At 44.4% G+C, this 68982-nt stretch overlaps 1 protein-coding gene across 1 annotated transcript; it reads right to left on the reverse strand.

Annotated features, from left to right (window-relative positions):
• Positions 1–37886: 37886 nt before the first annotated feature.
• LOC119276421 lies at positions 37887–54979 on the reverse strand. Its single transcript, XM_037557470.1, has 21 exons — positions 54672–54979; positions 54453–54537; positions 52753–52792; positions 52414–52662; positions 51463–51562; positions 51315–51389; positions 50994–51092; positions 50024–50140; positions 49823–49938; positions 49619–49718; positions 48735–49084; positions 48010–48340; positions 46758–46954; positions 46332–46550; positions 45645–45831; positions 42441–42688; positions 42169–42261; positions 41986–42087; positions 41436–41805; positions 41003–41140; positions 37887–38948 (listed from the first exon to the last, which is right to left on the reverse strand). The coding sequence occupies exons 1-21, from the start codon at positions 54801–54803 to the stop codon at positions 38202–38204; spliced, it is 4095 nt and encodes a 1364-aa protein (XP_037413367.1). The 5' UTR covers positions 54804–54979; the 3' UTR covers positions 37887–38201.
• Between the last annotated feature and the right edge of the window lie 14003 nt (positions 54980–68982).

A 68982-nucleotide genomic window follows, 5' to 3' on the forward strand; every position in this document is an offset into this window, starting at 1 on the left:
TGATATAAATGTGTAAAATAAAGCCCATGAACATCGAAAAGGGGTAATATAATAGCATGGAACAATCAAAAATTATAGATACGTTGGAGACGTATCACTGCCTTCCTAAATCTGGAACCACTAGAGGTTCCCGCGCAGTATGCGGCTGGGGGCCAAGCTTACTGCGACCCCCCTCGTCATAATCCATGGGGCTCTTCCCCCCCCCCCCATGAGCCCGACATCGAGGGTTTCGCCTTGGGACGCCTCCAGAACTATCTCTCCCTGGCCCGGTATCCTCTGAGACAACACCTCGGTGTCGTCCGCGGGCCGGGGAGTGGAGGCTGTCGGGAACAAATAGCTATTCATCATCGATGAGCTCAAGGACCAATCCGAGGAGGATAAGTCGATGTGGGTTTTGGACGGACTGCACAAATATATTTTGACACGATAAGAAGCCATAAAGCTAAACATGCCAGAAGTATTATGGTATCCGAATACTTATGACTTCGCGAAGGGCTTGTCCCTGGGTAGCCACTCCTCATCGCTGTAGGCGGCTGTTGTGGAATGGTCCGGAGGGAGGGTCCTTCCCTTCTTGGACCCTTCGGCCTCCCCGGATGGGGCGGCCTTCCTTTTCTTCTCCCCCTCGGTTTGGGGGAGGGGGTTTTCCTCTTCCTCCTCCTCGTTGTCATTGGAGGAGTGCGCCTCGGTGTCTTCGGACGATGAGTCCGACATAACCTTGCGCCGGAGACCTTTCCTGGTCCCCGTGGACTTCTTCTTAGCCTTCTTCTCCGGCACCTCATAGGGTGCCGGAAACAGCATCTCCGTCAGGAGAGCGGTTGCTGGATCTTCAGGAAAAAGAGTCGGACAGTCGATCCGCTCTGTTGTCGCCACATATTCCTATTAAATCAGTATGATGGCTTAGATTCCTCCCACGAACATATTGAGTAAAGGCGCATCTTGTGAAATATAGAGAGCTTACCGGATTGGCGGGGCGCTTTGCGCTAAGTCCATGGTCCTCGGTGGTGGGAGGAGGTACTTCGGTGGCCTTGAACAACACCTTCCAAACGTCTTTGTGCATCGTGTCGAAGAGCTCTCGCAGTGTCTGGTGTTTGGCCGAATCAAACTCCCACATGTTGAATGCCCGCCTTTGGCACGGGAGGATCCGGCAGAAGAGCATGACCTGGACCACGTTGACAAGCTTGATCTTCTTGCTTATCATATTCTTGACGCAGTTCTGGAGTCCAGTCAGCTCCGCAGGTGCACCCCGGGCTAAACCCTTCTTATTCTAGGAGGTGAGCCGCATGGGGATACCAAATCAGAATTCGGGGGTCGCCGCCCAGTTGGCGTCGCGCGGCTCGGTGATGTAGAACCACCCTGACTGCCACCCCTTCACGGTCTCCACATAGGAGCCTTCGAGCCAGGTGACGTTGGGCATCTTGCCCACCATAGCGCCTCCGCACTCCGCTTGCTGGCGAACCACTATCTTCAGCTTCATGTTGAAGATCTTCAGCCACAGGCCGAAGTGAGGCTTGATGCGGAGGAAGGCCTCGCACACGACGATAAACGCCGAGATGTTGAGGATGAAATTAGGGGCCAGATCATGAAAATCCAGCCCGTAGTAAAACATGAGCCCGCGGACAAATGGGTGGAGGGGGAATCCCAGTCCACGGACGAAGTGGGCGAGGAACACACCCCTCTCGTGGGGTTCCGGAGTCGGAACAATCTGCCCTACGTCCGGGAACCGGTGCGCGATGTCTACGGCCAAGTATCCGGCCTCCTGGAGCTTCGTAATGTCTTCCTCCGTGACGGAGGAGGCCATCCACTTGCCTCCCGCTCCGGACATGTTTGGAATGGATGTACGGAGAAGGTGAGAACTGGGGCGCTGGAGCTCAAGCGTGCGAGAATGGATGAGCAAAGGAAGAAGAAGGCGTGGGTGAAAAAGGAGAATCCTTATCTCTTTATAAAGGCGATAGGAACTGTGCGCCTCCCCACTTGCCCGTTAAAATCACTTATTTCCCAAGCGCCACGATCGATTGCGCGGTTGGGTTACCCACACCCGTATTGATGAGAATCCCGTGATAAGGGGACACGATCTCTGCTTCGACAAGACGTGCCAAGGAAACCGCCTCGCAATATGTGCAGTAGCTGGTTGAGAAAAAACGGTTCGAATAATAACCGGGCCGTGGTGTGATGTCACGCTAAAAAGTTGTCAGCAGATTAGATTTGTGGAATATTGTGCTCTCTACGATGGTATGTGGAATTTGTTTTGTAGAGTCGGACACGATCCTTCGTTCAAGATCTTCTATGGAGTATTCGGAGAAGGAACCCGCCTTGCAATGCCGAAGACAATTTGCGCGCCGGACTCATCGTCATTGAAGCCTGGTTCAGGGGCTACTGAGGGAGTCTGGGATTAAGGGTCCTCGGACAGCCGGACTATATCCTTTGGCCGGACTGTTGGACTATGAAGATACAAGATTGAAAACTTCGTCCCGTGTCCGGATGGGACTCTCCTTTGCGTGGAAGGCAAGCTTGGCAATTCGGATATGTAGATTTCCTTCTCTGTAACCGACTCGGTGTAACCCTAGCCCCTCTGGTATCTATATAAACCGAAGGGTTTATTCCATAGGACAAAAAACAATCATAATCATAGGCTAGCTTTTAGGGTTTAGCCTCCACGATCTCGTGGTAGATCAACTCTTGTAATACTCATATCATCAAGATCAATCAAGCAGGAAGTAGGGTATTACCTCCATCGAGAGGGCCCGAACCTGGGTAAAACAGCGTGTCCCCTGTCTCCTGTTACCATTAGCCTTAGATGCATAGTTCGGGACCCCCTACCCGAGATCCGCCGGTTTTGACACCGACAGCTGCGTCGGCCTCGTCCTCCACGCCGCCAATGCTGCCGACCTCCCTAGCAAGCTCCACCTCCGTCACCCTGGCAGCGATGTAGTCCAGCTCCACCTGGGTGGTGTCCTCTATGAGCAGCGGCTCGTCGTGGTCATAACCCTCCGACAAGTTGTCGAAGAACTCTTGCACCTCGCGTGCCGGGGGCTCGGCCCAGGATGGGTCGAGGCCGTGCGCGTTGAAGACCGGCATCATGTCGAGGATGGCAGACTGGCAAGAGTTGTTGCTCAGCGGGAACACACCCGGCGGCAACCCAAACAGGGGCCCCTTGACGACCTTGCCGGCCTTCGTGGCCCTGCCGGTCCTCTCCACCCTGCCGCCGCTGAACACATCGAGCTGAAAGAGCCTCTGACAGAAATGGGTGTGTCCCATCACCGTGAAATTATGCTTCAGGCCAGGGCGGAGCCTCATGATGTTGGCTGCATTCCTAAAGTCCTAGGCCGGCCTCCCCTTGTTATGCAGCGGAGCGATTCGGCGGCGTATGAAGTCCGCCCCAATCATCTCAAGGGTGAGCCCGGCCATGGTGAGGCGATGGATCCTGGTGGTGGCGATTGAAAGCTTCCCGTCATTGGCATCGAGGTCGCTCCAGTCCTCGCCGCGGGTCGGCGGGCTCTGAAGAACCTGGCAGAACTCTGGCGGGCTCTTCTCCTCAATCCAGCACCACCGACCCCGCCACTCCTCCCACCTCTCCTTGTGGGCACCCTTCGGATACGTGCCTTTCACCTGGACCCTCGGGATCTAGGAGATGCTCCCGGAGAGGGTGCCCCTGGTTGGAGGCGAGGATAGAAGTAGTGGCGGAAGAGCGCCATGCTGGGAAGCACCCCGACGAAGCCCTCACAGAGGTGGGCGAAGAAAGCCATGCAGGACACAACGTTCGGCGTGAGATCCAAGAGACGGAAGCCAAAGGTGCGCATGATGTCGTTGAAGAAATCGGAGAAATGGGGGCAGAGCCCGCAGGAGAAGAAATCAACGAAAAAGGGGTACTGATTTGGGCCGGCCTTGGCGCAATCGGCGGGGATAACGCGCGTGGTAGGATGCCCCGTCGTCTCCGTCCCCCACAGAAACCTGAAGAAGTCCTTGAGGTGAAATACATTGACCGTCGACGGGGAGAAGTAGGTGAACTGCGCCCGCCGCACTGGTACCTCTTGAGCACTCCGTTGGTTTTCCCTTGAAGAGGAAAGGGCGATTCAGCAAAGTAGCGTAAGTATTTCCCTCAGTTTTTGAGAACCAGGGTATCAATCCAGTAGGAGGCTCCATAGAAGTCCCTCATACCTACACAAACAAACAAGAACCTCGCAACCAACGCGATAAAGGGGTTGTCAATCCCTTCACGGTAACTTGCAAAAGTGAGATCTGATAGAGATAATAAGATAAGATAAATATTTTTGGTATTTTTATGATATAGATTGGAAAGTAAAAGATGCAAATAAAAGTAGATGGAAATCTTATATGATAAAAGATAGACCCGGGGGCCATAGAGTTCACTAGTGGCTTCTCTCAAGATAGCATAAGTATAACGGTGGGTGAACAAATTACTGTCGAGCAATTGATAGAAAAGTGCATAGTTAGGAGAATATCTAGGCATGATCATGTATATAGGCATCACGTCCATGACAAGTAGACCGACTCCTGCCTGCATCTACTACTATTACTCCACACATCAATCGACTCCTGCCTGCATCTAGAGTATAAAGTTCATGAAGAACAGAGTAACTCATTAAGAAAGATGACATGATGTAGAGGGATAAACTCAAGCAATATGATATAAACCCCATCTTTTTATCCTCGATGGCAACAATAAAATATGTGCCTTGCTGCCCCTACTGTCACTGGGAAAGGACACCGCAAGATTGAATCCAAAGCTAAGCACTTCTCCTATTGCAAGAAAGATCAATCTAGTAGGCCAAACCAAACTGATAATTCGAAGAGACTTGCAAAGATAACCAATCATACATAAAGTAATTCAGAGGAGATTCAAATATTTCTCATAGATAAACTTGATCATATACCCACAATTCATCGGATCTCAACAAACACACCGCAAAAAGAGTTACATCGAATAGATCTCCAAGAAGATCGAGGAGAACTTTGTATTGAGATTCAAAGAGAGAGAAGAAGCCATCTAGCTAATAACTATGGACCCAAAGGTCTGTGGTAAACTACTCACAACTCATCGGTAAGGCCTTGGAGATGATGTAGAGGCCCTCCGTGGTCGATTCCCCCTCCGGCGGAGCACCGGCGAAGGCTCCAAGATGCGATCTCGCGGATACAGAAGATTGCAGCGGTGGAAATAGTTTTTCGTGGTGCTCCTGGATGTTTTCAGGGTATGTGGATATATATAGGAGAAGGAGGTAGGTCAGGGGAGCCACGAGGGGCGCACCCACCCCCCTAGGGTGCGCCCTCCTGCCTCGTGGCCGTCTCGTCTGCTTCTTGACATCCACTCCAAGTCTCATGGATTGCGTTTGTTCCAGAAAGATCGCTCCCGAAGGTTTCATTCCGTTTGGACCCCGTTTGATATTCCTTTTCTTCGAAACACTGAAATAGGCAAAAAACAGCAATTCAGGTTGGGCCTCCGGTTAGTAGGTTAGTCCCAAAAATGATATAAAAGTGTAAAGTAAAGCCCATAAACATCCAAAATGGGTAATATAATAGCATGGAACAATCAAAAACTATAGATACGTTGGATACGTATCAAGCATCCCCAAGCTTAATTTGCTACTTGTCCTCGAGTAGGTAAATGATAAAAACAGAATTTTTGATGTGGAATGCTACCTAGCATATTTCTCAATGTAATTTTCTTTATTGTGGCATGAATGTTCAGATCCAAATGATTCAAAATAAAAGTTCATATTGACATAAGAAATAGTAATACTTCAAGCACACTAACTAAGCAATCATGTCTTCTCAAAATAACATGGCTAAATAAAGTTCATCCCTACAAAATCATATAGTTAGGCTATGTTTCATTTTCATCACACAAAATATTCCCATCATGCACAACCCTTGTTTCAGCCAAACAATTGGTTCATACTTTTTAACGCGATTCAGCCTTTTCAACTCCCACGCAATACATGAGCGTGAGCCATGGATATAGCACTATGGGTGGAATAGAATACGATGATGGAGGTTGTGTGGAGAAGACAAAAAAGGAGAAAGTCTCACATTGACGAGGCTAATCAACGGGCTATGGAGATGCCCATAAATTGATGTCAACATGAGGAGTAGGGATTGCCATGCAACGGATGCACTAGAGCTATAAATGTATGAAAGCTCAACAAAAGAAACTAAGTGGGTGTGCATCCAACTTGCTTGCTCACGAAGACCTAGGGCATTTGAGGAAGCCCATTGTTGGAATATACAAGCCAAGTTCTATAATGAAAAATTCCCACTAGTATATGAAAGTGACAAAACAAAGAGACTCTCTATATGAAGAACATGGTGCTACTTTGAAGCACAAGTGTGGAAAAGGATAGTAACATTGTCCCCTTTTTTATTTTTGGCCTTTCTTTTTTTATTTGGCCTTTCTTTTTTTCTTTTTTATTGGCCTTTCTTTTTTCTTTTTTATTGTCCTTTCTTTTTTTTATAAGTGACAATGCTCTAATAATGATGATCATCACACTTCTATTTATTTACAACTCATGATTTACAACTCGAAACTAGAACAAGATATGACTCTATATGAATGCATCTGGTGGTGTACCGGGATGGGCAATGAATCAAGAGTGACATGTCAAATATGATGTCAACTACATGATCATGCAAGGCAATATGACAATGATGATGCGTGTCATGATAAACGGAACGGTGGAAAGTTGCATGGAAATATATCTCGGAATGGCTATGGAAATGCCATAATAGGTAGGTATGGTGGCTGTTTATAGGAAGATATAAGGAGGTTTATGTGTGATAGAGCGTATCATATCACGGGGTTTGGATGCACCAGCGAAGTTTGCACCAACTCTCAAGGTGAGAAAGGGCAATGCACGGTATCGAAGAGGCTAGCAATGATGGAAAGGTAAGAGTGTGTATTCCATGGACTCACATTAGCCATAAAGAACTCATATGCTTATTGCAAAAGTTTTATTAGCCCTTGAAGCAAAGTACTACTACGCATGCTCCTGGGGGGGTGGTAGGAGTTAACCATCATGCCCCCGACCTCCACACAAGGGAAGGCACTCAAAAGAGCACTCCATGCAATAAATTTGTTACACAACTTTTACCATACGTGCATGCTACAGGACTTGCCAACTTCAACACAAGTATTCTTCAAATTCATAATTACCCAACTAGCATGACTCTAATATTACCACCTTTTTATCTCAAAACAATTATCAAGCATAAAATTGATCATAGCACCCAATTCACTTCCTATGATAGCTTTTATTATACCCATCTTGGATGCCCATCATATTAGGACCAATTTTATAACCATAGAAAATACCATGCTGTTCTAAAAGACTCTCAAAATAATATAAGTGAAGCATGAGAGATCAATAACTTCTACAAAATTAATCCACTGTCGTGCTCTAAAAAGTATAAGTGAAGCACATAGAGCGAAACTATCTAGCTCAAAAGATATAAGTGAAGCACATTGAGTATTCTAATAAATTCCGAATCATGCATGTCTCTCCCAAAAGGTGTGTATAGCAAAAATGATTTTGGTAAAATAAAAAGCGAATACTCATATCATACAAGACGCTCCAAGCAAAACACATATCATGTGGTGAATAAAAATATAGCTCCAAGTAAAGTTACCGATAGACGAAGACGAAAGAGGGGATGCCTTCCGGGGCATACCCAAGCTTAGGCTTTTGGTTGTCCTTGGATTAAATTGGGGTGCCATGGGCGTCCCCAAGCTTAGGCTCTTGCCACTCCTTTTTCCATAGTCCATCAAATCTTCACCCAAAACTTCACAACACAAAACTCAACAAGAAATCTCATGAGCTCCGTTAGTGCGAGAAAGAAAAACCACCACATAAGGTACTATAATTAACTCATTCTTTATTTATATTGGTGTTAAACCTACTGTATTCCGACTTCTCTATGGTTCATACCCCCCGATACTAGCCATAGATGCATCAAAGTAAGCAAACAACACACGAAAAACAGAATCTGTCAAAAACAGAACAATCTGCAGAAATCTGTAACTTTCGAATACTTATGGAACTCTAAAAACCCTACCAAAATAGTAAATCCTAGGAAATTTGTCTATTGATCTACTTCAAAAAGAATCAACTAAAAATCACGTTTTTGTGATTTAATAAAAATATTCTCATGCATGCAAAAGTTTCAGTTTTTCAGCAGAATCAAGTTAACTATCACCCAAGATGATCCTATAGGTTCTACTTGGCACAAACACTAATTAAAACATAAAACCACATCTAAACAGAAGCTAGATGATTTATTTATTACTAAACATGAGAAAAAAGTAAAGGACAAAAATAAAATTGGGTTGCCTCCCAACAAGCGCTTTTCTTTAAAGCCTTTTTAGCTAGGCATTTATAATTTTAATGATGCTCACATGAAAGACAAGATTTGAAGCACAAAGAGAGCATCGTGAAACACGTGACAAACACATATAAGTCTAACATACTTCCTATGCATAGGCATCTTGTAGGCAAACAAATTATCATAGCAAGCAAAAACTAACATATGCAAGGAAGAGGAAAGAAACAATAGCAATCTCAACATAACGAGAGGTAAATGACAAATAATGTAACGCGAGGGAGATGAGTTTGTGATGGGTACTTGTTATGTCTTGACTTGAGCGAAGACCTCCCCGGCAACGGCGCCAGAAATCCTTCTTGCTACCGCTTGAGAACTGCGTTGGTTTTCCCTTGAAGAGGAAAGGGTGATGCAGCAAAGTAGCGTAAGTATTTCCCTCAGTTTTTGAGAACCAAGGTATCAATCCAGTAGGAGGCTCCACAGAAGTCCCTCGTACCTACACAAACAAACAAGAACCTCGCAACCAACACGATAAAGGGGTTGTCAATCCCTTCACGGTAACTTGCGAAAGTGAGATCTGATAGAGATAATAAGATAAGATAAATAGTGTTGGTATTTTTATGATATAGATTGGAAAGTAAAAGATGCAAATAAAAGTAGATGGAAATCTTACATGATAAAAGATAGACCCGGGGGTATAGGTTTCACTAGTGGCTTCTCTCAAGATAGCATAAGTATTACGGTGGGTGAACAAATTACTGTCGAGCAATTGATAGAAAAGTGCATAGTTATGAGAATATCTAGGCATGATCATGTATATAGGCATCACATCCGTGACAAGTAGACCGACTCCTGCCTGCATCTACTACTATTACTCCACACATCGACCGACTCCTGCCTGCATCTAGAGTATTAAGTTCATGAAGAACAGAGTAACGCATTAAGAAAAATGACATGATGTAGAGGGATAAACTCAAGCAATATGATATAAACCCCATCTTTTTATCCTCGATGGCAACAATACAATATGTGCCTTGTTGCCCCTGCTGTCACTGGGAAAGGACACCGCAAGATTGAACCCAAAGCTAAGCACTTCCTATTGCAAGAAAGATCAATCTAGTAGGCCAAACCAAACTGATAATTCAAAGAGACTTGCAAAGATAACCAATCATACATAAAAGAATTCAGAGGAGATTCAAATATTTCTCATAGATAAACTTGATCATAAACCCACAATTCATCGGATCTCGATAAACACGCCGCAAAAAGAGTTACATCAAATAGATCTCCAAGAAGATCAAGGAGAACTTTGTATTGAGATTAAAAGAGAGAGAAGAACCCATCTAGCTAATAACTATGGACCCGAAGGTCTGTGGTAAACTACTCACAACTCATCGGAGAGGCCTTTGAGATGATGTAGAGGCCCTCCATGGTCGATTCCCACTTCGGCGGAGCGTCAGCGAAGGCTCCAAGATGGGATCTCGTGGATACAGAAGGTTGCGGTGGTGGAAGTAGTTTTTCGTGGTGCTCCTGGATGTTTTCAGGGTACGTGGATATATATAGGCGAAGGAAGTAGGTCAGGGGAGCCACAAGGGGCCCACGAGGGTGGGAGGCACGCCCACCCCCCTAGGGCGCGCCCTCCTGCCTCGTGGCCACCTCGGCTACTTCTTGACGTCCACTCCAAGTCTCCTGGATTGCGTTTGTTCGAAAAAGATCGCTCCCGAAGGTTTCATTCCGTTTGGACTCCGGTTGATATTCCTTTTCTTCGAAACACTGAAATGGGCAAAAAAACAGCAATTCGGGTTGGGCCTCCGGTTAGTAGGTTAGTCCCAAAAATGATATAAAAGTGTAAAGTAAAGCCCATAAACATCCAAAACGGGTAATATAATAGCATGTAACAATCAAAAATTATAGATACGTTGGAGACGTATCACGCACCGCCGCCTCGTTCTCCGGCGCCTCCCTCTCCCCGGTGTCCTTGGTCGCCCCCTTGCCCCTGCTGGTTTTGGGCGCCATGGAAGCTGGAAGGAGGCGAAGGATCGAGAGCAATGAGGGCACAGTGGCGACGAGCAAGAACGGGAGCCTGAGGAAGAAGAAGATAGGGACGGCGGTTCTGAGATTGGAGAAGGCGCAGAGGGTAAAATGAGCAGTGCGCCTGCAGTTATTCCTTTTTATGGGGAAGGCGCGGGCCGCCTCTTTACCATTTACTGCGATGTGATGCCTGCGTGCAGCAGGCGCCCCACTCATGACCCCCATGTCACGCACGACCCTCCACATTGTGCGTTCAACGCAGGTCGTGGGGAAGCGCATCAGACAAAAAAGTTACCCCGGTAAAAATTCGCCCCACCTGCCCGCGCACCGTTCTGCGCCTAGCCCAACAACGCGTCGCGCTTATGTGTGGCCCGGACCCGGGGCTCCTGTTGGTGTACAGAAATAGGGGCTCTACTTTGTACCCCTCTACTTGTGCACGGGCAGTCAGAGCCACGCCCGCGGCCACACTTAGCAGGGCAGAGGAGGGAAGCCAAGACCAGAGACACAAAGATCAAGAGGGTGAGGTGGACTCCCCCGGCAAAACCCTTTCCGGGGCGGTCTCTGCAGCCCCGGCAAGAGCCTTGCCAGGGTAACTTGCCCAACGCCAGCAGAGCACGCCACCCTTGAGCCCAAGGGTTCCAACACCATCAACCACATTGGAACCAAGGCTCGGGAGGCACCTCCATGGTGGCATGCACATCTTCGTGAAGATCATAAGCATGCAGGATCAAATGAGGACCAGAAGACGACGATCCTCGGCAAGATCCTTGCCGAGGAAATCCACGAGACCTCCGGCAAGATCCTTGTCGGGGACGACCGCGTTGCCACGGCAAGACCCTTGTCGGGGCCCCGGCAAGACCCTTGCCGAGGACATTCATACGTCTCCAACGTATCTATAATTTATGAAGCATTCGTGCTATTATATTATCTGTTTTGGATGTTTATGGGCTTTATTATACACTTTTATATTATTTTTGGGACTAACCTATTAACCGGAGGCCCAGCCCAAATTGTTGTTTTCTTGCCTATTTTAGTGTTTCGAAGAAAAGGAATATCAAATGGAGTCCAAACGGAATAAAACCTTCGGGAGAGTTATTTTTGGAACGAAAGCAATCCAGGAGACTTGGAGTGTATGTAAGGGAAGCAACAAGGAAGCCACGAGGTAGGGAGGCGCGCCCTACCCCCCTAGGCACGCCCCCACCCTCGTGGGCCCCTCGTGGCTCCTCTGACCGACTTCTTTCGCCTATATATGTCCATATACCCTAAAACATCAAAGAGCACCATAGATCGGGAGTTTCGCCGCCGCAAGCCTCTGTAGCCACCAAAAACCAATTGGGACCCTGTTCCGGCACCCTGCCGGAGGGGGGATCCCTCACCGATGGCCATCTTCATCATCCCGGTGCTCTCCATGACGAGGAGGGAGTAGTTCACCCTCGGGGCTGAGGGTATGTACCAGTAGCTATGTGTTGATCTCTCTCTCTCTCTCTCTCTTTCGTGTTCTTGAGGTGATACGATCTTGATGTATCGTGAGCTTTGCTATTATAGTTGGATCTTATGATGTTTCTCCCCCTCTACTCTCTTGTAATGGACTGAGTTTTCTCCTTTAAGTTGTCTTGTCAGAGTCTTTAAGGATTCGAGAACACTTGATGTATGTCTTGTTGTACTTATCTGTGGTGACAATGGGATATTCATGTGATCTACTTGATGTATGTTTTCGTGATTGAGGGAGTCCTGGATTAAGGGGTCCTCGGACAGCAGGACTATATACTTTGGTCGGACTGTTGGACTATGAACATACAAGATTGAAGACTTCGTCCCGTGTCCAAATGGGACTCTCCTTTGCGTGGAAGGCAAGCTTGGCAATTCGGATATGTAGATCACCTTCTCTGTAACTGACTCTGTGTAACCCTAGCCTCCTCCGGTGTCTATATAAACCGGAGGGTTTAGTCCGTAGGACAACAACAATCATAATCATAGGCTAGCTTCTACGGTTTAGCCTCTACGATCTCATGGTAGATCAACTCTTGTAATACTCATATCATCAAGATCAATTAAGCAGGAAGTAGGGTATTACCTCCATCGAGAGGGCCCGAACCTGGGTAAAACATCGTGTCCCCTGCCTCCTGTTACCATTAGCCTTAGACGCACAGTTCGGGACCCCCTACCCGAGATCCGCCGGTTTTGACACCGACATTGGTGCTTTCATTGAGAGTTCCACTATGTCGTCGCGGTAAGGCTTGATGGCCCCTTCAATCATCTTCAACGATGCGATCCAAGAGGAGGTTTTCCTTCTCGGACAAATCTTCGTATTCGGCGGCTTCGTACTGCGGGCCAACTCGCTTGGCCGTCTTGAGCAGATGGATAGCTACGCCCCAGGCCATCAGGTCAGGTTTGGAAGCTTGAACTATACTTCCTACATCCGCGGAGACTTGATCTTCGATGGATTCGAGCCCATGTCAGGTGTGCCGAACGGTCACGATGGGCATGACTTTGATCTGCCATCAGACAGTATTCGGGAGATCGCACCTGCGGCGGTGCCGGGAATCAATCCAGAGCAGATCGTGCCTTCCGAGGACGGGTGGATGGATGATACGTCTCCAACGTATCTATAATTTATGAAGCATTCATGCTATTTTATTATCTGTTTTGAATGTTTATGGGCTTTATTATACACTTTTATATTACTTTTGGGACTAACCTACTAACCGGAGGCCCAGCCCATATTTCTGTTTTCTTGCCTATTTCAGTATTTCAAACAGAGTCCAAACGGAATGAAACCTTCGGGAGCGTGATTTTTGGAACGGACATGATCCAGGAGACTTGGAGTTGAAGGCAAGGAAGCTTCGAGGTGGCCACGAGGGTGGGGGGCGCGCACACCCCCTCTGGGCGCGCCCCCCTATCTCGTGGGCCCCTCGAGGCTCCCCCGACAGACTTTTTTCTATATATTCCCATATACCCTAAAACCATCGGAACAGAAGATAGATCGGGAGTTCCGCCGCCGCAAGCCTCTGTAGCCACCAAAAACCTCTCGGGAGCCCGTTCCGGCATCCTGCCGAAGGGGGAACCCATCACCGGTGGCCATCTTCATCATCCCGGCGCTCTCCATGATGAGGAGGGAGTAGTTCACCCTCGAGGCTGAGGGTATGTACCGGTAGCTATGTGTTTGATCTCTCTCCCTCGTGTTCTCTCTATGGCACGATCTTGATGTATCGCGAGCTTTGCTCTTATAGTTGGATCTTATGATGTTTCTCCCCCCTCTACTCCCTTGTAATGGATTGAGTTTTCCCTTTGAAGTTATCTTATCTGATTGAGTCTTTAAGGATTTGAGAACACTTGATGTATGTCTTGCCGTGCTTATCTGTGGTGACAATGGGATATCACGTGATCCACGTGATGTATGTTTTGGTGATCAACTTGCGGGTTCCGCCCATGAACCTATGCATAAGGGTTGGCACACATTTTTGTCTTGACTCTCCAGTAGAAACTTTGGGGCACTCTTTGAAGTACTTTGTGTTGGTTGAGTAGATGAATCTAAGATTGTGTGATGCATATCGTATAATCATGCCCACGGATCCTCGAGGTGACAATGGAGTATCTAGGTGACATTAGGGTTTTGGTTGATTTGTGTCTTAAGGTGTTATTCTAGTTTGAATTCTATGATAGATTGAACGGAAAGAATAGCTTCACGTTATTTTACTACGGACTCTTGAATAGATAGATCAGAAAGGATAACTTTGAGGTGCTTTCGTACCCTACCATAATCTCTTCGTTTGTTCTCCGCTACTAGTGGCTTTGGAGTGACTCTTTGTTGCATGTTGAGGGATTGTTATATGATCTATCTATGTTATTATTGTTGAGAGAACTTGCACTAGTTAAAGTACGAACCATATGCCTTGTTTCCTACCATTGCAATACCGTTTGTGCTCACTTTTATCATTAGTTACCTTGCTGTTTTTATATTTTCAGATTACAAAAACCTATATCTACCATCCATATTTCACTTGTATCACCATCTCTTCGCCGAACTAGTGCACCTATACAATTCACCATTGTATTGGGTGTGTCGGGGACACAAGAGACTCTTTGTTATTTGGTTGCAGGGTTGTTTGAGAGAGACCAACTTCATCCTACGCCTCCCACGGATTGATAAACCTTAGGTCATCCACTTGAGGGAAATTTGCTACTGTCCTACAAACCTGTGCACTTGCAGGCCCAACAACATGTACAAGAAGAAGGTTGTGTAGTAGACATCAAGCTCTTTTCTGGCGCCGTTGCCGGGGAGGTGAGTGCTTGAAGGTATATCTTTAGATCTTGCAATCAAATCTTTTTGTTTCTTGTTTTATCACTAGTTTAGTTTATAAAAGAAAACTACCAAAAATGGAATTGAGTTTGCCTCATACGCTTCATCTTTTTAATATCTTTCGTGAGTATGATGAAAAGGAAAATTGTGCTCAAGTGCTAGAAGAAGAATGCATTAAAATGTTTGGTACTAGATCTTTGAATGATGAGCATGATTGCAATGTTGTTAGTATGAATTCCTTGAATATCCATGATGCTAATGATATGCAAAGCCACAAGCTTGGGGAAGCTATGTTTGATGAATATGATATTTTTTGTCCCCCAAGTTTTGATGAGAATATTTATTATGATGAAAGCATGCCTCCTATTTATGATGATTATATTGATGAAAGTGGGTTTAGAAGAGTGTCAACTTTAGGAAGTAGTGATCCCACTATTTTGGAGGATGTTGAATCTTATTGTGATGAATATGAAAGTGGATTTGGAAGAGTGTCAACTTTATTTAGTGATGATTCCACTATTTCGGAAGAGGTTCCAATTGATTATGAGAACAAAGTTGCTATCTATGATGATTATTGTGATGACTTGTATGCTATTAAGAATAATGATAACCATGAAACTTGTCATCATGATTTTTAGTTTTCAATTGGATTATGCCTCACATGATAATTATTTTGTTGAGTTTGCTCCCACTACTATTCATGATAAGAAATTTGCTTATGTGGAGAGTAGTAAATTTTCTATGCTTGTATATCATGAAAATAATGCTTTAGGTGCTGGTTATATTGTTGAATTCATTCATGATGCTACTGAAAATTATTATGAGGTAGGAACATATGCTTGTAGGGATTGCAATAATATCAAGTTTCCTCTCTATGTGCTTAAAATTTTGAAGTTATGCTTGTTTTGCCTTCCTATGCTAGTTGATTATTGTTCCCATAAGTTGTTTGCTCACAAAATACCTATGCATAGGAAGTGGGTTAGACTTAAATGTGCTAGTCATATGCTTCATGATGCTCCCGTTATGTTTCAATTCTTATCTTTTATGTGAGCATCATTGTCATCATCATGCCTAGCTAGAAAGGCATTAAAGAAAAACGCTTGTTGGGAGACAACCCAATATTTACCCTTACTGTTTTTGTGTGTACACATGATTATTCTACTGTAGTAATCATGTTTTATAGCTTTTGTTTCAATAAAGTGCCGAGTAAGACCTTTAGGATAGCTTACGGTGATAGTTGTGTTGATCCTGCTGAAAATCAGAAGCTTTTGCACCCAGTAAATTAGTTTTTTTAATTCACAGAAATGCGCTTATGATCTGATTCTTTTTTATATGGATTGGTACACAAATTGATTAGGACTTACTAATTTGGTAGAATTTTTGTAGTTCCAGAAGTATACATTTGATACAGATTACTACAGACTGTTCTGTTTTTGACAGATTCTGTTTTCTTTGTGTTGTTTGCTTATTTTGATGAATCTATGAGTAGTATCGGAGGGTATGAACCATAGAGAAGTTGGAATACAGTATATATTTCACAAATATGAATTTAGAATGAGTTCATTACAGTACCTAAGTGGTGGTTTTATTTTCTTATACTAACGGAGCTTACGAGTTTTCTGTTGAGTTTTGTGTTGTGGAGTTTTCAAGTTTTGGGTAAAGATTCGATGGACTATGGAATAAGGAGTGGCAAGAGCTAAAGCTTGGGGGTGCCCAAGGCACCCCAAGGTAATATTCAAGGACAACCAAGAGCCTAAGCTTGGGGATGCCCCGGATGGCATCCCCTCTTTCGTCTTCGTTCATCGGTAACTTTACTTGGAGCTATATTTTTATTCACCACATGATATGTGTTTTGCTTGGAGCGTCATTTTATTTTGTTAGTATTTGCTTGCTGTTATTTAGAATAATGTTTTGCATCTTTAGTTTCAATAAAAATGTCAAGGATAGCCTTTGCCATGCTTATTCTGCTAGTATACATGTTGCTATTTCAAAACAGAAAGTTTACCGCTGTTGCAAAAATTCCCTTTACATATAATTTTGAAACTTTTTGAATAATGAGCTCTGATAAATCTTCTACAGCGTAGTATTTTTCTCATAATTTTTGGAGTTAGGTAAGTATTGATACTCTTTCATTCTTCACAGACTATACTGTTTTGGCAGATTGCTATTATGTTTGCATATGTTTGCTTGTTTAATGATTCCATTTGAGGATAGGAGTATTAAATATGCAGAGGCATTTAGTATGCAATGTTGAATAATAATTTTAGTGATTTGTTACAGTAGAAAATGATAAGGTTTTGCATTGGTTTATGCTAACCTATCTCACGAGATCTTGTTGAGTTTGGTGTGGATGAAGCTTTTGATAAAAAGAGAAACCATGATATGAGAGGAATTAAGTAGACACAAAAGTTCAACCTTGGGGATGACCAAGTCACCCCAAGATAATATTTCAAGAAGTCTCAAGCATCCAAGCTTGGGCATGCCCCGGTAGGCGTCCCACCTTTCTTCTTCAACAACTATCAGTTAGTATCGGTTGAGCCTAAGTTTTTGCTTCTTCACATGAGTTGTGCTATCCTTGCAATGTCATTTTATTTTGCTTTGCTTGCTGTTTGAATACAATACCAAGATCTGAAATTCTTTAATGAGAGAGAGTCTTCACATAATTACATAATTTAGCTACTCATTGATCTTCACTTATATCTTTTTGGAGTAGTTTATCATTTACTCGTGTGCTTCACTTATATCCTATGAGTAAATTGTTGAATGAGTTGATTGTCATAAATCTGAAATTATATATGTCTCATTTGCTTATACCATGGGGAGTAATGACTTCACATCTAAGAAGTAGAGGTTGTAAATTTATTGAAGGTTAGCAAGCATTGTATTGGTCATTTGAACAATTCATGAAAGAATATTGAAGGAAGAGAGATTCCACATATAAATATACTATCCTAGACATCTTTTATAATTGTAAGCACTCATTAAGTATGACATGCTAAAGAGTTGATGTTGGACAAGGAAGATAACATAATGGGTTATGTTTTCTCACATCTCAGTTAAAGTATATTGTCATGGATCATTCAAACATGTTGAGCTTGCCTTTCCCCCTCATGCTAGCCAAATTCCTTGCACCAAGTAGAGATACTACTTGTGCTTCCAAATTTCCTTAAATCCAGTTTTGCCATGAGAGTCCACTATACCTACCTACGGATTGAGTACGATCCTTCAAGTAAGTTGTCATCGGTGCAAGCAATAAAAAATTCTCATAATTTTTGAAGCATTCATGCTATTTTATTATCTGTTTTGAATGTTTATGGGCTTTATTATACACTTTTATATTACTTTTGGGACTAACCTACTAACCGGAGGCCCAGCCCATATTGTTGTTTTCTTGCCTATTTCAGTATTTCGAAGAAACGGAATATCAAACAGAGTCCAAACGGAATGAAACCTTCGGGAGCGTGATTTTTGGAACGAACATGATCCAGGAGACTTGGAGTTGAAGGCAAGGAAGCTTCGAGGTGGCCACGAGGGTGGTGGCGCGCCCACCCCCTCTGGGCGTGCCCCCCTATCTTATGGGCCCCTCGAGGCTCCTCCGACCGACTTCTTTAGCCTATATATTCCCATATACCCTAAAACCATCGGAACAGAAGATAGATCGGGAGTTTCGCCGCCGCAAGCCTCTGTAGCCACCAAAAACCTCTCGGGAGCCTGTTCCGGCACCCTGCCGGAGGGGGAACCCATCACCGGTGGCCATCTTCATCATCCCGGTGCTCTCCATGACGAGGAGGGAGTAGTTCACCCTCGGGGCTGAGGGTATGTACCAGTAGCTATGTGTTTGATCTCTCTCTCTTGTGTTCCCTCTATGGCACGATCTTGATGTATCGCGAGCTTTGCTATTATAGTTGGATCTGATGATGTTTCTCCCCCCTCTACTCTCTTGTAATGGATTGAGTTTTCCCTTTGAAGTTATCTTATCGGATTGAGTCTTTAAGGATTTGAGAACACTTGATGTATGTCTTGCCGTGCTTATTTGTGGTGACAATGGGATATCACGTGATCCACTTGATGTATGTTTTGGTGATCAACTTGCGGGTTCCGCCCATGAACCTATGCATAAGGGTTGGCACACGTTTTCGTCTTGACTCTTCGGTAGAAACTTTGGGGCACTCTTTGAAGTACTTTGTGTTGGTTGAATAGATGAATCTGAGATTGTGTGATGCATATCGTATAATCATGCCCACGGATACTCGAGGTGACAATGGAGTATCTAGGTGACATTAGGGTTTTGGTTGATTGTGTCTTAAGGTGTTATTCTAGTATGAACTCTATGATATATTGAACAGAAAGAATAGCTTCACATTATTTTACTACAGACTCTTGAATAGATAGAACAGAAAGGATAACTTTGAGGTGGTTTCGTACCCTACCATAATCTCTTTGTTTGTTCTCCGCTATTAGTGGCTTTGGAGTGACTCTTTGTTGCATGTTGAGGGATTGTTATATGATCTATCTATGTTATTATTGTTGAGAGAACTTGCACTAGTGAAAGTATGACCCCTATGCCTTGTTTCCTACCATTGCAATACCATTTGTGCTCACTTTTATCATTAGTTACCATGTTGTTTTTATATTTTCAGATTACAAAAACCTATATCTACCATCCATATTGCACTTGTATCACCATCTCTTCGCCGAACTAGTGCACCTATACAATTTACCATTGTATTGGGTGTGTTGGGGACACAAGAGACTCTTTGTTATTTGGTTGCAGGGTTGTTTGAGAGAGACCATATTCATCCTACGCCTCCCACGGATTGATAAACCTTAGGTCATCCACTTGAGGGAAATTTGCTACTGTCCTACAAACCTGTGCACTTGCAGGCCCAACAACGTCTACAAGAAGAAGGTTGTGTAGTAGAGATCAATGGACCTTGGCACGGAGGCCGCGCACTCATCGGCGTTGGAACAAACACTGATCCCACCTCCTATGAGGGTGGTGTCATCGGACCCCTTGGACTCGTCTCCGGCTACAGGATCCGAACCGCGTACGTCCGTGCCTATCGAATCTGATTGGGCACCGGTCATGGAGTTCACTGCCGTGGATATTTTTCAGCACTCGCCCTTGGGTGATGTGCTAAACTCATTAAGGTCTCTTTCCTTGTCGGGAGATTCTTGGCCGAACTATGTCCGGCTCGAGTGGGAAGCGGACGACGAATAAATTCGTTCCCCACCCACCACCCACTTAATAGCCACTGTCGATGACTTAACCGACGTGCTTGACTTCAACTCCGAAGACATCAACGGTATGGACGACGATGCAGGAGAAGAACAGGAACCACCACCTATAGGGCACTGGACAGCCACCTCATCATATGATATATATATATGGTGGACACCCCCAAAGAAAGCAATGGCAATGAGGCAACGGATGATAACCCCTTGGATAAGCAATCTAAGCACCGGCGTCATAGGCGCCGCTCCAAGCCCCACCATTGCAAAAATAACGATACCGGCACAAGAGATGACAATCCGGATGGTGCCGAAGACAAAAAAAATCATGCCTAGCCAGGCCTCAAGCAGGCCGAGCAAGAGGATGGGCAAGCTAGCCCTAAGGAACAGGCAACAGATGGAGAATCAAAGGATGATAATTATATGCCTCTCTCCGAAGATGAAGTGAGCCTTGGTGACGAAGAATTCATTGTGCCTGAGGATCCCATCGAGCAGGAGCGCTTCAAGCACCGGCTTATAGCCACTGCAAAAAGCCTGAAGAAAAAGCAGCAACAGCTTCAAGCTGATCAAGATCTGCTAACTGATAGATGGATCGAGGTCCTGGCTGCCGAGGAATACGGACTCAAGCGCCCTAGCAAAAGTTACCCAAAGCGCAGGTTGCTACCTCAACTCGAGGAGGAGGCTTTAAAGCGCACGCTACCAACGCATGATGCGGCTGACCGGCCATGCCGTGGCCGCGACAAAGCGGCATACCAGCCTGAAGTCCAGACCGCACCCCGTCGCCAATCAAACGATAATACTAAGGCCCGGGGCTACACGAAGGACCTGCGAGATGTATTGGAAAACAAAGCAGGACAGTCAAGATCGATCTATGGATCACAGGGGCGCGCCACAAGACGTGACGATGACTATCACGCCGGATACGATAAACCAAAGTCTGGCCGGGCCGAATACAATAGACCAGATTCATTTGAACTACGTCCAGATGTAGCCCGGCATAGAGGCGCCGCACACCCCCTATGCTTCACTAATGAAGTTATGGATCATGAATTCCCAGAAGGGTTTAAACCCGTAAACATTGAATCATATGATGGCACAACAGACCCCGCGGTATGGATTGAAGATTTTCTCCTCCACATTCACATGGCCTGCGGCGATGACTTACATGCCATAAAGTACCTACCACTTAAGCTCAAAGGACCGGCTCGGCATTGGCTGAATAGCCTGCCAGCAAGCTCCATTTGCGGTTGGGAGGACCTGGAAGATGCATTCCTCGACAACTTCCAGGGCACTTATGTGCGACCACCGGATGCTGATGACTTAAGTCACATAATCCAACAGCCCGGAGAGTCAGCCAGGAAATTCTGGACTCGGTTCCTAACTAAAAAGAACCAAATTGTCGACTGTCCGGATGTCGAAGCCTTATCAGCCTTCAAGCATAACATCCGTGATGAATGGCTCGCCCGACACCTCGGCCAAGAGAAGCCAAGGTCCATGGCAGCCCTCACAACACTCATGACCTGCTTTTGCATGGGCAAAGACAGTTGGCTGGCTTGTAGCAACATCACACCAAAAACTCAGGCGATTCAGACGCCAGGGATAGCAACGGCAAGCCACGACGAAATAGACACAAGCATCGCAACAATGGCGACAACGCCGAAGACACGACAGTCAATGCTAGATTCAGAGGCTCTAAATAGCTCTAAATCCAGACAGCGGGAAAAGCCATTCAAAAGAAACAATCCGGGCTCGTCCAGTTTGGACCACATACTTGATCGCTCATGTCAGATTCACGGCACCCCCCGATAAACCAGCCAACCACACCAACAGAGAATGTTGGGTGTTTAAACAGGCCGGCAAATTGAATGCCGAAAACAAGGAAAAGGGGCTGCATAGCGATGACGACGAGGAGCCCCGGCCGCCGAACACAGCAGGACATAAGAAATTCCCTCCCCAGGTGAAAACAGTGAATATGATATACACAACTCATATTCCCAAGCGGGAACGGAAGCGTGCACTAAGGGACGTCTATGCGATGGAGCCAGTCGCCCCAAAGTTCAACCCATGGTCCTCTTGTCCGATCACTTTCGATCGCAGGGACCATCCTACCAGTATCTGTCATGGCGGTTCGGCCGCATTGGTCCTTGACCCCATCATCGACGGATTCCATCTCACACGAGTCCTCATGGACGGTGGCAGCAGCCTGAACCTGCTCTATCAGGATACAGTGCGCAAAATGGGCATCGACCCCTCAAGGATCAAGCCCACAAAAACCACCTTCAAGGGTGTCATACCCGGTGTGGAGGCCTGTTGCACGGGCTCAATCACACTGGAAGTGGTCTCCGGATCTCCGGATAATTTCCGAAGCGAGGAGTTAATCTTCGACATCATCCCCTTCCACAGTGGCTATCATGCACTGTGCGGACGAACTGCATTTGCCAAATTCAATGCGGTACCGCATTATGCATACCTCAAGCTCAAAATGCGAGGACCTCGCGGGGTTATTACAGTTAATGGAAACACAAAGCGCTCGCTCCGCACGGAGGAGCACACCACGGCCCTCGCGGCGGAAGTACAAAACAGCCTTCTTAGGCAAACAGCCAATTCGGCGATAAATAATCCGGACACCGTCAAGCGAGTCCGGAGTACTCCACAACAGGATCATCCGGCACGTCCAGAGCTCGACTTGCAATCCGGCCTCCGTCCTAGTCCTAGTCAAGCGGCGAAATTTGTGCCGTGCATACACAACTACGCACTTAAAATACCCTGGGCACAGGCGGAGGCACGTCCATGACACGGTCCACAATGCGGTTCGACCGCCCCGGGACCCACGCATCTTTGCACCTTTTTTCTTTCAGGTCCCTATCTTCAGGAGGCTCTTCCGAAAGACCGGCTATCGGACACATAGCGGGACGGACACACCAGGAGGACAAGAAGCTTTGGCGTACAAGGGAATCCTCAGGTGGTCTCTGATAACGATCGTTATACCTATTTTACATACCCGCATACAGCCCGCTCCTGGTCATGATGTGTCAAACAGTCTTATTTTGCTTACCGCACTACTTGTATATGTACGCTTTGACGTATCACTTGAATAACAAGGGAAAATAGTCTATAGCGTCAGCTTGCTATTACGTTTATTTACCCCTTTCCTTTACTGCTTATTTATTATACCCGTGCATTTTGGCACGACCAGTTTGCCAGGGGCTTCAGTGTACCCCATAACCTGGCAAGAAAAGTCCGAACACTTTTGACAGTGAGGCACCCTGAACTTATAGCACTATTTGCATCAGCTCCAAATCATGTCTTGCGTCAATAGTTGGGTTTGCTCGGCTCCTATGTTTTGGTACCTTACGTTCCACTATACCGGCTAAGGTAGCACAGGGAGAACTACTGCGATTGTGTCTCGGTTCTTCCGGACGAGCACCTCAGTAGAGAAAGCCGAAAACTGACTGTCATGATAAGGCGAGAGCTGGTCGCTGTTCGAGAGGTCTCAAATCCTTAAAGATTTTTTCCGCTTCATGCGAGGAATCGACCTCGTCCGATTTAGGCATGTATAGCGCCCCGAGTCCGGCCTTCCGGATACTAGGGGCTTCACCAAAATTTAAAATTGTAGACTTCTATGGCTAAGTGAGAGCGATAAAGCCGTATAGTCCGATTGCCTCGTTCGTGGCGCTAAACACCTCGTTAAAAGGACCAAAAATTTGGATAAAGAGTGTTTATATTTATCCCGAACACCCCAGTACTAGTTACATGGGGGCAGAAGCCGACGACTGGCCAACTCTCAAGATTTTATAAACGACCGCACAGAAGGTAATATTTTAAATTAACAAGCGCCATATAGCGCATATGAACTGGTTTTCATATTACAGGATGACACGAGTACATTCATTCGAATATTACATCCTTAATACATTCATCCACCACAAGGCACGCACCCTTAATGACATTTTCATAGTACTGTTCGAGGTAGCGATGCTCCTTGCCCTTCGGCGGCCCCTCTGTCACTAGCTTCTCGTCGTCCATCTTCCCCCAGTGCACTTTCGCATGGGCCAAGGCCCTGCGTGCACCCTCAATGCAGACGGACCGCTTAACGACTTCAAGTCGCGGAAAGGCATTTACCATCTGCTTGACAAGGCCGAAGTAGCTGCTGAGCAGGGGCTCGCCAGGCCACAGCCGGACTATGAAGTCCTTCATGGCCAGTTCGGCCGCCTTGTGAAGTTCGACCAGTTGCTTCAGCTGGTCGCTCAAGGGTATCGGATGCTCGGCCCCAATATACTGGGACCAAAATAGCTTATCCGTCGAGCTCCCCTCCTCAGCCCGGTAGAACTCTGTGGGATCAGAGATGTTGCGCGGCAGATCTGCGAATGCTCCTGGAGAGCTCCGAATTCGGGTAAGTAAAAGGAAAGTCTCCTTCACATGCTTGCTTTGCATAATGAAAGCCTTACCTGCAGCTATCTTCTCGGCCGCCTCAATTTCCTGGAGGGCCTTCTAGGCTTCTACCTTGGTTTCTTGCACGCTCTGACGGGCCTTATCAAGCTCTGACTCTTGCGTCTTGGAGTCACACTCCAAGGACTCAAATTTTTTGACGAAATCCTGGAGCTCTTGCTGGACCTCATCAACTCGAGCCTCTTGTTTTTCGCGCTCGGTGCGCTCCCTGGCCGCTTTGCCTTCGGCCTCGGACAACGCCTTCTTAAGGGCCGCCACCTCGGTCTTGGCCCCTATTAAAATTCATCATGCTTCTATTAGCATCAACGATTTTTTCTTTTTCCTTTATATAACATTCAGACGGGGTATCACTTACCTTTGTTCTCCTCGAGCTGCCTCTTCACGAGGCCGAGCTCTTCTTCGGCCCGCCCAAGGTTCTGCCTCAATCCGGAGACCTCTCAGTGGCGGCTGCGGTGGCCAGCAGCGATGTCTGCTCATTCACATAGACATAATATGATTAGACTCCTGGGAATAATATTTGATCCTCTGTTCGGCCTTTCTTTTCGAACACCAAACAGAGCATCAGGGGCTATTGTCTATACTGTGATACTTTCTCATAATTTGAGTTACTTACCTCAAAGCCTGTCAGGAGGCTGGCGCAGGCTTTGGTCAATCAGCTTTTGGCGGACTAAACCTTCGCAATCACCGTACTCATAAGAGTATGGTGTCCTTCATCAAGGGAAGCGCTCTGATGCGCTTCCACCAAGTTATCCGATGCCTCTGGATGGACAGAGGTCATCGGCACAGGCGGCTCGCCCCCCTTGGCGAGGGGCTGCCTGCCTGAATCCGGAACCACTGGAGGTTCCGGCGCAGTATCCGTCTGGGAGGGCAAGCTTGCTGCGGGCCCCCTCATCAGAATCCATGGGGATCTTCCCCCCTCCCCATGAGCCCGACATCGGGGGTTTCGCCTTGAGGCGCCTCCAGAACTATCTCTCCCTAGCCCGGTATCCTCTGAGATAACACCTCGGTGTCATCCGAGGGCCGGGGAGTGGAGGCCGTCGGGATCGAATAGTTGTTCATCTCCGACGAGCTCAAGGACCCATCCGAGGAGGATAAGTCAATGTGGGCTTTGGATGGACTGCACAAATATATTTTGACATGATAAAGAGGCCATAAAGCTAAACATGCCAGAAGTATTATGGTATCCGAATACTTACGACTTCGCTAGGGGCTTGTCCCTAGGTAGCCACTCCTCGTCGCTGTAGGCGGCTGTGGTGGAGTGGTCGGGAGGGAGGGTCCTTCCCTTCTTGGACCCTTCGGCCTCCCCGGAAGGGGCGGCCTTTCTTTTCTTCTCCCTCTCGGTTTGGGGAAGAGGGTTTTCCTCTTCCTCCTCCTCGTTGTCGCTGGAGGAGTGCACCTCACTGTCTTCGGACGATGAGTCCGACACCACCTTGCGCCGGAGACTTTTCCTGGTCCCCGTGGCCTTCTTCTTGGCCTTCTTCTCCGGCACCTCATAGGGCGCCGAAAACAGCATCTCCGTCAGGAGATCAGTTGCTGGATCTTCAGGCAATGGAGCTAGACAGTCGATCCGCTCCGCTGTCACCACATAGTCCTGTTAAATCAGTATGATGGCTTAGATTCCACCCACGAATATACTGAGGAAAGGAACATCTGGTGAAATATAGAGTGCTTGCCGAATTGGCGTGGCGCCTTGCGTTGAGTCCGCGGTCCTCGGTGGTGGGAGGAGGTACTTTGGCGGCCTTGAACAACACCTTCCAGATGTCTTCGTGCATCATGTCGAAGAGCTCTCGCAGCGTCTGGTGTTTGGCCGAATCAAACTCCCACAGGTTGAATGCCCGTCTTTGACACGGGAGGATTCGGTGAAAGAGCACGACCTGGACCATGTTGACAAGCTTGATCTTCTTGCTTATCATATTTTTTTACGTAGTTCTGGAGTCCGGTCAGCTCCGCTGGCGCACCCCACGCTAATCCTTTCTTCTTCCAGGAGGTGAGCCGCATGGGGATGCCAGATCAGAATTCGGGTGCCGCCGCCCAATTGGCGTCGCGTGGCTCGGTGATGTAGAACCACCCTGACTGCCACCCCTTTATGGTCTCCACATAGGAGCCCTCGAGCCAGGTGACGTTGGGCATCTTGCCCACCATAGCACCTCCGCACTCCGCTTGCTGGCCAACCACTATCTTCGGCTTCACGTTGAAGATCTTCAGCCACAGACCGAAGTGCGGCTTGATGCGGAGGAAGGCCTCGCACACGATGATAAACGCCGAGATGTTGAGGATGAAATTAGGGGCCAGATCATGAAAATCTAACCCATAGTAAAACATGAGCCCGCTAACAAATGGGTGGAGGGGGAATCCTAGTCCACGGACGAAGTGGGTGAGGAACGCAACCCTCTCGTGGGGTTGCGGAGTCGGAACAATCTGCCCTGCGTCTGGGAGCTGGTGCGCGATGTCTGCGGCCAAGTATCCAGCTTCCCGGAGCTTCGTAATGTCCACCTCCGTGACGGAGGAGGCCATCCACTTGCCTCCCGCTCCGGACATGTTTGGAATGGTTGTACGAAGAAGGTGAGAACTGGGGCGCTGGAGCTCGAGCGTGCGAGAATGGATGAACGGAGGAAGAAGAAGGCATGGGTGAAAGAGGAGAATCCCTATCTCTTTATAAAGGCGGTAGAAACTGTGCGCCTCCCCACTCGCCCGTTAAAATCGCTTATTCCCCAAGCGCCACGATTGATGGTGCGGTTGGGTTACCCATGCCCGTATTGATGAGAATCCCACGATAAGGGGACATGATCTCTGCTTCGACAAGACGTGTCAAGGAAACCGCCTCGCATTACGTGCAGTAGCTGGTTGTGAAAAAGGTTCGAATAATGACCAGACCGTGGCGTGATGTCATGCTATAAAAAGTTGTCAGTAGATTAGATTTGTGGAATATTGTACTCTCTACGATGGTATGTGGAATTTGTTTTACAGAGCCGGACACGATTCTTGTGTTCAAAATCTTCTATGAAGTATTCGGAGAAGGAACCCGCGTTGCAATGCCGAAGACAATCTGCGCGCCGGACTCATCATCATTGAAGCCTGGTTCAGGGCTACTGAGGGAGTCCTGGATTAAGGGGTCCTCGGACAGCCAGACTATATACTTTGGCCAGACTATTGGACTATGAAGATACAAGATTGAAGACTTTGTCCCGTGTCCAGATGGGACTCTCCTTTGCGTGGAAGGCAAGCTTGGCAATTCGGATATGTAGATCTCCTTGTCTGTAACCGACTCTGTGTAACCCTATCCCCCTCCGATGTCTATATAAACCAGATGGTTTAGTCCGTAGGACAACAACAATCACAATCATAGGCTAGCTTCTAGGGTTTAGCCTCTACGATCTCATGGTAGATCAACTCTTATAATACTCATATCATCAAGATCAATCAAGCAGGAAGTAGGGTATTACCTCCATCGAGAGAGCCCGAACCTGGGTAAAACATCGTGTCCCCTGCCTCCTATTACCATTAGCCTTAGACACACAGTTCAGGACCCCCTACTCGAGATCTGCCGGTTTTGACACCGACAGTGATCAACTTGCGGGTTCAATGAACTTATGCATAGGGGATGGCACACATTTTCATCTTGACTCTCCGGTAGAAACTTTGGGGCACTCTTTGAAGTACTTTGTGTTGGTTGAATAGATGAATCTGAGATTGTGTGATGCATATCGTATAATCATGCCCACGGATACTTGAGGTGACATTGGAGTATCTAGGTGACATTAGGATTTTGGTTGATTTGTGTCTTAAGTTGTTATTCTAGTACAAACTCTATGATAGATCGAATGGAAAGAATAGCTTCGTGTTATTTTACTACGGACTCTTGAATAGATCAATCAGAAAGGATAACTTTGAGGTGGTTTCGTACCCTACAATAATCTTTTCGTTTTCTCTCCGCTATTAGTGACTTTGGAGTGACTCTTTGTTGCGTGTTGAGGGATAGTTATATGATCTAGTTATGTTATTATTGTTGAGAGAACTTGCACTAGTGAAAGTATGAACCCTGGGCCTTGTTTCCTAGCATTGCAATACCGTTTACGCTCACTTTTATCATTAGTTACCTTGCTGTTTTTATAATTTCAGAATACAAATACCTATATCTACCATGCATATTGCACTTGTATCACCATCTCTTCGTCGAACTAGTGCACCTATGCAATTTACCATTGTATTGGGTGTGTTGGGGACACAAGAGACTCTTTGTTATTTGGTTGCAGGGCTGCTTGAGAGAGACCATATTCATCCTACGCCTTCCAAGGATTGATAAACCTTAGGTCATCCACTTGAGGGAAATTTGCTACTGTCCTACAAACCTCTGCACTTGGAGGCCCAACAATGTCTACAAGAAGAAGGTTGCGTGGTAGACATCAAGCTCTTTTCTGGCGTCGTTGCCGGGGAGGTGAGTGCTTGAAGGTATATCTTTAGATCTTGCAATCGAATCTTTTAGTTTCTTGTTTTATCACTAGTTTAGTTTATAAAAGAAATCTACAAAAAAATGGAATTAAGTTTGCCTCATATGCTTCATCTTTTCAATATCTTTCGTGAAAATGATGGTAAGGAAAATTGTGCCCAATTGCTAGAAGAAGAATGCATTAAAATGTTTGGTACTAGATCTTTGTATGATGAGCATGATTGCAATGTTGTTAGTATGAATTCCTTGAATATCCATGATGCTAGTGATATGCAAAGCCACAAGCTTGGGGAAGCTATGTTTAATGAAGATGATATTTTTAGCCTCCCAAGTTTTGATATGCAAATTTGTTGCGATGATAGCATGCCTCCTACCTATGATGATTATATTGATGAAAGTGGGTTCGGAAGAGTGTCAACGTTAGGAAGTAATGATCCCACTATTTTGGAGGATGTTGAATCTTATAATATTTATGAAAGTGTAATTGGAGAGGTCATGACTTTATTTAGTGATGAGTCCACTATTTTGGAAGAGGTTTCAATTGATTATGATGAGAACAAAGTTGCTACTTATGATGATTATTGTGATGAAACTTATGCTATAAAAAGTAGTGATGATTATATTTATAAAACTTGTCATGATTATGATTACCCTTTTTCTGAACATTACTCTTTTAATATGGAAACAATTTATAGTATTCAAGTCTCTTATGATACTCCCACTATTCTGAATGAGAAGAATTTTGCTTATGTGGAGAGTAGTAAATTTTCTCTGCAAGTAGATCATGAAAAGAATGCTTTAGGTGCTGGTTATATTGTTGAGTTCATTCATGATGCTACTGAAAATTATTATGAGGGAGGAACATATGCTTGTAGGAATTGCAATAATACCAAGTTTCCTCTCTATGTGTTGAAAATCTTGAAGTTATGCTTGTTTTGCCTTCCTATGCTAGTCATATTATTCATGATGCTCTCTTTATGTTTCAATTCTTATCTTCTATGTGAGCATCATTGAAATCATCATACCTAGCTAGGGGCGTTAAAACGTTAGCGCTTGTTGGGAGGCAACCCAATTTTATTTTTATTCTTTGATTTTTGTTTTTGTTTAGTAATAAATAATTCATCTAGCCTCTGGTTAGATGTGGTTTTATGTTTTAATTAGTGTTTGTGCCAAGTAGAACCTTTGGGAAGACTTGGGTGAAGTCTTTGTGATCTTGCTGTAAAAAACAGAACTTTAGCGCTCACTAGATTAGCTGCCATTTTTTACGGAGAGTGATTTTAGGTTGATTCTTTTTGCAGATGATTAATAGACAAATTCCTCAGGTCCACCAATTTATTTCAGAATTTTTGGAGTTACATAAGTATTCGAATGATACAGATTACTACAGACTGTTCTGTTTTTGACAGATTCTGTTTTCTTTGTGTTGTTTGCTTATTTTGATGAATCTATGAGCAGTATCGGAGGGTATGAACCATAGAGAAGTTGGAATACAGTAGATATTACACCAATATGAATTTAGAATGAGTTCACAACAGTACCTAAGTGGTGATTTATTTTCTTATACTAACGGAGCTTACGAGTTTTTTGTTGAGTTTTGTGTTGTGAAGTTTTCAAGTTTTGGGTAAAGATTCGATGGACTATGGAATAAGGAGTGGCAAGAGCCTAAGCTTGGGGATGCTCAAGGCACCCCAAGGTAATATTCAAGGACAACCAAGAGCCTAAGCTTGGGGATGCCCCGGATGGCATCCCCTCTTTCGTCTTCGTTCATTGGTAACTTTACTTGGAACTATATTTTTATTCATCACATGATATGTGTTTTGCTTGGAGCGTCAGTTTGTTTTCTTTTGTTTTACTTGCTGTTTGAATAAAATACCAAGATCTGAAATTCTTAAATGAGAGAGAATCTTCAGATAGCTACATAATTATTTAACTACTCATTGATCTTCACTTATATCTTGTTGGAGTAGTTTGTCATTTACTCGTGTGCTTCACTTATATCCTATCAGTAAATGGTTGAATGATTTGAATTTCATAAATCTGAAATTATATATGTTTCATATGCTTATCCCATGGGGAGTAATGACTTCACATCTAAGAAGTAGAGGTAGTAAATTTATTGAAAGTTAAGAAACATAGTATTGGTCACTTGAACAATTCATGAAAGAATATTAAAGGAAGAGAGATTTCACATATAAATATACTATCTTAGACATCTTCTATGATTGTGAGCCCCATTAATTATTTTCAAACTTGAGCAAATTAGTTGAAGTTGGACAAGGAAGACAACATAATGAGTTATGCTTGGGTATATTTGTATATAAGTTATATTGTTATAGATCCTCCAACATGTGGTGCTTGCTATTTAGAATCCTTTGCTAGCCAAATATCTGTACTAAGCGGAAATACTTCTTGTGCATCCAAATTCCTTGAACCAAGTTTCTTTTATGAGTGTCCACCATATCTACCTATATGCAGGTCTTTACCTGCCGTTACAAGTAAATTTGCATGTGCCAAACTCTAAACCTTCAAATAATAATCGGTTTTGTATGCCTGAATCGCTCATGTAGCGACTAGGGGCTGTCAGTATCTTCCATACTAGGTGGGTTATTCTCTCGATGAGTGGACTCCGCTCATCATTCACGAGAAAAATGGTAACTGGGATGCCCAGTCCCATGATCAAAAGATCAAAATCAAATCAAAATAATTGCAAACAAAACTCCCCCAGGATTGTTGTTAGTTGGAAGCACCCTGTGTTTCGGGAAAGCCATGGATTGATGATTGTTGGTGGAGGGGGAGTAAAAACTTTACCATTCTGTTTGGGAACCGCCTATAATGCATCCAGTATGGAAGAAACTGGGAACTCTTGCTTGTTATGTTGACAATGAAAGCATACCTCTCAAAATTATTTTCATCTCTGTTTAAAAGCTTCGAGCTCTGGCACCTCTGCAAATCCCTGCTTCCCTCTGCAAAGGGCCTATCTTTTACTTTTATGCAAGAGTCAGTAGTATTCCTTCTCACTCCAACCTACTCTTTAGTTGGCAAGCATCGTATGATGGGAAATATCTAAGCATATATGGCCATTCAAATATATTTGATCATGAATTATTATTGTTGACAATTATCTATATGATAAGTAAGTTGGGAGGCGAAACATTAAGCCCCTATCTTTCTTTGTGTTCGATCGATGCTATTTGTTCTAAAAATATGCTTTGAGTGGTAGCAATCATGGAAGACTATATGATAGTTGAGTATGTGGGATTTGCTAAATCAAAGCTCTGGCATAGACCCTTCCTGAAAATAAGATGAATTGCAATTGTTTGATGACTGAGAATGAAGTTTGCTAGTTTGCTAGAAAGTTTATGGTATATGCTTTAACATTTGAATAGTTTGTTACTTGATCATGAGAAGTTTTATGAGATGAGCTACTGTTATGACATATAATCATGCTAGAAAAGGTGGTTGAAATTATCATTGATCAAACTTGTGCACCTGCTAGCATTCACACTTCATAAATTCTTTCTTTTATCATTTACCTACTCGAGGACGAGCAGGAATTAAGCTTGGGGATGCTGATACGTCTCCAATGTATCTATAATTTATGAAGCATTCATGCTATTATATTATCTGTTTTGGATGTTTATGGGCTTTATTATACACTTTTATATTATTTTTGGGACTAACCTATTAACCGGAGGCCCAGCCCAAATTGTTGTTTTCTTGCCTATTTCAGTGTTTCGAAGAAAAGAAATATCAAACGGAGTCCAAACGGAATAAAACCTTCGGGAGAGTTATTTTTTGAACGGAAGCAATCCAACAGACTTGGAGTGTACGTAAGGGAAGCAACAAGGAAGCCACGAGGCAGGGAGGCACGCCCTACCCCCCGGGCGCGCCCCCCATCCTCGTGGGCCCCTCGTGGCTCCTCTGACCGACTTCTTTCGCCTATATATGTCCATATACCCTAAAAACATCGAAGAGCACCATAGATCGGGAGTTCCGCCGCCGCAAGCCTCTGTAGCCACCAAAAACCAATCGGGGCCCTATTCCGGCACCCTGACAGAGGGGGGGATCCCTCACCGGTGGCCATCTTCATCATCCCGGCCCTCTCCATGACGAGGAGGGAGTAGTTCACCCTCGGGGCTAAGGGTATGTACCAGTAGCTATGTGTTTGATCTCTCTCTCTCTCTCTCGTGTTCTTGAGGTCATACAATCTTGATGTATCGCGAGTTTTGCTATTATAGTTGGATCTTATGATGTTTCTCCCCCTATACTCTCTTGTAATGGATTGAGTTCTCCCCTTGAAGTATTCTTGTCGGATTGAGTCTTTAAGGATTTGAGAACACTTGATGTATGTCTTGCTGTGCTTATCTGTGGTGACAATGGGATATTCACATGATCTGCTTGATGTATGCTTTGGTGATCAACTTGCGGGTTCAAAAAACTTATGCATAGGGGTTGGCACACGTTTTCATCTTAACTCTCCGGTAGAAACTTTGGGGCACTCTTTGAAGTTCTTTTGTGTTGGTTGAATAGATGAATCTGAGATTGTGTGATGCATATCGTATAATCATGCCCACGGATACTTGAGGTGACATTGGAGTATCTAGGTGACATTAGGGTTTTGGTTGATTTGTGTCTTAAGTTGTTATTCTAGTACAAACTCTATGTAGATCGAATGGAAAGAATAGCTTCGTGTTATTTTACTACGGACTCTTGAATAGATCGATCAGAAAGGATAACTTTGAGGTGGTTTCGTACCCTACAATAATCTCTTCGTTTTCTCTCCGCTATTAGTGACTTTGGAGTGACTCTTTGTTGCATGTTGAGGGATAGTTATATGATCTAGTTATGTTATTATTGTTGAGAGAACTTGCACTAGTGAAAGTATGAACCCTGTGCCTTGTTTCCTAGCATTGCAATACCGTTTACGCTCACTTTTATCATTAGTTACCTTGCTGTTTTTATAATTTCAGAATACAAATACCTATATCTACCATGCATATTGCACTTGTATCACCATCTCTTCGTCGAACTAGTGCACCTATACAATTTACCATTGTATTGGGTGTGTTGGGGACACAAGAGACTCTTTGTTATTTGGTTGCAGGGTTGCTTGAGAGAGACCATATTCATCCTACGCCTCCCATGGATTGATAAACCTTAGGTCATCTACTTGAGGAAAATTTGCTACTGTCCTACAAACCTCTGCACTTGGAGGGCCAACAACGTCTACAAGAAGAAGGTTGCATAGTACACATCAGACATCAGCGGAGCCGCGGCCAGGCCCACACCCACCAAGACTCCATCGTCGTTCCCATGTAGCTGCCAGCTCAGCCAGCGAGGCGAGCACCTGTGTGGCGACGTGCGGCCTCCAACCCAACTCAGAAAGCACCTGTGTGGTGGCATGCAGATCTTCGTGAAGACGCTGCCACCACACCAGCTCAGCAGCCTGCCAGCCTACATGGCACCGCATGCCTCGCTAGCCAAGGCGCATGTCGAAGCGAGGCGAGGCGGCGACGGACGGGACGGACCTCGTTCCCGTCCCCAATAAAGAAAGGGGACACCTAAGGAGCGCATTTAATGTGCCTTGTCCCATAATGACAGGTGATAAGCTTGTACACTGTACACCTTTCCACCTCCTGTGTGCCACTGTGGCGCCTCCTTCGACTATAAAAGGAGGCCCAAAGCGTACTGGAGAGGGATTTGGCTCTTTTGAGCAAGTCACGCACCGTAGCTAGCTCAAGAACACTCAAATATACACCAAAGCAGGACTAGGGTATTACGCATCCTCGCGGCCCGAACCTGGGTAAATGATCTTTGTGTTGGCTCTTAAACCCACTCTTTCCACGATCCCGCGCTCGTCGACCGTAGTAGGGATTCCAGTGATCCCATAGGTGTCGTTCCCACTGATAGGCAGAGTTATATTTAAGAGTATATGTGATAATAAAGCATGTGAGTATCATCTACCCAATCATATCTAGTTTTAGAATCATAACAAAATCTAGCAAGACAATGTGTCAATCCATTTGCTTCATTTGGACAATGCTTGAAAGAAAACATTGGTATACCATGAGCTAAGTGGAAACAATCTGCAAGTATTGTTGTATTAGGGTTCTAAATGTCAGTCCTCCCATTGCATGCTTCAAACAGCTCGACACAGTCAGACAACAATAACCAAACACCGAGACATAACCATTCCATTCCATCTCATTAGCTCTACCAAACACAGAGATAAAACCGTTCCATTCTACTCTAGTGAAATGGAACCATTACATTACGTCCTACTTGCTTCTACAACCAAACACATCCTTGGTGCGGCCGATTCAGTAATTAGCTTCACACCTTGTAGCAAATTCGACGTCCCTGCAGTAGTTTCACCCCGAGAATTCGAAAGAACTGCGGCTACAACACTGGTGCCATTTAAAAAAAAAGCTACTACCTTCGTCCGAAAGAACTGATGACAAGTATTTTCGGACGAAGGGAGTACTAAAACTCTAAGCTTCCTAGGAAAGAAGCCATGTGTGGTTGATCGGGGTTGTAATGGGCCATGAGGGCACCCTGTTACAGTGCATGTACGTTGTTTGATAGCTGGTCTGGACTGCCTCCCTTATTGCTTTAGCAAACTGGCCTTAGCAAAGTATGCTCTTTATTTATGAGTTGGTCGCTATCTTTGGTTAGGCAATCCTGGAGATCTTCACTTCACCCCTATAAACATTGTGATGTGTGGATAAAAGGTTATGTGAGGTTGCCTAAAAAACTAGCAATGGTAAAAAAAGTTTTGTAAGGTTTCCTTTTTTTGCGAGGTTGCCCCCAAGAAAAAGCCACTGCAAAAAGTCTCTCCCAGCCTCAGTTCCTAAGATTTTTCCTTCCTAATATGTAAATCATGGAAATATGATTACACCTAATGGATGGAAATATGTTTACACCTAATGGATGGAAATATGCTTCCTAATGATGCATGGAGATATGCTTTCCAATTTTTCCCCTTTCTTAGGGCATTTCCAACGCCAACTCTCAAACCTTCTGCATTCATTTGGACCGCGTTGTCCGGACAGCGGAAGCAGTCCAAAGCAGGCCTGTATCGGTCCGCATGACGGTCTGGATGTGTTTTCTCCTGTAAACCGAAGACAAACGTGGGGGCGTTGCGGGAGTGCGGTCCGCTGCCAAGTCCGCCTCTAACCGCCTTGTCCCGCCAAAACCCCCTCCTCCTTCCCGCACGCGCTTCCCGCCCGAAACGGTCACCGCCGTTCCAAAGAGTCAATTCCCGCATTCTGCCTGGCCAGAGTGGACGCGACCGCTCGCTCACTGGCATCGGCATTGAAGCAGCGTGTCAGCCGAGAGAGCGCCGCACGCGCCGCTTCCCGGTGCAGGCGTCTGCTCCACGTTTAAATGACACGACGACCGCCTGTCCGTCCCTCTTTTGCCCACATTAATGAGATGCGGTTGCCGAGGTGGTTGCTCTGATGCCACCCGTCCATCCTTCTGTTCCCCATCATTGCTATATAAACCGCTGCCCCGGCCATAGCCACAGTCATCCGCCTCCGATCCATCTCCACACCATTCCCACCATGGATTCCTGCCCCGCCAAAGTTCTCTCGGACGGGCTGACGCCGGACCAGAAGAAGGAGATGACTGCCATTGTCGTCGGCTGGATGGCTGGTAGGCAGCCGGAGGACGACGACATCCCAATGGAGGACGCGACTGATGACGAGCCAGCGCCACCCTCCTCCTCCTCCACTCCACCCTTGCCGGTGCATTGCACCATGACCATCGGCAAGGCTCGTGCCCATTACATGGACATGGCGCGGGAGGATCAGTACCGGGAGGTGCAGGCCGACGCCGCCTATAACCACCTCCTCCTCCGGGAGCACCTGCAGGCAGAGGATCAGCTTGCCGCCATCAAGGAGACCGTGTCAGACGCGGACCCTGTGGAGCAGCGCAGGAGGCGCTGCTTGAGTCCTACCGCTCCGCCCGCGAGATTCGCCTCGCCCGTCGATGGGCGGCGGAGGTGGCGTCCGCCTATAAGGAGTGCGGCGATGAGCCAGGCAAGACGGTGTTCGGCAAGACCGACGATGAGGAGGACAACGCCGAGGCTACTCCCCGCCGGCACGTCCGCGGGCGTCGCCGCTCGGGTCTCAGGAAGGCCACCGTTCCTCCCCTTCCGTCGACACCAGGCTTGGTGGGCTGAGCATCGGTGGCTGATTAGTCGCTTGGCAGCAACGTGAAAGCGAACAGTTTCATTTTTCGGGGCTCTAGAGGCGGAGGTTACCGAGGCAGAACTAGAGAAGGCGAAACTTCAGTTATCGGGGCTCATGGCCAGACACAGGAAACGGGCGCGAGCGAGGTATTAATTATACCTCCAAAGCCAGACTAGCGACACTTAGTTGATGTAAATGTAATGAAATCCGTTATGTTTATATAAAATTTGGCCATGTTTGATCAAATTTTGTTCGGTTTGTTTGAGTTGTTGGCCGGATGAATGCGGGTAGCGTTGGATGACGGCCTCCCGCATCCATGTGTGTGGATGGATGCAGGAGGAAATTTGCGAGTTGCCGTTAGAATGCCCTTATGCTTATGATTGCAATGCCCTAAGTTTAATCGTAGACTTGACTTAAACCGAACCGAAGCAGTATAACTGGAGTCTGGAAATATGAATGTTGAAGCGTTGGTAGCACGGAAAGTGGCATAGCTTTTTCGGGTTGACGAATGTGTTTAAGCAAGCAGAATAAGTCTCGGGATTGACGACAACTATATCGTTCTACGCTATCCGTTTCAGAGGCACTAGCTATTTGAGACGACTTTGACTGAGCTGCAGGCACGTACAATTCTGGGCAAACAAGTAGTATGTAGCTCGTTGCTATATTTTTCCGAAAACATATCCGACATTAATAGTTAAGAAATCGTTATGTTACTGCACCTGGCGGCGCATAACATCCTTTTAGTCTGCACAAAACTTCAGACACGCATATCAATGCATGATTCGCATGCGTAAGGCAGACTAAATGGGGAAAAAAAGCAAAACAACACAAACAATGTTATGAACATAGTAAAAAAGAAATGGAGGGAGTACTATATACAAACTGGTCACACGACAGGAACTCAGAGGCACATCAACATGCGGCATTGGCATCCAAACACGATTAACTCATCTTACAAAACTTCAATTGCGACATCTCGACAAATCACAAACATGATATGACAAATCACAGAAGGCTTGGGCTATGGCTGCAGTCACGGTATAGTTCTCTTCCTGACGAGAACAGCAGATGTACATGGCTACTCACATGCTGCTCGTCGTCTTTTGAGCACTACATATAACAAATATCTATACCAATGGAAAAAATTACAGTGGGACAAAGGAATCAGCACACATAAAAAAAATGGCACACTGCTATGAGAACTGAATCAGAAATATTTTTATACAGCAGAAATACTGGGTGTAGGTGATGGCGACACCTCTGTTGAAGGTGGTTTATCCTGTGTCTCTGGTTCCTTGGAAGAAGGTGCATCATTTGTAGAATCACTGGGAGTAACAGCAAGTGCATCAGTGCCACTGGAATCAGCTGCTGGGGCAGGAGCTGGAGCAGGAGCTGGAGCAGCAGCAGCGTCAGGACTGCTATTTGTTGGGTCTGGAACCGGAGCTTCTGTAGCTTCCCCAGTACCAGGGGCTGCAGTAGCTTCGGCATTGCTGGTAGCTGCTGTAGCCTCCACATTGTCAGGAGCTGTTGTAGCCTCTGATGGCTTTACCTCATCGGTGCTCTGTGCCGGAGCAGGAGGGGCTTGAGCCATGGGGGCACCTTGTGCCACGGGAGTACCTTGGGCCATTGGGGTGCTTTGATTCATGGGAGTACCTTGAGCCATTGGGGTGCCTTGATTCATAGGAGCACCTGCATTTGGGGTCTGTGCGGCATTAGGAAGCCCAGGTTTTGCAGCAGCCTTTTTAATAATGATGGGAGGTGCAGATAGAGGCGGCATTCCAGGAGGCAGTATTTCAATTGGTGGCTTTTTCTCAGTTTCTCCCAAACTAGTGAGCTTCGGGTCCTCAAGAGAAGCCAAGAACGCTGCTGCAGCATCGGTTTTTACGGTTGGTGTGTGATCCAGCTCCTTTTGTAGCATCTTGTTCCATGTTATGACTGAGCTCCTTAATGATGGACGACCATGGGCCTAGAGAGAGGAAAATCCTTGTAAGAACTTCATAATCATACTAATTGTAGATCAGTCGGCAAAGTGAAAAAGGAGACATCATCTTTAGGGGAACCAGCAGCAGCACAATGCATTGACAGGATACCATTTATTATAGACAATCGCAATGGTTAGCTATCTCAAGAGCAATGACGTCACTAGCAATCATACAAGTTCTTTGCACGAATTATAAACCCAACCTCTGGCCACAATGCTTCTTAATATTATTATTTTTTTGGAGGACGAACCAGTGCTTCATAATAGATGGACTGATCTGATGCTAGGTGAAACTTGAAACTGCAAGGAAGTGCATCAACTCCATTCTTTTTAATCATTTAGCATGCATTCTGAATATACAGAAATCAATTGAGGAGAATAGGGTATTAAGGGTGGGAGAGGAAGAACAAGTCATATAGCCAAACGCATCTGGCTCATGAAAAGGAGATCCTAGGAGCAGGCAAGAGCAGGGGCAGAAAAACAACTAGAATGGAGGAGCGGGCTCTCCGTAAATACTCACAGATCAAAACAAATCTGTCCAGAGGAGATGGGCCAACTTACCTGCAAATGCCATAAGCCATCTCTGACCCCGTACCGGTTCATTTGATATATCATTTCTAATCTTTTCTAGCCCCCTCTCATGTACGACACTGAATCAACTTAGAGACGATGACGATGGTGAGCACAAGTGCCGCCTATTCCTACCGGCATGAGTTCATGCGACGACGGCTAGTACCAGTGACTATCGGCGACAGCCTTCTGCACCGCGTATAACCACATACTCTGTTCCTCGCATGAGGCCGCTACACCCCCAAACCCTAATCCGTATGACGCCCCAAAAAAACTGATCCATGTTGCTGCACAGCCCTTCTAATGTCTTCCCTTTGCAAGATCCATGGAGATGAACTGAATGTGTGCCCAGATCCAATTTTGTGTCACACCATGTGCCCGAATGCATTACATTGTGTGTGTGCGATTCCTTGCATTGAACGAATGTAATTCATGCAATTTGGATCTCTGTTGTGGACTGTAAGCAACCACTTGGTGTTAAACTGAAGCAAATCAGGCTTGATCATTGAAAATTGTTGGCTCTTCTGTACGTGTATGCCTAGATGAATTACTAACAGTGTGTCTGGCTCTGGCAACAATTGGGAAGGGGAATGGGAGTTTAGAGGGAATCGTATTGAGATTAGACATGGTGTGTCAGGTTTTTTTTTCAAACCATTGTTTGGTATGTAACAGAAATTACGTGTGGGAATTTGAGGGAGAACTTCATCCCCCTTTTTTGGTTAGTGGGAATTGATGAGGAATTAGATAGGGGACGATAACATAAGTTGTGATGAAGGTCCAAGATGAATCACTAAAACAATTTCCACCCCCTCCCCTGTTATTTAAACTGTGGGAGTTGCATTCTCAACTCCAATACCTAATCCCTCCTCAATTACCATTCCCTCTAACCATACATAGATTTAAAGCCTGTATCCTTCAATTTCCATCCCTAACTCTAACTACCCCCAACCAAACATGTAACAGTATATGGACTAGATATTGTTGCACATTCCAACCAGGACATACCTGAAAGCTTGTTGACCGTAAAATGTGCGTATACACAAGCATTATGTAGTGCAATCACAGTGCAAAGTATACCATGTTCACTGAGGTATGAGGGACGCTATATTTTTGTCCATTGAAATGCATAAGGCATCAAACGACATAAGAAAAATTTAAAAGATAGCCAGCAATTGCGCATCCTTTTAGTCCCAGGTGTTGGAACCAAAGAGTATTATTGTCTATTTATTCCCAAACCACCATTTCAGTGTTTTTGGAGCCAACTAGTAGCTGAATCCTTTTATCAGATAGATTCAAATCCTCGGTGGATCAAGAGCAGAGAGCTGCAAAAACAATGATCTGGATACCTACCAAATAGGCCATACGCATGACCAACTTATTTTCTTAGCAATTGGATCTAAAGATTATGGATGGCTTATATGATTGGTTGACACCAGTGCTCTTCGAATGGAATTCAATATAAAACTTACTTGAGCATGTAAAACGGCCTCAGCCAGCATTCCTGTGTCTTGCCATGCTTTCTCCATGAGGGCATTATCACCCAGAACTGCAGCTGCAAATGCTGCTTCACGTCCATGGCCAGCTGTGATCAAATTGGACACTAAACCCTAAAAAAGTGCAACAGTATTAGCAATTGCCCCGAAGAAACTCTAACATGTGCAAATCATCATAAACGAAACATAACACGTCAACAAACAAGAACAGCAGGTCTTAGCATGCATGCATGAACAAGGTGTCTTGCCATATTGCAGAAACAATTGTCAATAGTAGGCATGTGGTCTATGGTGTACTACTGTACTCCATAATCATGACATTCCATAACTGTCATTATGGATGGTAATCACCATTATGGCCAAGAACCGAGTTCTAACAGTAAAATATTATTAGGTCAAAGTAACATACCGATAGTCTAGTAAGTTCCCCATGGTTTGCAAGACGGAGTGCCAGGCCTCGTAAGGTTTGCCCATGCAGAGCTCCCTTTACAGAAGCTGCTGCAGCTAATCTCTTCAGAACTTCACGAGCTATTTCAGCCTGGCCGGTGGCATCTGCGGCATCAATAAGGTCAAAAAACTCCTTGACAAATTTCACTATTCCCTGCACGGCATCTGCAAGACTTTCTTGCTTAGCCTGCTTAGCTACTGCCAAATTGAGAATCTGCGTAACATCTGTAGCAGTAGTTTCTTGTCCCACGTCTCGGCTATTGCTCATTGTCAGCAGACATGCAAGTGCTCTTTTCAAGTCCTTGCTTTGCATTGCAAGATCGAATTCCAACCTGAGAAATATCAGCACAAATTTTAACTCATGAAAATAGTGAGGATTTATCTATCAATATCAACAGATATACTTGACTCAAAACATGATAATACAGTTAAATAAAGAGAAACACATGAATATGATGCGATGCTATAACGATATCTGATGACAGAACAATCAAGGCGGCAAGAATTCTCGCCTCTTGGATATTCCAGGTAAATGAAGTGCTTCAGTAGCATAGCCCATTCCAAGCATAAATTGAGCAAGGTCATCATGGTGCTCTCGGCCAAGTCTAGTAGCCCTGCATGATTGGTTTTAAGTTGTCATTCCTACCGCTTGCATAAGTAGACAAAATGCAACACTCTAAAGCATAAACACATACCATTTGACAGCACTAACTGGATCACCATATGCTGCAAGGCACCGACATCTAATACCGGGATGGCTGAGAGACAAGGCATGTGCACACATATACCTTGTAGAAATATTTGAAGTGTCAGAATTGCATCAAAATCAGCATCTCAGATATCACCAGAACAACTAAAAATAAGAACTTAGGCTTATTTGAGTGAATTTTATTTCCATTTCCACCAGCACTCCCTTGTGCATAAAGGATCAAGGAACTGCTCATGATGTCCTTAGAATATGTATTACCTGTCAACAAGCCACAGAACTCCATCTCTGACACCAACCAGGACAAGTGGCCCAATAGGTCTTTTCTGCTCAGGAGGAAAGCGAGTTACTGCAACCGATACCCCTCCTCCAGCAACAGCCACTTCAGAATATCTTCTATCATCCAATTCTTTCAGAAATACTGAATCATCCCCATTTAATTTGGATTGCTTCGGCACTATAAACGGTGGTATTGACGGAGCATGCTGAAAGGAGGCTAAACGAACAACCTGGAAAATTACAAGGTATAGGCTGTAATCAACAACAGCACATAATACTACCTAGTATATGTAAAAAGGAGCATGGAGATGAAAGCTGTACAGGTAAAGAGAAGTCGCATAACACAGTGAAGTACATCAAAATGACGTAGATTACAAAAATGGCTACTATTAACCCTGGCTTCCAATAACATTTAGGGTGTGTTTGGTAGCCCGAATGGTCTCAGATATTCCCTACCCAGCCCACTGCTTGCTGTTTGGTAGGGTGTATGGGCTCTCCTCAGCCATGCCCATCTCATGCGAAAAAGGGCCTCAGCCAAGCTCGCTTGCAAACTCGTGGTGGGAGGGTTCGCTCCTCGTCTATGCTCTATTGGACCCCCAGAAAAATCTCCCCGTAACCCACCGGTGCCCTCCCCAGCCCATCACTCACGAGGACGAGGGCTACCCTCCCGAAATGAACCCCCCTTGACCTAGTCGCCACTCTCAACCCCTCGCGGCGAAGGCGACTAAGGAAAGCGCAGCCACCGGAGCCCCTTCACTGCCTCGCGTCACCACCTAGATCCCAGCATCACCGCTGCCGCTGCGCCCATCCCCACCACCGCCCCAGTTCGCTGGAGTTCCCCGCCTCCCCGCGCAGTCTCCTCCCCTCTGAGCTCCTGCCTACTCCGGCGACTAACCACCACGCCGTGCGCCTCATCCTCCTCCTCATCTTCTCCACCGCAACCAAGCACCGTGGGTAGCCGTCCAAATTGAACCGCCACAGTACTACACCGTTCTCCAACAGCACCGGCGGCCGCCATCCAAGTCAAGCCACTCTTCGTTCTTCACCAGCGCCGCAGTCCTCCACCGTCCGCTGTTGGTGCCGCCGGCCTCCTCCCGCTGCTCGCCGGAGCTCGACCTCCCTGCCTCACTCAGCTCTCGAGGAAGAAGAAGACTAGAGGAAGGAGATGGACACAAAGACACAGGTAGTTTTGCCCGGCGCACGTACGCCGCCGGCCGCACGAACGGCCGCTTGTATTTCCCTGAGCACGAACTCAACCCGCAGACTACAACGAGTACACAGAGGGCCTTTTGTACCCAAGCTACACATCAGGCAAGCACGCATGCATCCACCGCAGCCAGAGCTAACTACATGCACGCATGCAGCCCACGACCCGGCTGCATGACGCCCGCGCCTGCCGAGTCCACGATCCGCAAGCTCAGCCCATGACGCGCACGAACGCGTCCTACACGGCCGGCTGCAACCCATCGCTACGCTAGTCAACACACTCACGCACGCTTGCCGCACATGGTCGGGCACGCACACACTTGCCGGACTATGCCCAGTACATGGCCGTGGCTTATTTGCCCAACACATCACCTCCTAAGCCACGACGTTGCCGCACGACCTGCCAACATGGGCCCTGGCTCGTCGTCGTCATCTCCGTGCCACGCACCTCCACGGTTGTCGCGCCGAGCCGTCGCGACCTCTGCGCCATCACGCAGGTCCTTCGCGACCTCCTCGTCTTCGCGAACGCCGTGCCCTTCGCGCGCACTCCCCACGTCCCCGCGCTCCCGCCGCGCACGTACGCGATCTGCGCAACCAGGTCCATCGCCTCGACGCGGTCCACTCCCGCGGCGACGCACCGGACGCGACCAGTGCGTGTATGGGCGCGGGCTGGCCGGGTCAGGCGCGTCGGGTCCGCGGCGAGTCGGGTGTAGGCGTGCGTGTGGTGCATGGGCATGTCCAGGCAGGAGTACACCGCACGGGTGTGAGTGTAGACTAGGTCATTAGGCGATCCGGGCGCAGTGGGAGCGCCAGGTCGTGCGGGCTGGACGCGGGGCGCGCGCGCGGAGCGCGTCGCGGGGCGCGTAGAGCGGGCCGATCAGAGCGCGGGTGTGGGCAGGAGCGAGTGGGTCGGAGCCCAGCGTTGCCCGGGTATAAAGAGGCTGCGGTGGCGCGGCGTGGCTCGGCGGAGAGAAGGCCAAGCTCCTGGACACGCCGGATCGGTCGCGTTGATCGCGTCGGAGCGCGATCGTGGGGCGAGCTGGAGACGTGCAGAGCGTGGCGAATGAGGCGCGGCGGCGAGCTGGGCGCGGCCGGTGCGTGTTATGGGTGCCGCACTGGACGCGTCGGGCGCGTCGGGACCGCCTGCAGGTGTGGTGAGGCCGCGACCCGGCTGGTTTTGCCGGTGTCTGGAGGCCCTTGGAGCAAGTAGCCATGCTTCTAGGCGTCGCTCACGCACATAGTGCTACCGCGTGCAGCCAAGAGCTGAATAACTAACATGTCAAACTACTTCAGCCGATTGTAACTCCTGGTTGGTTAGCACGCTTTCTATTCCCAATTTGTGATTGTAGAAATTGATAATCAAGAATCTGAATATTTATACTTGAAACCTTCGTATAAAGAGCACTGCAATACAAGTTGTTGGTTAGTGGTTACTGTTCTGTACATATGGTTCTTGTACACCATGCATCTAGTTTGTTTCAAGAGAATGCAAATGTTTTTGTGATGACCCACGTATGAAACACTCCTTTGAATATGCAGTTTTTGTTACTAATTAGTTTTTCTAGAGAAAGCAAGTGGTCCTGTTATCACTTAACCATTGATAAAACAGTAGGGGAACTCATTACCAGGTATAGAAGAAATCATCATTCAATTGTGCACACAAATTTTATTCATCGTGTTTCCTAACTATTGTGGTATCCTCACCACTTTAAGGAGGAGGTAACCACATCTGCCTTAGATACAGGCTACCAAACAAAGTCTCGGCACATTATGTCTCAAGAGATACAGGCTACCAAACAAAGTCTCAGCACATACAGGCAACCAACAACTGCAGTTGTATGTACTAAGCATGTCTCATGGGAGGATAGCATGCTAGGGTCATGCAGGGTACCAAACGCACCCTTAGTGAACAAGGAAGAAAACAAGCTAATAGAGTAAAAAAAAGGTTACTAACAGCATTCAACATACACAAATACGCACCTGCAACATAGGAGGTCTTAATGATATTTTTTCACTTGCTGTGACCTGGGGACCTTCGACTGTGATAAGAGCCAAATCTCCATGGTCTGCAACTGCTCGACCCTGGGCTTCTCTTGCTTTCATTTCTTCTTTCCTCTTTTTTGTCTCAATATCAATGGCAGCAACTCCAGCATCAACAAAAACGCACCTGCAAAATATTGTTCAAAAGTTCAAAAGAGAAAGATGTCCCATGTGCTATCAATGCTTTTTTTCCGAGGCAGGAGTGCTGTCAAAGCATGAAAACGCCATTTGCTGGCAAAATTTTACCTAGACCAGAAATCCATTTTACCCACAACAAAAATTTCAAAATAATAGCACTTTAAAATTTAAACTTAAACAGAACTAATATATAAGTAGCTGCCTTCTCAATATCCTACCACTGCCACTTTCTACGCCATTGGATGTAAATTATAATACAATACAACTTCATGACTGTAAAATGGTCTTCAGAATTTATTGGACAACATAACGTGAATCACGCAAGGAGTCATAAGCTTCCTACAGCACTTTTTCTATTTACCATATTGCATTGCACACCAATCAAGAGTTTCAAACAGACTCAACGGCATAAATTGGGCACACATGATAATGGAAATATTGGGGGCACTAAATGAACTATTTGGACTGTATGCAAAAGGGTTAACTTACTCGATGGTTGTTGGTGTAGCCACAAACAACTGTCTACGATGCCAAACAGCACCAGTAGCAGAAGGAATTGAAACATCCCCGAGATACCTAAACTGGGGTCGCAGGGAAGAAATTACAATGTACTGCTGATAAGCAAATGCACAATATTCAACAGTTTGGTCCCACACGGTCCATTCAGGTTGTGCAAGTAAGCCGCTTACGGGCTGATAGGTCTCCCAGCTGCACCAACCAAATGTAGTTAAGTAAGCAGTTTTAGGGTAACACCGTAACACAAACATTAGCTTCAAAATATCATGGGTATAGGAAAGAAAAAAGTTAGATAAATTAATACAAGTAATAATACATAGCATAGGATCATTCCGCATTCGCCAATAAATAAACTTTCTGGATATGCAGAAAGCATGAAATACCTAGGTGCATACATACCTGTATAACTGGAAATTTTGGGGCGGCCCTTCTCTGGAGGAAAATGGGTCATCCGAAGCAAAAGATGATCCACTTCCTCCGAAGCCTGATAGGGGCATTGATTGAACAGTTGATATAGCAGTGGCCGTCAAAGGACTGATTCTACGAGATGTTCGGTATGTAACACCAAGCAGAGCACCACCATGCAAGCCAACGACCTGCAAGAACAGAACCATAAATCTCTTGAAACTACTAAGAGTAACACGCTAAACTAAACCTCTTTGGAATGCAGGATTCAAAATTTCTAGAAACAGGGATAGGAATTGATATGCCATGACTTGGTCAATCCTACAGGAAACGAAAACTGCAAACACGGCACTCTCGATGCTCAACAGGATTTTCGCAGGAATTCCACAAGAGAGAAGGTGCATCCAGGAATGAAGGGAAAATTCAATTAGGTCAAACCTCTCACTATGAAAATCTATAGAACTGGGGCGCGGGAAAGCAATCCGTAGGAGTTTGTCAGTCTTATGATCCAAATGGCCTCTAATGAAAAAATTCCTATAGATTGAAATTCCACAAAAGTACTATGAAAATCTTTCTCTCACAAGGAGCCCAAAAGAAACATCAGAAAGTTAAGATTCCTTTAACTGGTCAACCAAGGGTATGAGGTGGAAGTAAGAACACGCAACCATGCGAACATCTAAAAGCATTGCATACCAACTTATGTTTCAGCTATGATGTATGCAAGACAGCTACAACACGGTATTACAGCACAGGCATTTCCTGAACAATGGCAACGCCAACAGATTTTTAAAATAAGTAATCAGTACAATTAACCAAGCATAATATGATCAGAAATAAATCTCATATTGTATTTTGTATGGTAAAGATCAATAACATTAACTGGACTAAAAACATTTCAGCCCAGAAAAGAGAAAATGGACCTTTTTATATCAAATAAATACAAAATTATAGCTCTATTACGCCCAAAAAGAACATTACTGCATCATGTCAAAATGTGGCCAAATATTTGTTTCGACAATGTTTGATTGTAACTAAGCTACTTAGGATGGACTTTTCCAGCATGTATCAGGCATTTTACGATGGTTTTCTATAAGTGACACCGATGATCTCTGCATTTCCATCAAGAAACAACCACAAAAGTAAACAGATATAATCACTGTCTTCCGATCAAACTGGCATATTGAAAGGAAAGGAAAGATTCTCCATTAAGTTCATAAAGAATATATCACAAATGACAATTACTAACCGGTTCACTACGGCCATCAATGGATCTCTGCAGAACATGAGCAGTTCCATCATCTAACAAAATGCGAACTTGCACTGTGGCTGAAGAAGCAGCACTAGCAGCTGCAGCTGCTGCTTGAGCTGCTGCTGCAGCAGCTTCTTTTGCCTTTTTAGAGGAACCACCTTTCACAATAAGTGGCATCCTTGGAGCCAATGCACTCTCGACCAAAGCATATCTGTCGCGACAGCTGTCCCACGCGAAAAGTTTTCCCGTGCCTGAATCAACAACTGACCAATCACTAGCTTTGTACACAACGAATGAAGGAATGTCTGGCCATACAACTGCAACATACCTGCATATAAGTAAATATTTTGTTTTAGAAATTTATTTGAAATCACAAGATATATCTACAGAGCAACTAGCTATAGCTTACACGAGCGCCGCAAAACATTAGGACATGGCAAAACAGATTAGACATCGCAAACATTGACTTCTAAATTTTCACAGATTGCAACGAATAAGTCACAGCACATAACGGGCGAAATAACTACCATTTAACACTAAACCTCTCACACACAGTGTATAATGCAATAGTATCCAGAAAATAAAGACTAGAAAGTATTCAGCTAGGGACCATGTGTACTGCAGCCAACAAGAGATTCATGAAATAGAAAAACCGAGTGTGTTGTTGTCTCTATCTTTTGTAGTAGTCAAGTGCTAGGTGATAAGATGGCAGAAACACTTACTTTCCAGAACTGCTAGCTGAAAGAATTGAATACGAATCATGAGGAGCGGGCGTGCTGATATGCTTCTTGCTTTGCTTTACTATGAGCTGGTCTATAGATTCATTCCTTGATCTTCCTGTTTCAGATGCACTTCCCAGGGACGGGTTTGCTGTGTTTGACAATTGGAAATTCAGCAACTTAAGTTCTCTTTCAACAATGTAAACAGCAGAGTGTTCCTTGCTTTCTGTCAGTGCTGGTAGGGGAGCAACAGCCGGTAGTGCTCTTGGATCAAACTCACTTAAAATAATACCGATATTTGTTCCAGTAGCAACAAGATGCGGTTGCAAGGGATGTGCCACCATGCAGTAAACCTAGAGTAGTCACAAATTTCAGTCTATGTTAGCATGTTTGACAAAATGTACCATGGTGGCTTATCTTTAAATGGAAATCAGCATTCCCTCAGCGACATGGAGTACCGTGAACCAGAATTTCTTTTTGGTATTATGTATATTCAAGTTATCTTCCACTGATGCATCATAATTCTCTTTCCATTTTTAAGTCCAGAACAATGTGGAGTACGGCCTTTGCAAACTGCATCATCCACAGGTCACTCGGGGTATACATTTAACACTTAAAAAATTAATGGATAAAGAACGCTAACAACATGAGTACATGACAGGTGATTGTTGTGAGCTTTACGCTCTGGCTGTGTGTCGCATTTTTAGTTACAACGCACATGCCTAGATCTGTAGCACTACAGTAACTAAAGCAGGGAGAACATGAAAAAGAAACAAATATTTACACAATATTGTACTGTTATCAGATAAAAGTCAGAAAAGACAACAGCTTGACCTGAAATGAAAAAAATAAAATTTTCTGTTAAAGGAATCAGTCCAGAAGCATACCCTCAGTTTCTTATGCTGTGCAAGGGCTTGTGGAGGAACAAGCGAGGACAATTCACAGAGTGGTCTTGTCAAAGCAGAATAGGTCGGATGTTCTATGGCCCTGTAGCAACACAGAATGCAAAATTATGCACGAGTTTTTTTTCTTGTCATCAATACAGAATATCTACAATCTGATTTTTGTTCCAAACAGGCAAAAAAATATACCAAATATGGGAGTCCTTGACACAAGTCAGAATATCAAGGTTTGGTGCACGAGGGTGGCACCAAGATGCAACACTATGGCAGGCAAGTTTAGGTACTGGTTTAATGCGCCTTATTTCCTGCACAGCAAATATGCTACTCAATAATATCTTTATAGAATACTAACAAAACATACAGTTACATGGAAATACTGAATGTGCATACCTTGAATGTAACTGTATCCCATATGGCTAAAGTTTTATCAGCCCCTATTGTAATGAGCTGTGGAGCACTTCCCATTACCCTTGAAAGTTCAACCGCAACCACCCCTCCATCGTGAGCCTTCAAAAAGATACCCATAAAAAAGAAGCCAGTATTAAACAACCCATATGCTAAATTGCTTACTGATGTTATTTACTGTTAAGAGTTAATATTGTCATATACTCCCTCCATTCCTTTATATAAGGTGTATTTATTTTTTGATCAAATTTCAGAATGTAAGGTGCATTTCTTTTAATTTCTCACAATTCCCTTGTTAGCCCTCCAGAAAAAGGAAAGTATCTCTCTCCTGATTGTTTGTATCTCTCATTGTAGCAAAATAAGGAAACTATCTCTACGTCGATTGCATGTATGTCTTACTTTCCTGAACTAACTCATTTACTTGCCACTAACCAATAAATTTGCCAAGGTTACTTTCGTCCTAGCACGTCTATAATTGTGTGCCTTGAGCACCGTGCCAAAAATAATACACCTTAAATAAAGGAACGGAGGGAGTACCAAACAGATGCATGGAACAAGAAGTCAATTTGAGTTTGGCAAAATGTATTAGGATAATCCTTGTATCCTGTAGTAGCAGACTAGCAGCCCTTTTAGGATATTTTGGTCTTGGATGACTTAGTAGTTAAGGAAGATCAGAGTGAGCTGTAATAGCTAGCTGTAGCAGGTCTATTGCTGTAGCACCTCCCCTACAGCCTATATAAGAAGCAGGCACCCCATAGGTAAAATGTAAGCTTGTAGCAATTAAGATATCTAATAAAGCTTCCCACTAGTAGTAGTTCTTTGTGTGTGTGAAACACATCTCTTTTAGAGTCCTGGGTGAGAGCTAGAGAAGCTAGTGATTCTAACATTTACATGGTTTACATAAATATTCTGCATTTTGGGAAAACAGAAATAAATAAATGTTTAAAAATGATACCTTCAAACTAATCTTAGGTACAAGTTCCCGAGAGTCATGGATATGATCAGCGCTCCATAATACCAGCAGGCCATCACTACCACCAGAAACTAAATGTACCTGAAGCCACACATGGTTATTGATTAGTAAATATATAATGGTACCTTACGGGTCAACAGTACCATGCGGAAAATGAAAATGCTGCAGAAACTAAAAACAATGAAATAGCAGATAAGTACAACAAACAACACACGCAGATAGCATATGGACATAATAGTCAACAGGGGTAAATCTGATGACCAAACAGAAGCCTAAAACAAAACACACTATGCAAAAATTTACCTCGCCGGCTGCAGACATGAATGTCATTAAGCAAGATATTGCTCCTTTATGTCCACCAGTATACCTTCGCACAAGCTGCAAGGACCAAACTGCTAGGTTTGAAATGTAGTTACGGAGAAACAGAGGGGGCAGGTATAAGATGTGTAACCTTCCATGTCATCATTGAGAGAACTCTGATCACACCATCGGATGCCCCGAATGCAACAAGAGGGGCATCACTAGAAGATGACCTGGAGAGGAACTCCATACTGCAAAAGCACAAACATGCTCTTAGTCAACATCTAGCACTAGTCTAAAGTTTGAAAGTACTTGCTGTTCAGTAGATGTATGTTGAATTGGGTTTTCAAGATGGGTAAATAACATAAGCCAAGCTGTTTGTAGCTCTTAATCCTGTACTGAACTTGGCGGTGATTGATTCATTTTCTTACGTATTCCTTCCATTCCTAAATATAAGTCTTTCCAGAGATTCCAATGCGGACTACATACGGAGCAAAATTGAATCTACACTCTAAAATATGTCTATATATATCCGTATGTAGCCCCTATTGAAATCTCTAAAAGTCTTATATTTAGAAAGGGGGGGAGTATATGGTCTAAATATACCACGACATGCAGCAGCACCAATAAAAAAACATAAGGTTGATGAATGTAGCATTTCAGCTCAGTTCAAGTCCAGGCTCCAGTTACAGAATAATGCTAAAATGTTGGAACCAATACCAAATGCAGATGTATTTGTTAATATCAACAAAACACATGTAATTAGGATTTAAGAACAAATATGATGTTGTGAAAACTAAGAATACAATGCCTGCCTATTATGATCAATTATTATTACTTCCAGTAAACATTAAAGATCCATGGATGCTCAGCTGCCAGAAATGGATCCAACCAGTATAGCCTGTAGACTTTGATGCAGGACAAGTGTCACACATCTAAAATAAGGTTTTCCTATTTTATGCCCTACATCACCAACCCAAAATATTATAAAGAAAACTTAAATCTGGCATTCACATTTGATTTAGGTCCACGTAAACACCATGAATAAATGAAAAGAAATACATATAGATATAAGGATGTATACTCTGCAAAGTAATCATACCATAAAAGAGACTTGTTGTCAAGCTCTTGCTTAGGAACATCGCGGCCACGCATAGTCACCAAGTCCAAAAATATTGCTTTGTTCTCACAACAAATGACAACAAAATGTCTTCCTCTTGTAGATGGTGCAGGTGCACTGAAAGCGGACGATTGTTGATTAACTGCAGTTGGAGCCTCGCTAGCAGCAGAGCAATTGCGCCAATGTTGCCAAAAGCGTACATCGTCATCATAAAAAGAAACCTGCTTTACACTTGAAGTATAACAGTTGTCCCATAGGATGTCAGGTAAAAGATACCATGTAAAAGGGCCATGCGGAAATAAAAAACTTTCAAATCAATACCTTCCGCCTCGGATTGCCTCAGTGGGCTTTCCTTTCGAATCTGCACAGATTTTGACACAGGCCAGAGTAAGCGAAAAGTATATATCTATATAGTATGCTAATTTGCATTCCCATCTTGAAAAGAAGACAAAAAAATAAAGGAAATAACCAAAAACCAAAGTTATAAATAGCAGGATGCCACTAAATGGTATTGATGTACAATTGTCTCATAAAGTTACAAAATAGCAGGCTATAGCCCTGTTATAGCTGTTTGAGCAGGGTGCCGCTATTTGGCATAGCCCGCTATTTTAAACTATGCCAAAAACCATGTATAGCGAAGGTTGAGGGGAATGTTGCGAAGCCAGAAAACAGACTATTGTCATGAGAACTAAATTACAAGCTAGCTTCGACACGGATTAAAACTTAGCCTGCAGTTGAGTTCGGATTGAGGAATTTTTCCAAGTAAGTTTGCAAATTACTTTCGAAATTATACTAGAGATGTTGGTAACATATAAACAATGATAAGAACTTTGGTTCACAAACTATCCACTTGGGGCACAATTTTGCTCTTGAACTATATAGCCACCGAGCAGGCCCCTGAAGGCCTGAACTTTTAATTTCAACTCTCTTCCTTACTGTTGCCATGTGTCACACGTGGACATGCTAACGCACTAGGGCAAACACTCAAAAAGACCTAAATGCCGCTGTTATAGATGATATTTCTGCACTCAAGACACTGCTAATAACCCACCAGGGCTACCTTTGGCTCAAGCTCCATGGCAAATATAACCTATCAGCACAACAATTTGGATTTTATTAGGGTCAAGGTGAAAAGAATTTTGAGGATGCTTTGGTCTGGACTTCACAAGTGAATAAGCTCAAAGGATGGAGTATTGAGTTTTTTTGCACCCTATGACTGGACAGTGACTTAGCCGTATTGAGTCAGTTGGTCCACATGTAGCACCACATAAGTGGTGGGACGTAAGCAAGCGAAAGTTCAGAGTTCAGGGACTGGTTCTGTCAGTTTTGTAGTTCAAGGACACAATTGTGATGTGTCTCTCTCACGCACGGCCACCAGACTTACATCCTTGGAGCAGTAGCCGTAGGATTTGGTCTCCTTTTGGCTCGGCTTTCTTTCCTCTGCACATAGTTTCTAGATTTGTCTAGCCTAGATCTCCTTTTGTTTTATTTATTTATTTTTTTGCCAGTTTTCCTTGCACTAAGCCTTATCGGCGTTCTCCTTCTAATACAACATGCGTATTCAAGAAAGAAAATGAGCTATGTATGATAGTTCAAGGACAAAAATATGTATTGGCTCAAAAATACTCCCTCCGTCTCAAAATAAGTGTCTTAACTTTAGTACAATTTTATACTAAAGCTAGTACAAAGTTGAGACACTTATTTTGGGACGGAGGGAGTAGTAAATCTAAAGTCTCTCAAACCCCTCAGTGCAACAATTATCGTTGCTGTTACTTTTTAAGGATGAGTGTGTGAGAATAAATGATATTACATGAAACTAATCCAATAAGTAAACTAGTTCCACACATGCATCAGCTTCTGGCAATCAGTTAAACACAAGCATTTGAACAATTTAAGTAACAGTGCATTGTGATTCAACAAACGAGAAAACCAGCAAATCTAGCATTACCACTCTAACAGCGCATAACGATCCTATGTCATTCCTAACAAGCTGTTGCAACCAAAATTACTGGAAAGAATACCAGTTTCTCCCTCGGCGAGCTTCTCAAGCTTCACACCAACCAGCCTCCGTTCATCGACGCCACCAGCCTTCAGCTCATAGATCACCTAGCCACCCAACGCCAATAATTCCAAAGCAAGTAGAAATCAATTCGATTGCAAACAGAGCTTGCTAAGCTGGTTTAGCACGCCGATAAGAAATGGGGACGGAAAGTATAAGAGGGCCCAATTCGAGCTGGTACCTGGCGGTGCTCCCAGTCCCAGACCGAGACGCGGTCATTGGCGTCGGCTGTGACGAGCCAGGGGTGAGTGGGGTGGAGCTGGATCTTCACCACCTTGTCGCTCGTCGGCCGGAACGCCCTGAGGCGGAGCATCTCGCCGTGGCCACCGCGTGCGGCGGCGGCGACGTAGCGGGCGAGGGGTGGGTGTAGGCGTGAGCGCGAGAGATCTGGAGATCCGGGGGAAGAGCAGAGGCGATGTGCAGTGTTGTGGTAGCTCGCGGGGGTTGGGAGGACGGGGAGATCTGAGTTGCGACTTGGGACTTGAACGACGGGAGAGAAGACACGGAGGGAGTAAGGTGGGCTTGCTCCCCTTTCGATGGCCTTTTACGGCCTTAATTGTTTGTTTGGGCTTTCTGAGTAGCATTTGATAGGAAACCCTTAAGCCCCAAACATTTCTACTTCTAGATAGTTGCAACCCTACATATTTCTCTATTATTTGAAAAACATATTTTCACTATCATGCAATCATACCACAATTTTATTAATATATTCATGCAACCATGTCCATTAGCAAGTCAGGCATGCCAGTTATATTTACTTGTTTGCATTAGTTTTTGTGCCATCATGGATGGTGTATGATGGGTGCTTGAAGCATACTTATGCAGTTCATGTTTCCCATTTTGTTAGAAAATGGCTAATTGTTATCTATTATATACACTGTGGCATATTTTTTATCAGTTCTTATTGGGGTAGCATATTAATCAAGTGTTGAGCTCTAATTTTGCTGTTTTGAGGATTTCAGGAAATCGTGATGCAAAAAGTTCATAAAAAATAAAACAAACATAGGTGGGGACTTTTTGTGTTGGAAGAAGACCAAGGTGCCAAGTCCCAGTATGGGGCTCACAGGGCTTGCGGGGCTCCCCCGTGGTGGCTCGGGTGCCCGATGGTCTATATATGTTGCGAAACTTTCACCCTAATTATAGTTGATTTTTTCAATGTCACCACTTCGTGCTTCGAGCCGGTCTACGTCTTTAGCCTGATCTGGCACTTTGCTAGAGGGGGGGAATTCCGCATGAGTACACCCTGGACACTGCTCTCTTTTGCCCATTAGTTGATCTGATGTGGCTAAACCTTTGTAACAACCAAACCTGATAATATTCGAGTCTCTGTGCTCAAAGTGCTAGACCTTGAATCAATAGGTAGCACACATAATACATGATGTGATATCAAGAATAAACCACATGTCATAAATATTAAATCATAGATCCATAATTTAAATATTACATACCTACGTAGCTCAAGGTTAGCTTACAAATATAATACAACGGAAAAGCAAAAAAATATTCATGGAGTCCACCAACACCAGAGGCAAATGTTGAGTATAGACATTGTAATCCTACGTTGTATCACTTATACATCATATAAAATCCTGCAACATGATGAGTTGCACTTGTGTAGGTCAGCACGTTGAATGTATTTGCTGGTCACACAGAATTATAACAGACCTACTTCTATATGCAAGGTATATCAAAAGAATAGGCTAGTGGTTGTTCTGCAGAAAAGCTAATTTTCCCTAATAGCTACATAATAGTCAAATTTTAAATTATCTTGCTACAATTAAATACATATGGTTGAACTGGTCTAATTCCAACATATTCCCATTATTAAGTTTCCCATCAAGTTTTATTAAGGTGTAACATCTGTCAAGATCATCCAACAACTGTAATGGTCTATCTGCTCAATTCGTTTGTAAATCGGGACACGGCTAATCATGATTAGTTTTTATACTCTACAGTGATTTTTGTATTTTACCCACTAGACTCAGCCATAAGATTGAGACGAAGTCTTTCAGAAGCATTCCGCTCCACCCACTAGTAGACGATACACCTACTCAAAAAATATATCCTTATATCTGCTAGCTTTGCCCAGGCGAGGTTCACACAACCTACTCAACTAAGCCAAAACCCATATAGCTAGTGGTTCCGCATGAAAACTACTAGTCACTAAGTCTGTCTGATCTTTTTGAACCTCGGCGGCATTCCACTTACATTCAAAGGGTAGAAACCATGATGTTCTTGAAACCACCCAGCAATACCACTTTCGCCCAGAGTTGAATTACATTTTTAGTTAGTACTCACTTCATTAATAAGTCATCACATAATCTCGATGAATACACAAACCAACCCCGTCTACATAGCATTGCAAGAATACAACTACCATGGTCTACAATATGGCCATACTAAGTTGAATCTCAATAGCAATAACATACTACCACAATATTCATGCACATGTGTATTATTATAATGTCACATAAAACTACATGCATAGAAAAGAATAATAGGATAAAGGATGATCAAGGTGTAACTTGCCTGGTAAGTTTGATGAATATTGTCACACTCATAATTCCTCATAATTCTACTTGTCACACTTCGAACAATCTATGGTAAGTGAAAAGAATCCAAATAAACAATCATACCGTAGAGAAAATCAAAAGAACAAATAAATAATTATGACAAGGTTAAGCGACAACGAAATAAATAGGCTTAATATATAATATAGGTCCTTACGGTGTTATAAGGTAACACGTGAAGGAATCAACTCAAAAGAGTCAACGTATAAAGAATTGTTGCTTTATAAGATTATACTTGAGATAGTATGGAATAGGTCAAAATTGTCTGGAAAATAAACTATATGTTGTTTGACAGTTTGTATATGACATAGGAATTCACTTACAAAAGGAATTAATTGAAAGGGAACACTACAACTCAAGTTATAGTGATATGAAGTTTGAATTGAATTTGAATTCAAATGGGTCAAACATTATTTCAATATGAGTGTATAGAATATTTTTAGCGAGTATTTGATAGAAGTGTCCATAGGCAAAAGGAATCAATTTAATAGGTGACATGGTTAGCAAGATATGATCAAAAGAAGGTTTGAATTCAAATTTGAATTGGTGAAATTTGAAAATGTTTTCAAAATGAAAAAATGGTTCTACATGATTCTCCCGGTCAACATGAAAACACAGGAAAATAATTACACCATCTAGATGTGTAGATTGAGAGGTATAGCAAAAATAAGATTTGAACAAAAATTGATAAAAAGTTTGTCGTGGTAGTGTTTCTGGAAGTGCTACCGTAGCTGATCTGAGACTATGAGATTGTGCCACATATCGCATGTTGATTGGAGCATACCGGTTCATGGTGAATTAAAACGAGTTGTTAGTTTTAAGTGGGTATGAACAGCTGGAGATAGGTCACGTAGGCTAGGATTACGGCTCACCGAAATAGGACGCCGACAAAAATGGGGACGGTTGTGGCGCGGCTCCGATCGAAGTTGTGATACATCTCCGGCGTATCTATAATTTTTATGTTTTCATGCTATTATATTATCAATCTTGTATGCTTTATATGCCATTTTATATCACTTTTGGGAACTAACCTATTAACTCAGTGCCTAGTGGCAGTTCTTGTTTTTGCCCATTTCTTTGTTTTGCAGAAAAACCATACCAAATGATGTCCAAACATGATGAAACTTTACGGTGATTTTTATGGATCAGAAGAGACCCTAGAAGCTTCAGGGGAGGGCAGAATATCTACAAGAGAGCCAAAACCTCACACGGCGCACCCCAGGGGGGCTCCACCTGAGCTTGTGGGGCCCTCGAAGCTCCCTTTGACCTAATTCCAACGCTATAAATTCAGAAAAATTCAGGTACCCCAGAGCGAGACCTGAAACAATTTTATCTCCACTGGAAGCCTATGTTCTTCCTCAATCCCATCTAGAGGCCTCCATTGGTACTCTGCTGGAGGGGTAATCGATCATAGAGCTCGTCTACATCTACCTTGCTGCCTCCATGTGAGTAGTTCCCACATGATCTACGGGTCGATAGCAGTAGCTAGATGACCATCTCTCTCTTTGATCTTCAATACCGTGTTCTCTTCGAAGATCGATTTGATGTAAATCTTTTGCGGTGTGTTTGTTGGGATCTGATGAATTGTGGCCTTGTGGGTTTATGATCAGATTATTCACTAAAAATAATCGAATCTTTTCTGAACTTTATTATGTGTGATTTCTATAGCCTTGTATTTCTCTCTGATCTATCCATCTAGTTTGGCAAATTAGATTCATTTATCTTCAGTGGAAGAGGTGCTTGGTAGTAGGTTCAATCTTGCAGTGTCCTCACTCTGTGACAGGAGGAGTAGCTAGGCACGTATTTTTATTGTTGCTACTAAGGGTAAAACGATGGGGTTCAATCATATTAATTGATTTTATCTTATCTACATTATGTTATCATGCTCCGGGCATTCCGCTGTTTGTTATGAACTTAATACCTTAAGATGCATGTTGGATAGCAGTTGAGTGGTGGAGTAATAGTAGTAGATGCAAATGGATGTTGGTCTACTTGTCTCGGATGTAATGCCTATGTATTGATCATGTCATGCGTCATAACTACGCATTTTTTTATCAATTGTCCAACAATAATTTGTTAACTCACTGTTGTTATGCTCATGAGAGAGATGCCTCTAGTGAACACTATGCCCCCCCGGGCCCATCCACTTCATATTTACTAAAACCCTAAAAATACTTGTTGCAATTTATTTAGTTATATTTCCTTTTTATTTTATCTATCTACCATAATAGATTTAATCCTTATAATTGGCGAGAACAAGGGGATTGACAAACCCTCTTGCCTTCCTTGGGTACAAGTATTTGCTTTGTGTGTGTGCAGGTACCGTTTATCTCATTCTCGAGACGTCTCTTATTGGTTTGATAAACATTGGTTCTTACCTGAGGAAAATACTTTCACTACTACACTACATCACCCTCCTCTTCGGGGAGACCCCGATGATATCACAAAGTAGCAAAAGAATTTCTAGCACCGTTATCGGGGAGGCGGAAGTAGTCTCCTGTCAACTTGCCAATTTCTGGCGCCGTTGTCGGGGAGGCATCATGTGAAGGAGTCTAGGTTCCTTCGCTCACATTTATCATTTACTTGTTTTACTTTCTTACCCTTTGCCTTTTTATTTGCCTTCTCTTTTCAGCTCCCACAACCTCTCTAAAAAACTTAAAAATACCAAAAATATTTTGTGAGCCATCTTTGCTAGAATTTGTTATCATGGAACCTGCTCTTCCTACCCCTCCATATTTTGGAGAAGGTTTTGAAATCTTGAAATTTAAACAAAAAATGATGAAACCCTAAAAGGAGCTTGGGATAGAATATTAGAGATGCATGCTAGAGCTAATCCTAAATGTCATATCAAAAGATTGCTTAAAAGCTTTTATTTTGGTTTCAAGCATTATGCCTAGCTAAGGGCATTAAACAATAGCGCTTGTTAGGAAGCAACCCAATAGTTATCTTTTTTGCTTCCTTTTTATTTTTTTGAGTCAACATGATTATTTCTACTATAATAATTGTGTTTGTATCTTTTCTTTGGAGTTTGTGCCAAGTAAAGCCTTTAGGATGATTTGGATGATTGTGTTTGTATCTTTTCTTTTGAGTTTGTGCAAAAAAAGAAAGTTTTGCACCTAGTATTTGAATTTACCTTTTTTACTGGAACATGAGAATGGTCTAAAAGGTTTACACGGTATTTGGATAAAAAATGCCTACGTTGTCCTAATTTTTTAGAGTTACAGAAGTATGTTTTAGTTTAGATCATTACAAATTGTTTTGTTTTAGATAGATTTTGTTTTTATTGCATAGTGTGCTTGTTTTGATAAAACTATGAATTATATTGTGTGGGGTGGGGGGGTATAAGTCATGGAGAAGTTATAATACAGTATGTATTATGCAAGAACAATTATGAATCTATTTATCACAATACGTAAGTTAATGGTTTATATATTATACTAATGGATCTCATGAGGTTTCATTGAGTTTTGTGAGCTGGAGTTTTCAAGTTTTGCGTGAGATCATGATGGATGAAGGAATAACGAGTGGCAAGACCCTAAGCTTGGGGATGCCCAAGGCACCCCAAGGTAATATTTAAGGAAGATTCAGGCATCTATGCTTGGGGATGCCCCGGAAGGCAACCCCTCTTTCATCTCCAATCCATCGGTAATACTCGGAGCTATATTTTTATTCATCACAAGATATGTGTTTTGCTTGGAGTGTCGTGTATTATTTTTTGTTTGTTTGCTAGTTTCCACAATCATTGTTCTATGATCACACATTTATGAGTGACACACATTCATCACAATTTATTGGGATACTCTTTGTGCTTCACTTATATCTTTTGAGTAGGCAGTTGCTCATGTGCTTCACTTATATCCTTAGAGCACAGTGATAGATATATTTTGTAGAAATCAATTTCACTCTCATGATTCACTTATATCTTTTGGAGGGTTAAATAGGAAGGTAATTTGCACGAGCTATATGTTTAGTCTAAAAATGATAGGTATACAAGAGTGGTATAATAAAAACTTGCATGTAGATCACTCAATATGATGCGGGTAATTAAAATGATATTGAGGTTATTATATAAAGATTTACTAGTCAATAATCATTGGTTTGTAGAAATGTCGATTTAAAGTTTGTTATGCACTATTCATTACGATGTCGGTTATGGCATAGCCAGTAAGTTGGATCATAATTTATCCTTTATTGAAATCCTTTATGTTGTTCGGATCAGGGCGCACGATGGTTAACTCCTCCCAACCTCCTCCATAGGGGCATGCGAGAGTACTTTGCTTTGAAGGTTTTGAAATTTTCACAATAAGTATATGAGTTCTTTATGACTAATGTGCAGTTGTGGACTTAAGCACTCCCACGTATCCATATTTTCCTAGCCTCTCCGGTACCATGCATTGCCCTCTCTCACTTGGAGACTTGGTGTAAGATTTCGCAGTTGTGTCCGAAACCCGTGATATGATACGCTCTATCACACATAGGCCTTACTATATTGTTCCTCAAAACAACCATTACACCTACATATCATGGCATTTCCATAGCCATTTCGAGATATATTGTCATGCAACTTTCATTGTTACTATTCACATGACTTGAGTGTTTATTGTCATATTGCTTCATGATTGCATAGAGTTTTTTTGCGGGTATGATCACATAGAGATGACATGATATTTGTGGCAAAGTCACCTTTATCGTTGTTATACATGTTACTCTAGATCATTGCACATCCTGGTACACTGCCAAAGGCATCCATATGTAGTCATATTATTCAGTTTATCGAGTTGTAAGTAATTAAAAGTGTGATGATCATCACTACTAGAGCATTGCATGGTGAGGAAAAGAATGATGGAGACTAATGAGTCATCGAACATGATACTGTTCTAAAAAAAGAAAATAGAAAAAAAATGAAATGATAGAAAATGAGAGAAGGGGCAATGCTACTATCATTTCCGACACATGTGCTTCAAAGTAGCACACCATGTTCTTCATAGAGAGAGTCTCCATGATTTGTCACTTTCATATACTAGTGGGAATTTTTACATTATAGAACTTGGATTGTGTATTCCGATGACGAGCTTCCTCCAATGCTCGAGGTCTTCATGAGCAAGTAAGTTGGATGCACATCCACTTAGTTTCATATAGGGAGCTTTTATATATAACTCCAGTGCATCCATTGTATGTCAATCCCTACTCCTCACATTGATATCGATTGTAAGGCCACTCCATTACCTAACTATCCCCGAAGTTGATGTGATAGTTCATCCACCTTTGTCTTACCTTATATACCTCTACCATCATTCTCTTTGCTACCTGTAGTGTTAAGTCCATGACTCATGCTCACGTATTGAGTGAGATTGAGAAGCTGAAGCGAGAAAAAGTATGATACAATTGCTTGGTTTGGCACCGGGGTGCTCATGATTTATAGTCTATGTTAGGAAGACAGAGTTATGGCATGCTTACATTATACAACTAGATGATGCCCCGCATGTTGTTGCGGGATATTAGAAGGATTTTAGAAATTTGTGTTGATTCATATATGGGCTCGATGTGAATGAGAAAGATCTATCTAGCGCAAAGTAACATCTTGTTTGCTTCAGTGCAATATCAACCAACAAAAACAATGAATTATAGTAGGCCATCCAGTCATGAGCACACAACAACGTGAAATGAAATAATGTAATATAAATTTAATAAAAAGGTTCATGATGAATTGTTATAGAGGGCAGACAAACCAACCAGGCACCACATTGAAATGTACAATGCAAGATTCCATTATCATACTTAGAAAATTTTGCAAGTAAAAAAGTTCGATGTGTGCCGTACTCAAGTTATTATACTAATGCGTTATAAAGGGAATAGAAGCAAAACTTAATCTAATTTAGTTGTATCACTCCAACCAACAATAAACACGTTCAAAGTATGCAAAGAAGATGACTCCCCTTTGGAGCTATACGAACACTTACTTCTCGAGTGTGCTAACATAAAAGATGGATGTATAAGGATAATGACTAATTGTACCTGAGAACTCCCTCCAACATCCATGTTGTCAAGTGTAACAAACAAAAATGTGTATTCCTCCGGAGGATATATAATGTAGCTACAGCTGGTGCCACCATTTTTGTCAAGTTGAAGATTAGACATGGAAAATAATACATGTATTGTTAGCAAAGGGAATGATTGATTGTCCCCGAGAAAAATGCAATGGTCGCCAATCCGGTAAGTACTTAGATAAGAACATGGTCAACTACATACCCAATTTCGGCAAAACAAATCGACAAAATGATACAAGAAGATGTACATGAACATTACTTATGAGAGAGAGATTAACATATAAAATGAATAATGCTCCCTTTTCTTGTGTTTTGCTTGCCACTCAATCTAGCTAATAGTGTACTGATACATTAAGCTAGGGAAAGTGGGTAACACATGTGTGACTCATAATACGAACATTAGCTCGTCTTTGCACATACTCAAGAAGGTCAGGTAGAAATAATCAACATGCCAAATGACAGTATGAAAGAGAAATAGAGGATAATTTGGAACAGGGGAATTAATCAAGAAGAACCTCGTACGAAAGCGTTGAAACCGTTGTCGGCGACAACGGGGTCGTAGATGCATCCCAGGCATCATGCACGACACCAACAGACGATGGGTTCCGACAACGGCGTTGAATTTGTCTGGTTAGGCTTGATGACTTTCCAAGGATGAAACTTGGCCATTATTGATCAGGAGCGAGAGAGGGAGTTGTGGAGACGATGGAACGGGGCAACAACAATTAAAAAGAAGATCAAGTGCATCAGTTACTCCTGCTGTCCTGCATGAGGGAGACGAAATCAATCAACCCTACTTGAAAACAGTAGTGGGCTATAGAGGAATGGGAGTTGATTGAGAAGGTGAAGAGGGGGGAGAATCAATATGAAAGACAATAAATAAGAACACTACTATGGTATAGTCCGTGGAGAAGATAGGAGGCGCTGCTGGGAGAGAGGAGGGCAGCTGAGTCGGGTGGAGTTTTCATAAAAAGTAAAATAAAAGGATGATGTAAGCAGATGACGTGGCTTCACCATATGGCAGGAAGATTCACTAGTGGGAGGTAGCTATTTAGGAACAGAGGATGACTAGGCATGACATTCTTTAAGTATCGTATATTTTGAAGAGTGATGATTATTTTCTAATATTCGTGCATATTATTACGTTGATATCAAATAAGTCGTTGCTTCCCAATATTCATACTGTAAAAGAATAACATGATAAGACATGTTAGATAACATTTCACATTAATAATTATGTTTTTATTATTTACCTACTTGAGGACGAGCAGGAATTAGGCTTGTGGATGCTGATACATCTCTAACATATCTATAATTTTTTATGTTTCCAAGCTATTATATTATTAATCTTGTACGCTTTATATGTTAGTTTCTATCATTTTTGCAAACTAACCTATTAACACGGTGCCCAGTGTCGGTTTCTGTTTTTGCCTATTTCTTTGTTTCGCAGAAAAACCATACTAAACAAAGTTTAAACACGATTAAACTTTACGGTGAATTTTTATGGAGCAAAAGAGACCATAGAAGCTTCGGGGGAGGCCAGAAGATCTACGAGAGAGCCACAAGCTCACACGGCGTGCCCAACCTGAGCTTGTGGGCCCCTCGGAGCTCCGTTTGACCTATTTCCAATGCTATAAATTAAGATATATTTGGAAACCCCTAGAGCGAGACTCGAAAGAATTTTATCGCTGCCACAAACCTTTATTCTTCTGTGATCCCATCTGGAGGCCTTCGCCGGTACTCTGTCAATGAGGAATCGATCACGAAGGCCATCTACATCAACCTTGCTACCTCCATGATTTTGATTTAAAAATATTTAAAATTCTACAAATTTACAAATAATTCCAAAATACTATGTTGGAGCTAAGGAACATTTTCACACCGAGATATTTATAAAAAAATATACAATATTTTTGTTAAATCATATTTTGGGCATTATAAATGTTTCCTAAAATAAATTTGGGTTACAGAGGGACATTCACATTTGTGCCCCTAACTCGAACCCACCACTCAAATTTACCCCTAACTTTTTGATGTGCTCACATTTGCCCCTAAAGTGCATTTAGGTCACAAGAATGCCCTTCCATCTGGTTAAAGTTGTTTGACCAAAACTTTGGAAATTCATAACAAATTCATATGAATTCAGAAGAATGGAAAATAAGATATCAAAATGTTCGTAAAAAATCATCTGTACGCACATTTCATTTATATTCATGGCAAAAGCACTCTAAAGTCTTTTAGGGTTTATAACATTAAAACAATATTTAGGGTTAATACAAATAAATGCACGTATAGCCGATGAATGTAAATGACATGCTCGTATAGGTGATATTTTTATGAACATCTTGATACCTTATTTGCATTCTTCTGAACTCATATGAATTTGTTATGAATTTTCAAAGTTTCGGTCAAACAATTTTGACCAGCTGGAAGGGCATTCTCGTGACCTAAAATGTTTTTAGGGGCAAATTTGAGCACATGAAAAATTTAGGGTTAAATATAAGAGTGGGTGCAAATTAGGGGCATAAATGTGAATGTCCCTATAAATAATTCCCAAAACATTTTTGAACACGCAAACAAATATTCAAATTATATTTGAAACATTTCCATCTTTTTTTCTATATTGAAGGAGTCATATTACCTTCTGTCAAGTGATTTTATTTTTGAGTTGGGTTTATTTTATATATATAGTGACAGGTGGGCCAGACCTGGCAGGGAGACAACTAGAAAAAATAAGCATTTCACTCTATGATAGGTGGACCCACTGATCTAGCTGCCCTATTTGACAAGTCATTGCCAATACATAAGGAAGGGCAAAATGGTCCAAAATAATATCTCCCTAACAGTCAAATGCCTTTGACCAGACGAAATTGGGACGGAAGGGCAAAAGCATAAGGGGACCAGACGCACTTGGGCAAGACGGAGGGTTTTTGAAAATTAGAGCAAAACTGCTCAGTGTGACCCAACTAATAAAATCAGTTATCCCTTGAATTAATCCTATTTTAGTAATTAACATTACCGAATTTAAATTTTTTGGGATGTTACAACCTTGGTATAGTCACACCACCTTCTTTTAGCGCTTCTTTGAGAGTTTCCTTCACCACCCGGCCTCGACCCCAGTATTTGGCCCTCGATGGCACTCACCATTCTATGAAAGATTTGGGAGTCTTCAAATGCTATGGCCTTCCATGCCAACTGCCACTCCTCACGGCCCATTTGTAATGTTTTACTTGATTTCACCTTGTGGCTCTTTCCTTTCTCCAACCTACCAAAAAAGGATGGAGCCAAGCCTTGGTTGCTCTATCTATCCTCCCGCCTTGATGCTCTGGTGTAATGATAATATGGTTCATATTTTTTGAGTGCTAATATATTCGGATGGGGAAGCTTTTCTCTCTGATGACCGTTAATAAAAATGTACTATCAGTTCGACGGACTTTCAACGAGGCATGAAGAGAAAGAACCGAGAACTCATGTAACATTATAACACGTGACATGTGCCAGTCTTTTGAGATATCGAGTGAGATTTCATGGATTTGTGTGTACATATGATATGCGGATGTGACCGATCCCCGCATGCTTTAGTTAAACTACGTCAATCATCCAATCTTGACAAATTTGCGACCAATTCAGCACGGCTGGCAGCTACAAGAGCATGGGAGTAAGTTCTGGCGATGTAGGCAGCTGTGGCAACGACACCGTCACACAGAAGTCGCTCGATCATCGTGGCGATGGACAAGCGTGCGTCAGACACATATTAGTAAGATCGGCCATCGGAGAGCTCACCACATCCCAAAAACTAGTCTGAAGAGAGCGTGGCACTCTTCCTTGCAAGGCGCTCCTTAGCCTCCTTCTATAACCGAGGTGGGACTAAAATCGTTGGCAACGCCCAATGACCAATGGCCTAACATATCCTATATATATATACCAAAGATATTCATCCTCACTAACTTATTTATCTCAACATGCAAGCACGCCATACCACCATACCATTATAGATGATATAAGACCCACCTGGAGTAGTAGTAAACAGGCTCGGCTCCCCGTTCCGCCCCCGCGCCGCGTGCCACTCCGGCCGCGGCGGCCACCCACCAGCCTTCATGGCTAGGATCCGCACGCCTAGCTGTAGTAGGAGAGCTAGCCCGGCCTCCACCCCTGCGTCCGGCGCCTGCATCCCTTCGCCTGGCGGTCTGTCGCGTGCCCCGGACGCTCGGGGGTTCTCCCTGGATGGCCGGCTGTCAGATCCGGGCCTTCCGTCGCGTCTCCTGCTCCAGGGTGAGTCCTCCACCGCCCCCTCCGAACCGGTAGATCTGCTGCCTCCGCTCGCCAACGGGTCTCAGTGCCTTAAATCCATCGTCGTTGCGCCATCAAACCTTGCCATTTCCTCCCCTCTGGAGGAGGGAGATGGTTGGGTTTGCGTCCAGTCGCGCAAAAACCGGCGAGCCAGCAAGGGGCCGGCGGGTAACAGTAGGCGCTCTAGTGCTCCCCGCTCGGACCGCGGGCGCACCTCCATGTCTTCGCCCGGCCGCGAGGCCTTCTTAAGGCGTTTCCGTGGGAAGTGCTTTCGTTGCCTGAGCAAGCACCATCGGCGCAAAGATTGCCGTGACCCGCTCCGATACATCTCCTGTGAGCGCCAAGGCCACTTCGCCAAAGAGTGCCCCAACCGCTCCCGCGGCCTAGGAGGGGCCGCCCAAGCCGGCGCCAGCTCGTGTGCCGGTGCGGGAGCGCCTCTACTTCGACCCCCCTCTGCCTCCGCCGGGCCCTCCCCGTCAAGCTCCGCCCATGGCTGGCTTCTCCCACGTCGATCCGACGCGGCGGCCCCGAGAGAGCCACAAGATGGTGGTGGCCACGCCGGCCCTGGAGCACGCGGAGTACATCCTGCGGCAGCACGTGGTCACCCTCACGGCCGCGGATCAAGCCCATGTCACAAGCCCCATGGCGGTGGGGAAGGCCATCGACGAGCAGCTCCGCACCCCGGCGCACCAGCTCCGCGTCACCGCCCACCACCCCGAGGCCTTCCTGGTGCACTTCGACCTGCCGGCGCACCGCGATAACGCGGTTCGCCGCGGCGTCCTCAAGGTGGACGGCTGCAAGTACTTCGTCCGCGCCTGGAGTCCAGATGACCACGCGGCCATCCTGAAGCTTTCCCTCCACGTCTGCATCGTCGTTGAGCACCTGCCTATGCAGTTCTGGAGCTTGAAGGGGGCGGATGATGCGTTCGGCGATTTCGGCCGCATCGACCGGCTCGACAGCCGCACGCACGAGCGAGGCCACACCAAGAGGTTCGCGTGCTGGCTGTGGTGCTGGGATGTGGCGCACATTCCAACCAAGAGGGCGCTGTGGGTGCTCAAGCGCAGTGCTGGCCGCGTCGACGAGATCATCGGTTTCGCCCCGCTAGACCGCAACGTCCCCCCACCGCCGGGCGTCCACCGCTACGACCTGCTGATCCATGTGGACCGCGTGGAGGATTGGAACCCGCTCTCACCCCGCTCCTTGCACTCGGGCCAGAGCGGGCTCCCCTCCTCTGAAGACGAAGACACCCGCCCCCTCCCCCGCTCGGAGACAGGCTCTTGGGCAGCTGGTGTTGAGGACGGACAGAGCAGGGTCCGTCGCTCTGTGCCTCGCGTGTCCTCCTCTGGCTGCAGCAGCTTCCCCTCCCTCGGCGAGCGCCGCGACCACGACAGAGACGACCTTGGCAACCGCGGCCGGTCCTGGAAAGACACTTTCCTCGGCCGTGGTCGCCAGCCCAGCGCCAAGGCCCCGACAGCAGAAGAGCCACGTCAGAGGAGCAGGACCCCTGCCTCGCGACGCTACCAGGGATGTCGCGGTCGCTCTGTGGAGCGTGCTGCCCTGTCTCCTTCCCCGAAGACGATGCTAC

The sequence above is a fragment of the Triticum dicoccoides genome, chromosome 3B, assembly GCF_002162155.2.
Source record: "Triticum dicoccoides isolate Atlit2015 ecotype Zavitan chromosome 3B, WEW_v2.0, whole genome shotgun sequence".
NCBI classification, from domain to species: domain Eukaryota; kingdom Viridiplantae; phylum Streptophyta; class Magnoliopsida; order Poales; family Poaceae; genus Triticum; species Triticum dicoccoides.

Bases quoted from the DNA above. Each gene is read 5' to 3' on its own strand.
- LOC119276421 (XM_037557470.1), bottom strand. From the start codon at position 54,803: ATGCTCCGCCTCAGGGCGTTCCGGCCGACGAGCGACAAGGTGGTGAAG. The intron at 49,939-50,023 runs GTATGCACATTC...TTTGCTGTGCAG, and splicing joins GGGATACAGTTACATTCAAG to GAAATAAGGCGCATTAAACC. The intron at 38,949-41,002 runs GTAAGTTTTATA...TCCTCTCTCTAG, and splicing joins AGGCCGTTTTACATGCTCAA to GCCCATGGTCGTCCATCATT.